At 31.0% G+C, this 72089-nt stretch overlaps 9 protein-coding genes across 9 annotated transcripts; 4 read left to right on the top strand and 5 right to left on the bottom strand.

Moving 5' to 3' along the window:
- Positions 1-944: 944 nt before the first annotated feature.
- LOC135951694 (testis-specific serine/threonine-protein kinase 1) lies at positions 945-5084 on the bottom strand. Its single transcript, XM_065501381.1, has 4 exons — positions 4158-5084; positions 3732-3881; positions 1422-1582; positions 945-1340 (listed from the first exon to the last, which is right to left on the bottom strand). Exons 1-4 carry the CDS (start codon positions 4367-4369, stop codon positions 1084-1086), a joined length of 780 nt encoding a protein of 259 aa, XP_065357453.1. The 5' UTR covers positions 4370-5084; the 3' UTR covers positions 945-1083.
- A 14848-nt stretch (positions 5085-19932) lies between these two features.
- B9d2 (B9 domain-containing protein 2) lies at positions 19933-20660 on the top strand. The gene is made up of 3 exons (XM_065501270.1): positions 19933-20088; positions 20152-20503; positions 20567-20660. The coding sequence occupies exons 1-3, from the start codon at positions 20001-20003 to the stop codon at positions 20658-20660; spliced, it is 534 nt and encodes a 177-aa protein (XP_065357342.1). The 5' UTR covers positions 19933-20000.
- A 21-nt stretch (positions 20661-20681) lies between these two features.
- Positions 20682-24799, top strand: tctn (tectonic). The gene is made up of 3 exons (XM_065500350.1): positions 20682-21347; positions 21407-21554; positions 23523-24799. Exons 1-3 carry the CDS (start codon positions 20682-20684, stop codon positions 24797-24799), a joined length of 2091 nt encoding a protein of 696 aa, XP_065356422.1.
- Positions 24800-35615: 10816 nt separating this feature from the next.
- LOC135950821 (trimethyllysine dioxygenase, mitochondrial-like) lies at positions 35616-37525 on the bottom strand. The gene is made up of 3 exons (XM_065500349.1): positions 37509-37525; positions 36628-37451; positions 35616-36555 (listed from the first exon to the last, which is right to left on the bottom strand). The coding sequence occupies exons 1-3, from the start codon at positions 37523-37525 to the stop codon at positions 35681-35683; spliced, it is 1716 nt and encodes a 571-aa protein (XP_065356421.1). The 3' UTR covers positions 35616-35680.
- Positions 37526-38602: 1077 nt separating this feature from the next.
- Positions 38603-42033, bottom strand: sac (sterile affecting ciliogenesis). The gene is made up of 2 exons (XM_065500348.1): positions 39309-42033; positions 38603-39244 (listed from the first exon to the last, which is right to left on the bottom strand). The coding sequence occupies exons 1-2, from the start codon at positions 41958-41960 to the stop codon at positions 38603-38605; spliced, it is 3294 nt and encodes a 1097-aa protein (XP_065356420.1). The 5' UTR covers positions 41961-42033.
- A 1774-nt stretch (positions 42034-43807) lies between these two features.
- On the top strand, positions 43808-46103 carry WDR79 (WD repeat domain 79). Its single transcript, XM_065500553.1, has 6 exons — positions 43808-43969; positions 44037-44747; positions 44808-44973; positions 45078-45266; positions 45329-45755; positions 45825-46103. The coding sequence occupies exons 1-6, from the start codon at positions 43930-43932 to the stop codon at positions 46017-46019; spliced, it is 1728 nt and encodes a 575-aa protein (XP_065356625.1). The 5' UTR covers positions 43808-43929; the 3' UTR covers positions 46020-46103.
- Positions 46104-46326: 223 nt separating this feature from the next.
- Positions 46327-47279, bottom strand: Arpc4 (Actin-related protein 2/3 complex, subunit 4). The gene has a single exon (XM_065501361.1). It carries the CDS (start codon positions 47122-47124, stop codon positions 46618-46620), a length of 507 nt encoding a protein of 168 aa, XP_065357433.1. The 5' UTR covers positions 47125-47279; the 3' UTR covers positions 46327-46617.
- Positions 47280-48275: 996 nt separating this feature from the next.
- Positions 48276-50092, bottom strand: LOC135951168 (tubulin gamma-1 chain-like). The gene is made up of 4 exons (XM_065500761.1): positions 49795-50092; positions 48950-49540; positions 48746-48880; positions 48276-48682 (listed from the first exon to the last, which is right to left on the bottom strand). The coding sequence occupies exons 1-4, from the start codon at positions 49813-49815 to the stop codon at positions 48296-48298; spliced, it is 1134 nt and encodes a 377-aa protein (XP_065356833.1). The 5' UTR covers positions 49816-50092; the 3' UTR covers positions 48276-48295.
- Positions 50093-64861: 14769 nt separating this feature from the next.
- Positions 64862-65800, top strand: LOC135950819 (uncharacterized). Its single transcript, XM_065500347.1, has one exon. The coding sequence runs from the start codon at positions 64862-64864 to the stop codon at positions 65798-65800; it is 939 nt and encodes a 312-aa protein (XP_065356419.1).
- The last annotated feature ends 6289 nt before the right edge of the window (positions 65801-72089 follow it).

The raw sequence follows: 72089 nt of genomic DNA, 5'->3' as shown, positions 1-72089 counted from the left end.
GTTTACAATAGTTAATTTTTGGTCTTACAAAAAAAATCAAGTCAAAATATGACACCTTTAAAACTCAGTCCTTGAAAAACATTGCGCTATATATCTATGAAATCGGATGGGTAAAAAAAATAGTAGGTATTTAAAAATTTTACATGTCGAAGGTTCCCTACTTTGAGCACCCATAGCGCCGCCCCTGGAGCATTTGTAGGATCCATTTTATTAACTTAAACTCGTAAACCTTGTCTACGCCCAACTACGGACAAGCCGTTTTAAAATGCCAGATTTATTTCTGCCCCACTGTGCACTGGATTAGTACATAAAATTAAACATTCTAATTTTCGATTAGAGTCTGATAGTACTTATTCTGGTCTACCTTTACCTAGTGCAACATTCTTTCATATTTCATTTCTAGATTTTGAGTTGAGTTTTTTTTTTTTTTTGTTGCAGTACATCAGTACAGTGTGGCGTAAGAAACAACCAAACATCAGGACAGAAACAAAACAAAAAAGAAGTGTAGTAATGTATTTAACCCTGAGGCTGAATCAAGGCAGTTTTTAAACATGACTGCTTACGAACAACCACATCCTGTATAACGGTTTTCCATTACAGTTTTATAAAGTAGCCATTTTTTTGATTTCAACTTTTTATTTTTTTTTGTTGCTTAAATATTTCGCCGTTTTTTTACTTTTGTGTGTTTTGTTTTATTTTATTTTATATTTTTTGCATTTTAGTTTGTTTTCAGTTGTTTGTTTGGCATTACAGCACGAAATTGTTGGAGAAAATGTTTTATAAAAATTAAGAAAATTTTTAATTGAATTTATTTGCCCAAAGGTAAAGAAAATGTTCCCGAAAACACAACAACATAAATGTTAATATGTATTCTAGATTTAAGCTAAAAGAGAACCTAAAGTAATTTGTTTAAATAAAAAAATTATGGCATAAATAATGTGGAATTATTTGTTTATTTTAAATTTAATAAATAAGAAAACTTAACCGAAAATGTTTGACTTTGCCTTATTCCAAAAAAATCTCAATCTCTCCTGTACCTTGTAATTGTAAGATCATTATTTTCTGCCATCTCTTACACTTTGTTTAAGTCATGCTCAGCCATGGATCTTCTTTAATTTGGCTTAAACTAAAACGCATTTTAATTGGCGCCAATATATGTAAAATCAATTGTTTACACTCAGTGCTGGCCGAAGGCGTTTTAGGAAAAACCAAAGATGCGTTTATACGTTTCAGTAAAACATTAACATTAGAGCCATCATAGGGTAGACGGCCAAAGATCATGGCATAGCATACCACACCACAGGCCCAGATGTCAGAGAGAAATGGATCATAGGCCACACCTAAGTATACAGGAAAGTAGAAATTTTCATTCTAGAATTTGTTTGCAATTAGTATAAAATTTCCAAGTCAGTACTACTTACCTTTTAAAATCTCTGGACTTGCATAGGCATAACTGCCACAAAAAGTTTTCGATAAGATCACCTGCTGATCACTGGTACGTGTGTCTTTGCGTGCAAAACCAAAATCAATTAATTTTAGGTTGAAATTTTCATCTAATAAAAGATTTTCACATTTTATATCCCTGTCAAGAAAATAATTTATTCATTAAAATTTATTTTTAATTAAAACAAGTAAGAGAGCTATATTCGGCTGTGCCGAATCTTATATACCCTTCACCAAATTATAGTTCAAAATAAAAATTTGTAAATATTTTTAGGTAAACAAAATTTTTGTTTTTTCCAAAGTTGTTTTTTTTCATATTTTGGAAAAAAAAATTTTCGAATTCTTTTTTTAATTTAAATTTTTTTTTTTAAATTTAAAATTTTTTTTTTTTAATTTTTTAAATATATTTTTTTTAAATTTTAAAATAAATTTAATATTTAGCGAAAAAAAACTTTTGGTGAAATTCGGGTTAAAAATATTTTTTCCGATTTTGACCCAACTTACTACGTCTTATATACGTCGCACAGTGGTAGGAGAATAAAAAAAGAGGGAAATAAATCTGTAACTTCTAAACCCTTACGCCGATTTGAAATTTCACATGCGCAAAGAGGAAGTGTAGTCGAGTTTAAGTTTTGAACTTGGATCTCATGACACCACCAGCAGCGGGACCAGGGGTTCCCAAAGTAGGACACCTCGGGTATGTTTAATTTTTAAAATGATCCTAATTCTTCGTTTGTGTTCCGATTTTAAAAAACTTACGTAAAAAACATAAGGTAGACATGTTATATATCAATGGATAGAGGATTTTGTCTACTTTTCAAAAATGTATATAACTTTTGACAATTAAAAAATTCATGGAATACTTTTTTGAAAAATATGACAAAAAATGCTTTTTATTGAATTTTCCATAGATACAAATTTTTCAAATTAAAATAAAATTTTTATTTATGAATATTTTTTAATGAAATTTCACAGTTATGTAGATTTTTCTATTTAAAATAGAAAAATAAAAACAAATTTTGAAGTTTGTTATCAAGTATCCCGCAATTCCCAAAAAAATCTTGAAAAATCCCAAAAATGGGATTTTTTCGTTTTTCGGCTATAATATCCATACCAGGGGGGGTTATCGGAACCCTTTACAAAGTAATTAAGAACTTATTGGGCCATCTAAAATAGGTTACTATATTATGATATCGAGTATGCGATTTGAGAATTTTTGCCCTAAAATTGAATTTTACATAAAAAAATAGGCATTTTTTGAATGGACCTGATCCCGTCGGTATAAAAAATTATAAATCTTTTTTTCATTGAAAATATTTGGCGTAAAGTTAGCTTTTCAAAAAGTACAAATTCATTATACATCCTCTTAGAAATTTTTTAGATAACTTAAAAAGAATAAAAGTACTTTTTTTTCCAAAAAAATTGCGAAAAATAGCCTTTTTTAATTTTTTTAAATTCAAATGCATGTAACTTTGGACTCAGCCATTATTTTTAAACACTTCTTTCTTTATTTGATATATAGATCTATTGTTAATCCTATAAAAGAAAAATGGATAAAATCGTGGAATATTTGGAACCGCGGTCACCAAAAAACTGGAGTAAAGTGGGTAAAAATGTTGAAAATTAAATTTTCAAATGCGAATATCTGCTAAGCTATAAGAAATAATTGATAGCTACGACGATATTTTATGTAGTGCTCGACGAGGAGATTGTATATGTGTATTTTTTTAAATCGGAACACAAACGAAGAAATAGGATCATTTTAAAAATTGAACATACCCGAGGTGTCCTACTTTGGGAACCCCTGGTCCCGCTCCTGGTGGGCTCATAAGGTCCAAATTCAAAACTTAAACTCGACTATACTTCCTCTTTTCGCATGTCAAATTTCATTCAAATCGGCGTAAGGGTTTAGAAGTAACAGATTTATTTCCCTCTTTTTTTATTCTCATACCACTGTGCGTCGCTGCAAAGGTCTTTGAAATATCTATCATTAGATATCCATATTGTCTATATTAATGACTTAGTAATCCAGATATAGGTTAAAAATAGGATGTCCGAGCCGGAAGAATTCCGGAGAAATTGATGTATGAATCGTGTATGTAAGTTATTTGGGGACTTCGGAAAGTTGATTTCAACAGACAGACGGACAGACAGACAGTCGGACATGGCTTAATCGACTACGCTATTTGTAAGAATCCAGAATATACTTTATAGGGTCGGGAAATTATATTGTGGAAATTACAAACGGAATGACAAACATATATAAGGGTATAAAAAAATAATATTACCTATGAACTACTCCTTTAGAATGTATGTATTCTACAGCACTGATTAGTTGCTGAAATAATTTTCGGGATTGAGCCTCATCTAGATATTTTTTGTCACGTACATAATCCAACAGAGTGCCATTCTCCGCCAATTGCATTATTAAATAGACCCTTTAGAAATAAGAAAGAAATAATTGATTAAAATGAAAAACAGATTTAGTTTAGTTTTGAAGTACCCTTCAGAAAAGAATGAATTAGAGAGAGAAGAGATAATAGAAATCAAAAGAAAGAAATAAAGAATAGTACATACAATACCAGGAAAATCCAAAGGATAGATTACCTGGATAGAAAAAAAATCAACTGCCCTTTCTAACTTAACATATTTAATTACCAGAAAGCAATCCTAAAACACTACCCCACTTCATTAATTCTAAGACTCTTACTCACCTATGACTCGTCTCAATACTCTGATAAAACGTTATCAGATTATCATGATGCAATCCTTTCACTGCCTCTATTTCTCGTGGTAAAAATTTATGCGTATATTCCGCCGGTGCCTTAACTTTCGATATGATTTTAATGGCCACTCGTTTGCCATACTCTTCCGAATAGCCAATCTTGACTTTGGCATAATTTCCCGAACCAATAACTTTACCCATCAGTATGCCATGTTCCTCCAATATCGATTTAGGTTTTCCCGTTTTGTTAGTACCACTACCTGCAGGAGATACTTGTTCGGAACCCGGTCCGGCTTTAGCGGCACCACTAGAACGGGGGTTATCATCGTGTAGACTCGTGTTTTTAGAGTTTTAGATACCTTAAAAAAAGAAATATTGATTGCTCTTAAGCCCTTGAGGATTCAGTAGGATTGAATTCTATCTAAATATTCCGGTGAAAGCAGAGATTATTTTTCCAAGATTTTTAATAAATTCCTTCTGATTGCTTATGTTTTTCAAGAAATATTGAGTTTCATGAATTTTTGAGTTTTAAATCCTTAAAAAGGAACAAAATGTTTTGCTCTTAAGGATTCTTGAGACTCTCACTGCTTAACTTTTTTAAAAGAGATTGAGTTTTTTGGTTTTGCTCTTAAGTCCTTGAGGATTCTCTAGAGTTCTAGAGTTCGACTATATTCGCGTTAATCTCTTGAAAGCAGCGGATTTTTTTTAAAGGTTTTTTTATATTATTTATTAAATTCTCTCTAACTGCTTATGTTTTTTGAGAGAGATTGAGTTTCTTGGAATTTTTTGGCTTTTATTTATTATGTTTTACTAAAAATTTTGTTAATTTTGGAAAAATCCAACTTTTTTCTTTAATTTTGAAAGTTTTTAATGAATTGGAAAATTTTGAAAGAATTGATTTTTATTATTTCATTTTTATTGAAGTGATGAGTACAATATTTTGGGATGTGCCTCAAATTTCAAATACCGAATATTTTAGTAAATTTTTGAATTTTCTTCAATAGCCATGTGAAAATTTTTAAAAACTAAAATGTTCAAAATTCTATTAGCCATCCAGTGTTCAACACATGATAATCAAGACTACTATAACTAGCATACAATAATGGCTTTAGAAACATCGTACAAGATGGAGTTAGTTTTAAATATCGACATATTGTTACGTTTTTACCTTTTAAAACGGTGGTTTATTTCCTTTAAATAAACTGTATTCTTTTAATTACAAATAAAAGCGATCAATAGTTTAAAAACTGTAACAACTTTTTATTTATTTAAATTAACTCAACAATTTCAATAGTCACTATTTATACCCTACACCACCATAGTGGGGAACGCCCACCTTAAAGTATACCGATCGACTTAGAATCACTTTCTGAGTCGATTAAACGATGTCCGTCCGTCCGTCCGTCCGTCTGGTTGGCTGTCCATGTAAACCTTGTGCGCAGAGTACAGGTCGCAATTTTGAAGATATTTCGATCAAATTTGGCACATATTATTTTTTCGGTCCAAGGACCAAGCCTATTGAAAATGGCTGAAATCGGTACATTATTTCACCTAGCCCCCATACAAATGTCCTTTCGAAATTGGACTTTATCGGTCATAAATGTTTAATTTATAAATGTATCTCCACAAATTGCGCTCCAAATATGTTCTATATATACAAAATTCATGTCACCAAATTTTGTTACGATCGGTTCATAATTAGTCATAGCTCACATATAGACCCGCTTCCGAAAATCACTTTAACGTGCATAAATCGCTTAAAAATGTTGGTATACTCACAAAATTCAACATAGTAAACTTTCATAGAGACATAAATCACACGATCTAATTTCATGGTGATCGGTCCATAATTGATCATAGCCCCCATTTAAGGCCCACTTCCGAAAATCACTGAAAAATATAAATTAATGAAATTTTAAAAGATTGTAGTAAATGTTTTTAGATTTTAGGATTTAAAATAATTAAATTTTTAAATTCTCTTTTGTGTGGGTCAGTATGAGCGGTGCTTGGAAGCTTGAATGGGCTTAGCTCGCCGGATTGGGGAGGGTTCTTGACCATACGTGCCCTTAAAATCCTACATAAACAAAAAGAAAACAAATTCTTCCAAGACTGAAAATCTACTGAAATCTAAAAGAAAACTTACAAACTGGGCTATTGCTATTAATAAATTGGGATATGTTTAAGAAATATAAAAGAGTGACAGATGATGTTGTCACTTGGAACACTTAAAAACGGAAAAAAACCCACCCTCGTACACATTAGATACATTTGTGTTCATATTTTGTTAGTATCTTCCCTAAAAGTTAGTTTAATACCTAAAACATCTTACGTAAAATCGGTTTCATTAGTAGCATTCCCCAAAATAATATCTTCTACTCAAAATTATTCATTATAACACTTCAAAATTATTTATTGTTTTATAATAAAATCTGTTAACATTTTTTGAAAATTACGAACTTAAACATACATATGCTTAATAATATATTTTAAAATGAACTTTTGGTTTTCTTAACTTTGCAAATGATACTTTTTCTTTTTAATAAAAATTTATTAAATTCATAAATATATATAGTGAATCGAATGCATGTTAAATAATGAAATGTATATTATTACTCACTGTTTGACGTATCTTCAGATTGCAGAATTACTACTTTTTTTTTACCCTTATTTGTTACTCTTCCAACATATTGTTTGCAGTAGGCGATGGTTTGAGCTCAAAACATCCATGGAACTGTAACTTTTAAAAAATTATATGAATAAAGTGCAAAATAAAATTAGATAAGAAATAATATACATAAATTGTCTAACATGCTGTAACTGTTATTATATTAGATACAAAAATATATAAAAAAATTCAAAAATAAAGTTCAATTTATATACTTAACATTAGTCTGTTAAATAAATTTTAAGCTTTACATTTAAACATACTTCTCATAAATTCAATCGAATGTTAAGAGTATAGCTTGAACTTTATTCTTTACAGTTGTATACAGATATAATTAAGAGAAACTTAACTCAATAATTAAAATCAATCTTACATATATATACATATATTAAAATCTTACTCTTATTACTATACTTCTTCTTCTTTGTCTTATCTATACTTATCAAATTGTTGCTTCTTGGAGACTTCACATTATTGTTGTTTTATATAAAAATTATTTTGTTAATTTTATTGAGTTGTTTTTACATCTTGGGTTGCAGCAGTGGGCAACTATTTAGCAATTAATCAGAGATGGTCCGGATATGTTTGAAAGTACAATAAAATTCGAGTTTCTTTCCTCCAGCTTTTGGTTAAGTTTTTATATCACGATGTTATGGCTAATTTGATGTTGACTTAGATGTTATGGTTGGACTGGGCTTCATATTAAGCATGACGATTTGGTATATGAAACAAACAAAATAACGGACTTTGGACTTGGACATGTGGCGTGTGTCGTGTTAATTGATGAAAGTCATAACTAGTTAATTAAATTAAACAATCCATATGTTAAAACTACAATCGAGTTTTTAATTCAAACATCAAAATGTGTTTCGTACACCAAAAGAATTTATATCGTCCACCAAAAATGTGTATTTAGTACACTGCAAATTAATGTAATTCATACATCAAAATTATGTATTTCATGCACCATGTACATTAAAATTAAGCATATCTCGTACACTAAAATAACGAATATCTCGTACACTAAAATAAGGAATATCTCGTACACTAAAACCCTGAGGAATAATTATTATATTAATGAAATAATTATTTCAGTAAATTCACAAAAACCTACCAATTAAAATTGGGCTTTATAATTAATTAAAATGTTTAATTAAATTCACGATGTTTATCGATTAATTGCTTTCACTTTTTTAATCACTAAATGAAGACTTAGTATTATATATATTAGAGTATATATTTTTCTATTCCGCAAAATAAACTTTGTGCTTATAAAATTATATTAGAAAAGAGTTTTAGCGGAAGACGAAGTTCAGCTCAACAACTCGGGTCTAATTAGATATGCAATTTTGGTAATTACTTGATAATCACGTCAGTTATCGTTATTTACCAATGTTGCTAACTCCAGTTAAAGATGTGATCAATTTATGTCATAACATAACATTTATATTTATGTATAAATTAAGGTAATTTATGATTTAAGAGCATAAACTAAATTTATGTTGTTATTCTCTTACTAAATAAATATCTTTTTACAACTAAACAATAATATTAACTAACATAATGTTAGTATAAATAACTTTGCTCAGAATATTTTTTTATTTGTTGGTAAATTTAAGTGTTGCCATTTTAGATAATTTGTAAGTTAAATTTTTATTTATTTATTTAATTAATAATTAATACGTTTATAATAAGTTTATATATTTTATATTAAGTAATTTAGGTCAAAATATTCTGAACGATTATTGACTAAAGTAGAAGTATACTTAAAATACAATAATTATATTAATTAGTTTTAAGTATATAATAAATTCATTATTTGGGCCTATTTAGTTTTAAAGTAATTAACGAAATTAATGTTGATGTTTATTATGATATTGAGGTATATTAGAAGGAAAACCTTAGACAGTTATAAAATTAATAATAAAATGTATAAGAAAATTCTGACATATCAACAATAGCGAATATAACAATATACAAATATTTTGCTAAAACTTTTGGTTTATTAAATTTCAACAATTCATCTTTAAAAATTAAAACTTTCAACAAAATCTGTTACAAAACCTTCTTTGTAGAATTAGTTTATCTAGTTCGAAAATAAGGAAAAAATTGATTTTGAGTAAGATTTTCGTGGGGCACGACCACACCCTGAGTATACTATTAGCCGGGCAATATTTATGTATGGTGTTCCCTATAATGGCTTCAGATCTTTCGCATGATACATGCCAATGTATTTGCCCGCAGGTGTCTCGAGTTCATAACAAGATGATCCAACCTTTTTTCTTATTTTACACTTAATGTAAGGTGGAAGAAGCTTAGCATTAATTCCTTTCTTCATGTCTGATTGTTTGAAACTTTTTCTCAACACTTCCTGTCCTGGTTTATAACAAATGTCCCTACTTCTTAAATTGTACCTTCTCGTAGCGTTTTCGTGAGCAATAACTAAATTTTCTTTCACCTTCTCATGTAGGTTAGACATTCTACAGTCATTGGGAATAATATTACCTTGAGGTTCGTCTAAACAATTTATTTTCTGTAAAAGGGGATATGCAGATGCATGTGTAATCATGTTGTACCCAAAGGTACAAAAATATGGTGAACATTTAATGGCATCATGGTAATCGCTCCTTAAGATATTAGCAATTTTAGAAACGTGCATGTCCCACCTGTCTTGTTTTTCTTTTATTAAAATGCGAAGTTTTACAAGAAATTCGCGGTTTGTTCTCTCAGACACATTGGCTTGTGGGGAGTATAATGCTGTCTTAATATGGTAAATACCGTAAACCTTTAGAAAATCGTTCATTTGTGACGAAACGAATTGTTTTCCGTTATCCGAGTGGATATATTGTGGGACTCCAAACTGGTGAAAAATATTTTCTTCTAGGAATTTTATTATTGCAGAACTTGTTGCCTTTTTAAGCGGTTTTAAGAATATATATTTGGTAAAATGGTCTATTGCAACAAAAACGGTCGAATTGCCCATTTTTGTTCGGGGATATGGACCTAATAAGTCCATATATATCCTCTGAAATGGACGCTCAGAAATAACTTGTCGACCCATAGCTGGCCTAAGTGTTTGGTTTGTGGGTTTGACAAGTTTACAAACTTCACAATTAGAGACATAACGTTTAATATCGCGTGACATTTTTGGCCAAAAGTATTTTTCTCTTATTCTGTTCAACGTTTTTGCAAAGCCTCCGTGACACGAGTTTAATACATGATTCATTTCAATCGCCTGTTGACAAAGTTCCTTGGGTAGCCACAATCTCCATAGAGATAATTCTTCAACAAACTCTCCTTTACGAAACTTGACTCTATGATAAATAAAATCTTCAGAAACTATTGTGTCTGGGTAATTGTTAGGATTTTTCAATATTTCGGTTTTTAAAACAGTATACTCATCTGATTTGAAAAAAGGAGAAGAAATATCAATTTCGGATGGTAAAATTGGTAGAGCAATTTCATCTACATCTAGTCGTGACAATGCGTCAGGTACTACGTTAGCTGATCCCTTTCTATACTCTATTTCAAAATCAAAACTCTGCAGTTTTATACTCCACCGTCCAAGTCTTCCTGATAAATCCTTTTGGGACATTAACCAACGGAGACTGGAGTGATCTGTGACAATTTTGAAAGGGAGACCTTCTATATAGGGCCGAAATCTTTTGAGGCATACAATAGCTGCGAGGCACTCCAGTTCCGTGACCGTATAGTTCTTTTGGTTCTTATTCAATTTCTGGGAAACATATGCCACTGGGTGTTCCCCGCCCTCTTCGTCAGTCTGCGTTAGTACGCCACCTACACCTACACGCGATGCATCGCACTGAATGGTAAAAGGTCGTTTAAAGTCAGGCTGCACAAGTACTGGAGCAGATGTCAATGCTTCTTTTAACTTGGCAAATGCAGTCTCTGCCTCAGATGTCAATGAAAATTTTTTTCTCTTTTTCAAACAATCGGTAAGTGGGGCTGCTAGGTCAGAAAAGTTGGGGATAAACTGGCGATACCACCCGGTCATACCTATGTATCTTCTTATCTGCCTAGGACTTTTCGGCAATGGGAAATCTATGATTGCTGCAACTTTACTTTTATCGGTTTTTAAACATCCCTGTCCTACTACGTATCCAAGGTATTTAATCTCCTTCTGGCAAAAACGACTTTTCTCGACGTTGATTGTCAAATTCGCGCATTTTAAACATTTTGCAACTTCATGCAGCATATCAATGTGGGTCTTAAAGTCTTTTGTGCAAATTAGTAGGTCATCTAGATAGATGAAGACGTTTTCACGGAGTCGACTGGGAATAGTCTTGTCCATTAGACGACTCATCCTTTGTGCGGCGTTGCAGAGCCCGAAAGGCATTACTGTAAAATGATACAGTGGCCGGCCAGGTACTGCAAATGCCGTTTTTTCTTTGGAAGACTCATCTAAAGGTATCTGCCAAAAGGCGTCTTTTAAATCGATACCTGTAATATAGTGAGTATCCTGTAAACGACTTAAGAGTCCATTGATATGAGGCAATGGATATGCGTCCTTTTTCGTTAACGTATTTAGTTTACGTGAGTCGAGGCAAAGTCGAATTTTCCCGGGTTTCCTAACCAACACTATTGGGCTACAATACGGACTGTTGCTCTCTTCGATTACTCCTAAACTTAACATACGATCGAGCTCACTATATGCTTCGGCTTGTCGAGGAGGAGACAGTGGGTAATGTTTTATCTTAAAGGGTACGGAATCGCCTGTATCTATGCTATGTAATTCTAGTGAAGTGCGGCCTAAGCCAAGCTTGCTGCAAGAAGGAAATTCTTCTATAACACTTTTTAATTGTAAAAGCTGTAAGTCCGTCAGATTATGAATATTACTGTTAACATCATTACCGAATGTTTCACTGTCCAATGAAATATCCGATACAAAAAGTTGAGGGGCAATATTAAAAATTTTCCAAAAATTGATGCCTAAATATACAGACTGTTTCAAGCCAGGTGATAAGTAAAATAGTATATTTTTTGAATCGTTATTGTAAGTAGTTTTTATTTCTAGGAAACCAATGACATTTTGTTTGCCACCATCGGCAGTTTTCAATGTGGTGCAAATTGGAGTATAGTCCAATTGAAGTTTGGCTAAAAGGTCTAAACAATCTTTCCCTAACACACTGATTGAGGCTCCAGAATCGAGAAGTCCAAATAATTCAACAGTACCAAAATAAACTTTTGCGTATGGCCTGTTATCTTTTATTTCATTTAAAATTGTTGACTCTACTATTCTGACAAATTCTTTTCTCCTCTTATATCTTTCCCTACATTTAATTATTTTCTTCGGTACTAAATTATCTTTAAATATCCTTGCCTTAGCTTGTTTATACTTTAACATTCTGTGGTGAAAAGAATCATCAATTTGTGTATTGTTAACTAATTCATCATCTTTACCTTTATCTGTAGTCAAAACCGTAAATAACTCTATATCATTAGCCTGTTTAGATCCAGGGTTGTCAACTTGTGTTTCTATATCAATACTAGAGGGATTTTTGTATGGAAACGAGGGACCCTCTTCTACTCGTTCGGTTTCTTGTTTTTTGAATGATTTTTACACTGAGGAGTAGTGATATTTTTCTCCCCACATCTAAAGCAAAATAGGTTACGTTTTTCCGATGGACAGTCGTAAAACGAATGTCCGATTTGGTCACAGTTCCAACATTTAAAGTGTCGTGTGTCCACCTCTTTACGTTCCTTGCTATAATTTCCTTGATATCTAAACGCAGCTATTTCTTCATTTTCTTCATCAGCTAATTCATCTATATTCTCACTGGATTCTATTTCCGAAATCTGTCTGTTCTGAAATCTAAGCTGTTGTTTCCTAATGACGTATTTTTCAGCCTTTCTTGCACAATCCCTTAAATGATCCAGACTAAATAGATCTGTCGCGAATAAAAGTGAACCAAGGGAGTCTTTAACATTATTCTTTAATAAGTCTATCATTTTGTTCTCACTCATTGGTTGTGAAAGACGTGAGTTCATAGAAATCATCTCCGAAAAATAGTCATCAAATGATTCCTTTGGCATTTGACGTCGCTCTATCATCCTTACAAGTTTATCGCAGTCGTTTTCTATTTTACCATATTGTTTAGTTATAGCAATTTTAATGTCATCATATCTAGAGTTTGGATTCTGTTTTAAAAATGACCAGAACCAAGAATCGGCTTTGCCTTTTAAAAGAGTCTGAAAGTTAGAACTAATATAGTTGTCAGAACAACCGTATCTGGTCTTGAGTGTATCGACTTTGAATAGAAAATCACTAACGTCATCAGAACCGTCATACGTGATGTTCCATTTGTCCATCCTAATCGAATCATTTGAGGAATTACTTCTGCTTGAGTTAGAATTAATGCTTTGATTGTGGAACGAAATGTTGTTCGCATCATTTCTATTATTGCCAGAATTACAAGGATTTATTGGGGGTTGGTTATACTGAACAGAATTCCTGTTAAAGCCTTCTATTAAGGACTGCCGTAAATTAGATATTTCTCCCATAAAAGCGTTATGGTTTAGTGTTAGAACTCGTTCCAATGTAGAAGTTAAAACATTTAAATCATTACCATTATTTGATGGAACTTGTTGAGAACCACTTGGTAAGCTATTAGTATCATTTTCGTTACCCATATTGACTGATGGTACGACTGTTTGTAAATTAGACTGTAAATTGCTCTCCCTAACTTGTGTAACTAATGGGCTTTTAGCTATTTGATGTCTTGACGTAAAAGGACTATCAGATCTATCATCTATAGGTCCTGACAAATTTATATGTCGAGCTCTAGCTCTAGTTAGAATTGGACTCTCACTAACTCGTGGTCTAGGTACAAAAGGATTTTCTGAATTTTCATCAAATGTATAATCTATTTGGCTATCACTTATTGGTTCCTCACTAATTTTTGGTCTGCCTTTTCTTTTTGACATAACTTACAAACAAAACTTTAAAAAAAAATATAAATATATGTCTAATTACAAAATGTTTCCATATAATTTTGGGGTAATGCTTACTAAACTTCAAATACGAAGATAGATAAAAACTAATATTTTATAAACAAAACTATCCCACCTCCACATATTTAAAAATTAATTTTTCATGATCATATTAATGTGTCGCAAATGTTGTTCTCTATTTGAACAGAATACAACATGACTTACACAAAATATTAATCAACTATTGAAACTAAAGTGATGAAAACAATTTTATCTAATGAAAGTAGCTAGACAAGATTTAAAAAAAAACTAAATTTTGAATGACTTACTTTCATATTAAGATAAATAAAGGTGTAACTAAATGACTTTTCACTGCAACATGGGTAAAAGTACCACATATGACTAGTAAAAAGGTAAAATTTATATATATAAAAAGGAGAAGTAGACTGCAATTTACCTGATCAAATTAAAATAAAATCATAATCAGATAAAGACAAATCTGCTAAAATTGAAAAAAATCGAATACGACATTACTGCCCCACGTTGGGCGCCATTTCTATTTATGTAGTAAATGTTTTTAGATTTTAGGATTTAAAATAATTAAATTTTTAAATTCTCTTTTGTGTGGGTCAGTATGAGCGGTGCTTGGAAGCTTGAATGGGCTTAGCTCGTTCAATTGGGGAGGGTTCTTGACCATACGTGCCCTTAAAATCCTACATAAACAAAAAGAAAACAAATTCTTCCAAGACTGAAAATCTACTGAAATCTAAAAGAAAACTTACAAACTGGGCTATTGCTATTAATAAATTGGGATATGTTTAAGAAATATAAAAGAGTGACAGATGATGTTGTCACTTGGAACACTTAAAAACGGAAAAAAACCCACCCTCGTACACATTAGATACATTTGTGTTCATATTTTGTTAGTATCTTCCCTAAAAGTTAGTTTAATACCTAAAACATCTTACGTAAAATCGGTTTCATTAGTAGCATTCCCCAAAATAATATCTTCTACTCAAAATTATTCATTATAACACTTCAAAATTATTTATTGTTTTATAATAAAATCTGTTAACATTTTTTGAAAATTACGAACTTAAACATACATATGCTTAATAATATATTTTAAAATGAACTTTTGGTTTTCTTAACTTTGCAAATGATACTTTTTCTTTTTAATAAAAATTTATTAAATTCATAAATATATATAGTGAATCGAATGCATGTTAAATAATGAAATGTATATTATTACTCACTGTTTGACGTATCTTCAGATTGCAGAATTACTACTTTTTTTTTTACCCTTATTTGTTACTCTTCCAACATATTGTTTGCAGTAGGCGATGGTTTGAGCTCAAAACATCCATGGAACTGTAACTTTTAAAAAATTATATGAATAAAGTGCAAAATAAAATTAGATAAGAAATAATATACATAAATTGTCTAACATGCTGTAACTGTTATTATATTAGATACAAAAATATATAAAAAAATGCAAAAATAAAGTTCAATTTATATACTTAACATTAGTCTGTTAAATAAATTTTAAGCTTTACATTTAAACATACTTCTCATAAATTCAATCGAATGTTAAGAGTATAGCTTGAACTTTATTCTTTACAGTTGTATACAGATATAATTAAGAGAAACTTAACTCAATAATTAAAATCAATCTTACATATATATACATATATTAAAATCTTACTCTTATTACTATACTTCTTCTTCTTTGTCTTATCTATACTTATCAAATTGTTGCTTCTTGGAGACTTCACATTATTGTTGTTTTATATAAAAATTATTTTGTTAATTTTATTGAGTTGTTTTTACATCTTGGGTTGCAGCAGTGGGCAACTATTTAGCAATTAATCAGAGATGGTCCGGATATGTTTGAAAGTACAATAAAATTCGAGTTTCTTTCCTCCAGCTTTTGGTTAAGTTTTTATATCACGATGTTATGGCTAATTTGATGTTGACTTAGATGTTATGGTTGGACTGGGCTTCATATTAAGCATGACGATTTGGTATATGAAACAAACAAAATAACGGACTTTGGACTTGGACATGTGGCGTGTGTCGTGTTAATTGATGAAAGTCATAACTAGTTAATTAAATTAAACAATCCATATGTTAAAACTACAATCGAGTTTTTAATTCAAACATCAAAATGTGTTTCGTACACCAAAAGAATTTATATCGTCCACCAAAAATGTGTATTTAGTACACTGCAAATTAATGTAATTCATACATCAAAATTATGTATTTCATGCACCATGTACATTAAAATTAAGCATATCTCGTACACTAAAATAACGAATATCTCGTACACTAAAATAAGGAATATCTCGTACACTAAAACCCTGAGGAATAATTATTATATTAATGAAATAATTATTTCAGTAAATTCACAAAAACCTACCAATTAAAATTGGGCTTTATAATTAATTAAAATGTTTAATTAAATTCACGATGTTTATCGATTAATTGCTTTCACTTTTTTAATCACTAAATGAAGACTTAGTATTATATATATTAGAGTATATATTTTTCTATTCCGCAAAATAAACTTTGTGCTTATAAAATTATATTAGAAAAGAGTTTTAGCGGAAGACGAAGTTCAGCTCAACAACTCGGGTCTAATTAGATATGCAATTTTGGTAATTACTTGATAATCACGTCAGTTATCGTTATTTACCAATGTTGCTAACTCCAGTTAAAGATGTGATCAATTTATGTCATAACATAACATTTATATTTATGTATAAATTAAGGTAATTTATGATTTAAGAGCATAAACTAAATTTATGTTGTTATTCTCTTACTAAATAAATATCTTTTTACAACTAAACAATAATATTAACTAACATAATGTTAGTATAAATAACTTTGCTCAGAATATTTTTTTATTTGTTGGTAAATTTAAGTGTTGCCATTTTAGATAATTTGTAAGTTAAATTTTTATTTATTTATTTAATTAATAATTAATACGTTTATAATAAGTTTATATATTTTATATTAAGTAATTTAGGTCAAAATATTCTGAACGATTATTGACTAAAGTAGAAGTATACTTAAAATACAATAATTATATTAATTAGTTTTAAGTATATAATAAATTCATTATTTGGGCCTATTTAGTTTTAAAGTAATTAACGAAATTAATGTTGATGTTTATTATGATATTGAGGTATATTAGAAGGAAAACCTTAGACAGTTATAAAATTAATAATAAAATGTATAAGAAAATTCTGACATATCAACAATAGCGAATATAACAATATACAAATATTTTGCTAAAACTTTTGGTTTATTAAATTTCAACAATTCATCTTTAAAAATTAAAACTTTCAACAAAATCTGTTACAAGATAAATATTTTTGCTCTTTTACTTAGTGTAGGGTATTATTTGGTCGGGCTTGACCGACCATACTTTCTTACTTGTTTTATAATACAGTTGATGTTAACTCTAACAGCCCCTACTATATACTGTCTCAATGTTACTATTTATATACACATAGCCATCTTCTAGAAGTCTCATGAATAATCTAACGGAAATACTAGAATGTTCTATTTTCACAATGATCGCCTAGAGCTTTTAAAGCTGCTTCACAATAAATTTTGTCATAGAAATTGATAAGTAGGATACTGCTGGAAACGTTTATAAACATGATGAATGTTGGAAGCAATCGTTACAGATCGTTAAATTCAAATAGATAATGCAATTTCGTAACAACAAACAAAGGGAAGTGGATTAGAGAATGACTTTATGCCAAATACGGCTGTAGAAATTCTATAGATAAGAACTTCTTGTCTAGGGTGATCACCGTTCCAAAATAACTGTTCAGTACATACAATGTAGTAGACTTGGATGACTAAGTAAACGAATGCAGCATGGACTTGAGAATATATTGAGTTGTGAGCTGAATCATATTTTCTGTGTAATTATGGTAACTGGGCGGCTTAATGATGTATAGCGTGGTTCCCAGTGGATGGTTGGTTTTTAACTCTTTCTTTTTTCTGAAAGTAATTTCAAGGATCGTCGACTATTGTTGTACTTTGTGTACTCTAGTACAGAAAATCCACAAGATTCACTAGTGAAGTCAATCAGGGGCCGAAATACAGCATTCGCTATCGAAAGATCATTCATATAGAACATTGGTCTCCAGCAGTACGCCCGCGGGCACCGTCTATGTGTGAGTTTCTTATACATGTGAAACCGAAATTAAAAAACGAACATGAGTTATTTTACAAGTGTTGCCAGTGAAGGATATTTTCATAAGAAATTTGGTAACATCGTAACACTAAAACACGAAGCAAATCTATTGTTGTGAGAGTTTGGTTAACAATGATATAGAAACATAATTTCCATAGCGAAATTATAGTAAAATGTCCACTTTGCATGTCCGAAATGATATTTGAACACTATAAAAGAAAAAAAAATTTGCACCGAATCATTACTTGCGATGAAAAATGGATCCATTACGATAAGCCGAAGCGTAAGAGATGGTATGTGAAGTGAGCTGCTGAAATTTGGCCAAACCATCACAGGGAACGTATACCGAACGCAACTGGTTCGTTAGAACGAGAATTGGCCGAAAAACGGCCAGACATGGAACTATTTAGAAAGAAGTGGTTGGAAAGTTTTTAGTCCCAGCCTTATAGTACAGACCTTGATCCGTCCGATTACTACATATTTGTTTTGATAGATACAGAATGCTCTCTCTGGGATATGCTTCACATCAGAACAGAGTATCCGAAATTGGTTTGTTTCGTTCTTGGCCTCAAAAGATGAGCAGTTCTTTTGGCGCGGAATCCACCCAATAACTATTCTATATTTTGCAGAAACTTATTATGGAACATTTATAGCATACCATTTAATATATAAAACAAGGGCCAATTATGGGCCGATCCTCAAACAAGTATGTAGAATGATTTATGTTCACATAAACCTTGTTTATGTCCAATTACATCGCAATATTTATTATGAATTTTCTGAATGTTCAAGTCATTTTCTGAGTGGAACCTTGTATGGTTCGGCAGAACTAATTTGTGAAAAATTTTATCAGAATTGCCTCTTAATCAACATATTTATGAATGCTCAAACAAAATTCTGGGAGGACATTTGTATGGGGGCACAAGGTATACAGAAGTGACAATTTTGAAGTTTCAGAAAAGCTAAAATCAGTTTCCGAGGGCAGCTCTCACGAAAGGAAAATGATATAGTAATTTTGGTGTTAAAGTAAATCAATTTATGTTACACGCAACAAAAATATAAACAAATAAAAGAACGAGATAAATATAAAACTGGTTTATCTTCTGTCTTATGACACCTCTGTATACTTTGTGATGGGGGCTAGGTGATATCATGGACCGATATTGCCTATTTTCATTACCAAACAATCCTTATCAACAGAGAGCATTTCAGCCAGCTAGCTCCTTTCGTTTGGGTCCTATCGTTTTTCCAAGAGACAGTCTTAGAATCTTATAGGGATCCAGAATATATATAATTTTTGGTTCTACAACCAATATTTCGATATGTTACCAACTTTTTTGATGGTGGGTATACAAAATCATGTATCGAAAGATCACAATCAAAAGTTGAAAAGCAAATCATATCTTAACAGAGGCATTAAATATTAAAGTAGTACCTTTGCGAAGTAGTACTTAACAAGGCGAGATTTCATAGGTGATTTCATACAAATTTCTGTTAGAGCACTCTACATTTGAGTTTCTGTAAAAAATATTTTAGTACTGTTTAATTTGTCATTGTCAAATTGTAAACTAAATCCAATAAACACCAAAGCCCAAAATTCAAGAACTTGAATATTTGGTTGGAATTTGACTTGAATTATAATTCAAGGCTTGAATTACACTTGCTTTCAACTTGAATTCTAGAAAAAATGCTTATTGTGAACAGTTTAAACAAATTCTAAAAACACCCTAATCTAAAACTGAAACCACCCCTAACTTAGCGAAGTTCACAACCTTTATAACAGTTATTTTTGTGGTCAAGGGTTTCCTTAATAGCAATAATTACAAATAATACAAAGCAACCCTTAGGTAACCATGGTTACCATAAATTCAATTTTTCTTCAAACTAAATGAAAAATTGAACACTTTGCTGCACAAATCAAATCAAAAATACTAAATACAATGAACAGCTATTGAAAAATAAATAAATGTTGAATAAAATTCAAAACTGGCGAAACTATATTGATGGCGGAAGTTCATGTTATTGGGCAAATATTGAAAGCAGTTGATTTTCAAGAACCCCATATATTTTGCAAGTGGAGTTTACAAAGTGGTGAGTGTGTAATTTTTCCAAATAAAATTAGAAAACTATTACAAAAAAATTCTCTTCATAAAGGTACCTCTTGGCGCATTATACAAGGCGAGGCCGTGGGACAAACTTTTGTAGCCACCAACCGTTTAGAATCTTGTTCGGACTTTTGTCAACCTTTGGATTTGCACTTGGGCACTGCTTCGGTACAGGGTTGGCCTAAATTGCATGTGGAAATACATGCGGTAAATGTATTAAATAAAAGTTGGCCTGTCGGTTACGGTTTCGTGCATATACCCACCAAACCGGGATTTCATCGTTTAGAGGTGTTGTGTTGGAAAATTGCTCCCCGTTCGTGGTACGACAGTGTAAGAGAGAAATTTGGAGGTGGAGGCTTGGCATTGTGTAAAGAGGATTTAATTTATACGGGTTTGGAAAGGTATGTGAGATCGTATATGCTTTTAAAATCAAGAAATAATTTAATAATCTTATGATTTAACAGATACAAATTGCAAACTCGTTCTTCGGGCAAGATTATAATTGATATAAATTTGGTATTTCGTAATTTTGCAAAATTTGGCATAGAATTCAAGTAAAGGAATTATAAAACTTTAAACATGGAACCTAAAAAGCTGGTTGTACTATACCAGCTGCTATTTCTAATAATATTATCCGCAAAAGCAGTCAAAATAGGCATCTCTAAACCTTTACCCCTAACCACAACCTTGGCTCCTAATACCACAATAGAGGAAACAACAACAGAAGAATATAATACCGAAGCAATTAGCTCTACAATAGAAAACACAACTCCCACTACTAAAACAACTACCACAACAGCTGAATCTGAATGGCCGGAATTTCCACCCAAGAAAACATTAAAAACTTCTAACCAAACAACCACCACCAAAAAACCCCTGACCACAACCATTAAACCCTCTACCACCACCATACGCATTAACATTGTAACTAGTGACAAAAATACCACAGATAATCCAGATATCTTACCTAAACTACCAACTTCCACTCACAAATGGCCAATTAAACCAATATATTGCTTTTGTGATCTTACTCTAGACACTTGTGATATAAATTGTTGTTGTGATCATGATTGCTCTGCAGAAGCTTTAAAGGTATTTCGTTGTCAACTAGAGAAACCCATAGATTTAGAGGTGCATGAGGGACGTTTTGAAGATTTTAAATTTCAACATGGTCTGCCCTCTTGTGAGGTCAATGATGGTTGGTTGTGTGTTTTTAGGACCTATAAACCATTGATTAAGGAAGAGGTTGGTTTTATTTGTTTCAAACTTTAAATACATTTTTATTTTATGTGAATCTTTTTTAGGTAACACACTCTTTTGAGGATACATCGCGTTATAATAAATGGCCCAATTTATTGTTGGAGTCTGAGGCTATCAAAGTCAGAGAATTTTATAAATTTGGCGATATATTGAGAATTGTTAATATGCAATCGAAGGAAATACAAAATTTTGGTAAGACATTGCTTAAGTTGGAAATATGGGACATAATTTAATGAAAAGAATTTGTTCTGTTCCATTAATAGTCAGATTTACAAATTTTAGTCAGAATTAATCAAAACAAGTAAGCGTAGTATAATCGGCTGTGTAGAACGTTATATCTTTCACGAAAGTGTACTTTAAGATAAATTCCCGTGTTCAGAACAATTTTCTTTTAAAATTTCAATAATTTATATTTTTGAGTGATTTTCGGAAGAGGGCCTTATATGGAGGCTATGACCAATTATGGACCGATCACCATGAAATTAGGTCGTGTGATTTATGTCTATATTAAAGTTAACTATGTTGAATTTTGTGTGTTTACCAACATTTTTAAGTGATTTATGCACGTTAAAGTGATTTTCGGAAGTGGGTCTATATGGGAGCTATGACTAATTATGGACCAATCGTAACAAAATTTGGTGACATGAATTTTGTGTATATAAAACTTATTTGGAGCGGAATTTGTGGAGATATATATATAAATTAAACATTTATGACCGATAAAGTCCAATTTCTGGAGGACATTTGTATGGGGGCTAGGTGAAATAATGGACCGATTTCAGCCAGTTTCAATAGGCTTGGTCCTTGAGCCGAAAAAATAATATGTATCAAATTTCATCGAAATATCTTCAAAATTTCGACCTGTACTCTGCGCACAAGGTTTACATGGACAGCCAGCCAGCCGACCTGACGGACGGACATCGTTTAATCGACTCAGAAAGTGATTCTAAGTCGATCGGTATACTTTATTACACTAATATTTTTGGGCGTTACAAACATCTGCACAAACGCATAATACCCTCCCCACTATGGTGGTGTAGGGTATAACTATGAATGTACATATGTATCGCTTATTGGCCAAGTTATTAGAAAATTTAGATATTTTGAGTTTTTATATAAAAAAAATCGATTTTTTGTCCGAAATATGAGTGATCACAGATCGAGCTGCGTTTCTTGATTAAACGCTTATTGGCCACGTTATTATCGAATTTCCATATTTTGAGTTTATATAAAAAATCTATATGATCAAAATATGAGTAATCACAGATAGAGCTCCTCTGATTGAACGCTTATTGGCCAAGTTATTAACGAATTTAGATATTTTGAGTTTTTATTTTTATTTTGCTCAAAAATATGAGTGATCACAGATCGCACTGCTTTTCTTGATTAAACGCCTATTGCCGAGTTTTTATATAAAAAATCGATTTTTTTAAACGCTTATTGGCGAATTTAAATATTTTGAGTTTTTATATAAAAAATCGATTTTTGTTCAGAATTAGATTAAACGCTTATTGGCCAAGTTATTAGAGAATTTAGATATTTTGAGTTTTTATATAAAAAATCGATTTTTGGTCAGAAATATGAGTGATCATAGATCGAGCTCCTTTTCTTCATTAAACACTTATTGGCCAAGTTATTTGCGAATTTAGATATTTTGAGTTTTTATATAATAAACTCGATTTTTTGTCAGAAATATGAGTGATCACAGATCGAGCTGCTTTTCTTGATCAAACGCTTATTGGCCTAGTTTTTATATAAAAAATCGATTTTTGTTCAGAAATAAGTGTGATCACAGATCGAGCTCCTTTTTTTGATTAAACGCTTATTGGCCAAGTTATTAGCGAATTTTGATATAGTGAGTGTTTTTATAAACAAATCGATTTTTGTTCAGAAATACGAGTGATCACAGATCGATCTGATTTTCTTGATTAAACACTTATTGGCCAAGTTTTTAGAGAATTTAGATATTTTGAGTTTTTATATAAAAAATCGATTTTTGTTCAAAAAAAATTTTGGCGATCTATGTATAACATGTTCTTTTAAAATAATTTTGCCCTAAAACCGAAAATGTTTCTTAAAAATAATTGTTTCAAGTAACAACAGTTACATTTTATAATCAGTACTTAAAATAACTATCTAATAAACTTTTAACTTTTACAGATCTTCCATCATCCTTTCAAACAGCCTATTGTCAAATAAGAGAGCCCATTTATCATTTGAAACCAATTAAAAGATCATGTCTCATTTCGTCCTACGAAAAATTAAAAGAAATTAAGCTTAAACTTCAACAACTCCAAGAAAACTTTAAGATTTTCCGCAAACCCAATATACCGGATGATTTATACAATATTCAACATAAAGAAAACTATATAGGAAATATTACTGTCAACAAATGTTTTGAAAACATAAAAAATTGCTTAAAATTTAACGCCGGCAGTGAAAAAAAGGAAATTGGTGACTTATATAAAGTGAAAATAAATATATTGCATAATTTTACCCATATTCAGGAAGTAGTTGTGGATTTGTGGCTAAAAGATTATGATAATATGAAAAATATTGATAATACTTCCTCAGAATATTGGTTGTCCTATGAAATTGAGTTTTTGAATAAAACTTTCAAGGAATTTAATGACTTAAATATAAAAAATAATAAAAAGCCTGTTGTGGTATCCGGACCTTTGGGATATTTACCCGGCAAAGCCATAATTTTAGCACGCTATGAGGCCTTTAATAAAAGCCAGCCTTTATCTGCACAAAATCAAGTAATCAATTATTTTAACCCTAACAATAGCGATGCTCACACATTATCTCTATTTGCTAAAGAAAACGGTGAATGTAAACGTTTTAATTCTCATAAAAATTCTATAAAATTTGGCGTAAATGTGGCTAAATATTGTAAAATAAAACTGGCAAATGATACTATTTTACAGGAGGAATCTGCAAAATCAAACTTTACTGAAATATGTCTAAATCTACAACAACGTATACATGATCAACTATTTGGTGAAGATCTAGAAATTACTGATCTTTCTTCATATTTAATATCACAACTTGGTAAACCTGAGAATAACTCAAACAAATGGCTGCCCTTGAAAGTTTTCAACACCGACTTTGATTCCGTATTTGGTCAATATTTGCACGAATCGAATACCTTCATATGTCGCAATATTTTATTGAGTTTAACTTATGAGTTTCATATGGCTACGTTTATGGTGGACAATGAACCCTGGCAGAATGTCATCAAGCAAGCAGCTTTGCATTTGGCCGAACGTCATGATTTGGAATTTGCATTAGATGAAAATTTGGAGGTGCCCATTACAATGACTGTGCGTTTCTATGATGTGCACGAAAAAGCTGTATCAGCTGCTTATGTTTTTAAGAATTTCAATTTAGTTTATGGTATAATTTTAGTTTTGGCATTAGTTTTAGATATTTAGTGAATAGATTTAGTTGATTTTTCTTAATATTGAAATAAAATAAAAAATACGACTAGTCTTGTCTATAACAGCAACCAATAGATATTGAAATGTTTTAAGAAATAAGAAACTACACCATTTTTAATAGAAAATTAAAATTTAGAATTTCAAATTTAAATTGAGAAATTTCCAAATGAAATCCCCTGTCAAAGACCTAACTCAGTTGTCAAAAGCCTAAGTAGTAATAATGTATTAGTAAAAACAATTAAGATCATACTTCAAAATAAAAATTTTAAATATTTTAAGGTAAACAAAATTTATTTTTTTTCCAAAGTTGTTTTTCATTTCTTGGAAAATTTTTTTTTCGAAATATTTAATTTTTTTTTTTTAAATTTTAAAATTTTTTAAATATTAAATTTTTCTTTTTTTAATTTAAAAAAAAAATGTTGGTGAAAAAAAATTCGGGTTAAAACATATTTTTTCCGATTTTGACCCATTGTAGGTCCAACTTACTATGGTCTTATATAAGTCGTTGCAAACCTCTTTGAAATATTTATCATTAGATATCTATATTGTCTATATTAATGACTTAACAATCCAGATATAGGTCAAAAATCGAGGTTGTCCTGGTTTTTTCCTTATATCTCAGCCATTTGTGAACCGATTTTGCTGATTTTAAATAGGAAACTTCTCGAAAGCATGTCTGACAGAATTATTGAAGATTTCGATCCCGAAGATATCTGGGGTCTTCAGAAAATTGATTTCAACAGACAGACGGACAGGCAGACAGACGGACATGGCTTAATCGACTCCGCTATCTATAAGGATCCAGAATATATATACTTTATAGGGTCGGAAAATTATATTGTGGAAATTACAAACGGAGTGACAAACTTACATACATATACATTAGGGTGGCCCTTAATAAACGAATGTTGGGTTTTGGCCATTCTCACCCACAACTTTAACATTTTTTGGCCAATTTCTGTTTTTTATATCTCATTAGAACGGCAATTACGTACACATTTCAATTCTTTTAAATTAATTTGCAAAAGTAATTTTTTAATGGCAACATTTTTACACAAATTGAAAAAAGCATTTTTTCCCCTTATGCATTAAACACATTCAAGACAGCAGGCTACCAACTTCAATCTGTCAAAAATAAAATGCACACGTTTATATGGAGACGATTATTTTAACGACAGCACAGCTACACGGCCACACGACTACTCATGCCGATGTAGCCGAATTAGGCTAATTTCTATTTTTGTCAACTACAAAACAGAAATAGTGTTGCTAATATAATAAAAAAAATGTAAATCAAATTAGTGCTTAAAAAAAAATATTTTTTTTACTTAATTAAGAGAAGTTTCGGATAACCATATTGAAATAAATTAATAACAGGTACATAATTAATTATAACCATATATATATTTTTACTCAAAATAATTGTTTAGTCTTAATTACTTTGGAATTTTGTACGGTTATTTTTTATTAAAGTGGCACCACTGAATTATTAATCAGCTGTTTACTTTGTAGCTGTCGTCTTTAAAATAATTCAGTAGCTGCCACACGACTACAACTGTAACCAGCAGAATTTGTGTTCGTGTAGTCGTGTAGCCTGTTGTCTTAAATGTGTTTAATGCATTATAAATGCATCTTAAAACTTCAGAGGGCTTGCGGCACGTCTTAACCCCAACTGATTTATCTAAAATTTTTTCGATATGATTTTTTTACTAATGTTCACCAAACTGGGGGTGAGAATGGCCAAAATCCAACTTTCGTTTATTAAGGGCCTCCCTAATATACATACATTCTTCACCTTCGTGAGAAGGGTATAAAAATCTATATAAAATCAAAACCAACCAAATATTTGATTTTTTTTATAGTTTCCGCCGTATATAAATATATATAGATTTGAAACACTCTAGTCAAATGGTCCTACATGCCCAATTGATGAACCGAATGCAATATGACTTTCATCCCGAAGGGATGAAAAATCTATCGAATTCCGCAATTACACACTCGTGGCCTTTCTGGATATAGAAGGAGCCTTCAACAATGTGAAATCTGCAACCATTATATCAGCCCTAGATTCACTAGGACTTGATCAATCCATAGTTAGGTTCATTAGGTACCTTCGGAATTACAGGATCATTCGTTCTAGAATTGAAACGATTACGATCTGTAGATCTGCCAAAAGAGGCACTCCCCAGGGGGGTGTCCTATCTCCACTTCTGTGGAACCTGGCCTTAAATTGTCAGCTCAGGAAAATAGATTCCCAGAACTACAAGACTGTCGCCTACGCGGATGATGTAGCAGTGGCAGTTTCAGGTATTCATCTGGGCACGATATCACAAAGACTGGAGACGGCACTCGAAATATTAAATCGATAGTGGTTTGAGTGTAAATACCAACAAAACTGAATTTGTACTGTTCTCATTACGGACTAAGATCCCTCCCTAACTTTACGTTACCCCGACTGAGCGGAACCAAATTGCTCTCGGATAATGCAAAATACCTGTGCATCATAGTCGACAGGAAATTATCCTGGAAATTCATTACGGTGGCAAGAACAGCTAAGGCCATGACGGTTATGTACGTCTGCAAAAATTCCATAGTCACGAGATGGGGTATTTGACCCTGAAACATGAACTGGCTAGTCGACACGGTTACTAAACCTATATTATTCTATGGGATAATATCAAATTGCATACTCTTTGAAAGCGTATTAAGAAGCATGGCAATCCTGATAATAGGGACATTGCAAACTACCGCGACGAAGTCGCTTTTTATTCTACTCAACTGGATTCCAGTAGATCGAATGACTAGGGAACTGGAATTGAACACGGCCTTTAGGCTCAACGCCAGCAACGCATGAAATTTTGGAAGTATAAAAAATCTTCCTGATCAAACCCTTCATCCTGAGGAACTTCGGTTTCTCAATCCCATCCGGTATGTATAGCCTGATGATGGCCTCTCCGTCGATGAAAGGAGGCTATCCATCTATACGGAAAGGTTTAAAAAGGGGGATAGACTTCGACTATAACGAATACGACTCAGCAACATGGTGGCGATGATCACCGGGCATTGCACTTTCGGTACTCATGCCGCAAGACTTGGGTTACCTTACCACGACTTCTGCAGAAGTTGTCAGAATGAGGAAGAGACCATCTTACACTTCTTTTGTAATTATCCGGCATTGGATGATCTACTTGCCAGGCTTTTAGGCGAGCGATCCTTTAGTACCCTATCCGTATTATCTGTGAAGGAACTAAGGTGCATAGACGACTTTATCAGGGAAGACCGAACATGCAATTTACACCTCATAGGGACCTAGAAACTATTACATAATGGTCTGCGTTAGTTAAATTCTAAACCTCTTCTCCTCCCATTTCTATCTACACTCTAGTCTTGCTAATTTCATTATAACTCAATATACAGATTTCCCTTTTTTCAACTTCTATTTCTCTTTTCTTTCGGGTTTCTTCTTCAGGTATCACAAAGGGAACGATTTTGGACCCAAGTGAGCTGTGAATACCATACTATACTTATTATTAAGTATATCATACGTTTAATTTGCAGGTGTTCTTAATATACATAAACCAATAAGATTAGGAAATTTGTCATATGTGTAATTTGCACGTGTGCTCACTGCAGGTATACCAATAAGATCAGGGAATTTGGCAAACAATCCAACCATAAAATACTTTGTCCAATTAGGATTTTCTATTTAATTACTCTACTTTACAACAAGAACCGTATTTGTGCGTCACTTTATTTCGCTAGTATTAATGGTACCTGCCGTTCAATATTACAAATACTTACGGTACCTGTCGATCAATAGTAAACATACCTAGAACTACCTGCATCGCTAAGCAAATATTTCCAGTATATAAAGATATAAATTTAGAATATGAACATCACTTTGATTTATACATCCTTGCAAAAACAAAGGAATTTTAAAAATAAAATTATTGTCACCAAACAATCATAATTTCAAATATGGAACAATACCTTGATACCTGTTTCACAAATCAATTCCAGTTTGATTTGAGCGAGTCATCATCCAACAACACTCAATTTGATTTTGAGCACCATGGCTGGACAGCCGTAGAGGACAAACTAACCAATCTATTTGATTTTGAGCAAGACGGCAGAACATCCTTAGATGAATATTTTAGCACGCAATACGGTTTTGATTTCGAGAACGACGACGGCAGCACATCTTTGGATTAATATTTCAGCACTCAATATGGTTTTGATTTCCAGCATGACGACGTCTGCACATCCTTAGAGGATTATTTCAGCAAACAATTTGATGGCAGCTGCTCAACATTGACCTCTTGTAACAATCAATTCCAATTAGATTTAAACAGCAATCAATCCCAGTCCGTATTGGAGCCAGGCAGAAACTCAACGTCGAAGATTCCCATTATGTTGTTCCTGTATCGTGAAACAATGCGTTATCACAAAACTCCTGAACAACTTTCACAAGGTAAAGATCAATTGACAAGGGAATTGCTCTTTAACTCTATGGAACATTTAACAGAATATAATGAGCAGGAGTTGAGTGATATAAAGCGACTGAAAAATCATATTGAAGCCATCGATCAGATGGAAATTTGCGGCGAACTAGAGGCTAGCATTGATGATATAGATGAAATGAACAAAATCCGCGAACTGGAAGCTCAACTTGAGTTAATTTTTTAGGAATATCTATGAATTTAATTATAAATAGCTGTAAATATTATTAAATAATTAGTATTAATATTGTTCTGTAGTTTTTAAGATCACATTATTAAGAATATAAATAAAATTAATTTCAATAAAAACTAAAATTTTAGTAAAATAAAAATGTTGTGTATTTTTACTTAAACATATTAGCATAGTTTTGAAAAATCAATTCAAATCAGTGGTTGTTAAGAAAAACTTAACAACCACTACTTTCTAAATACTTTTTAAAAGGTATTGCAACATGTGATCTAGCATCGTTATCATGGAATATTACGGTTTCATGTGTGACCGCTAATTCTGGATATTTTTCGGCTAATGTGATGGTATGGTTAGATCTCAGCAGTGTTGCCAATTTAGCCCTTTTTGGGCTAAATTTATCCCTTTTCAATCTTGTTTAGACACAAAAAATTTTATTTAGCCTTTAGCCATTTTTTTAGCCTTTTTTATTTTCATTTAGCCATATACATATATTTACTCTAATGATCTGAAATTTTTGCTGTTGAAAATTAGTAAAATCAGTTCAAACAAGTAAGAGTGCTATATTCGGCTGTGCCGAATCTTATATACCCTTCACCAAATTATACTTCAAAATTTTAAATATTTTTAGGTAAACAAAATTTAATTTTTTTTGCAGTTGTTTTTTGAATTTTTTGTAAAAAAAAATTTTTCGATTGTTATTTAAAATTTTTTTTTTTAAATTTAAAAATTTTTTTTTTTTTAATTTTAAAAAATTTTTTTTTTTAATTTTTTAATTTTTTTTTTTAAATTTTAAAAATTTTTTTTTTGTTTTTTTAATTTTTTTTTTTTTAAAAAAAAATTCGGGTTCAAAATTTTTTTCCCGATTTTGACCCATTGTAGGTCCAACTTACTTATATACGTCGTTGCAAATGTCTTTAAAATATCTATCATTAGATATCCATATTGTCTATATTAATGTCTTAGTAATCCAGATACAGGTAAAAAAATAGGTAAAAAATCGAGGTTGTCTTGGTTTTTTCCTCATATCTCAGCCATTTGTGGACCGATTTTGCTGATTTTAAATAGCAAAATTCTCGAAAGCATGTCTGACAGAATTATTGAAGATTTGGATCCCGAAGATATCTGGGGTCTTCAGAAAACTGATTTCAACAGACAGACAGACAGACGGACAGACAGACAGACAGACAGACAGACAGACAGACAGACAGACAGACAGACAGACAGACAGACAGACAGACAGACAGACAGACAGACAGACAGACAGACAGACAGACAGACAGACAGACAGACGGACATGGCTTAATCGACTCCGCTATCTATAAGGATCCAGAATATATATACTTTATAGGGTCGGAAATGAAAAATGTAGAAATTACAAACGGAATGACAAACTTATATATACCCTTCTCACGAAGGTGAAGGGTATAAAAAATTGGCAGGAACATTATGACAAAAATTAACTAAACATGTTGAACCAGTAAACAATTTAGGACATACAAATTTTTGGACCTTCCATACATTAAAAAAATGCCATAACTAATATAGAGAAAATGGACGTTATTTGAATAAAAATTGTTAATAAATATGTTAATGTTATACGCGCGGGTCCGGGCGTTTATAAAATCATATATAGGGTTAAAGAGAAAACATTTAACTTTATCTGGGCGATGTATTGACGTAAATATAGTACTTTAACAAATATTTTATAACACCAGGGGGGTTACTCTCTATTGCGATGCGAAAGAAAAATGGTACAATTGGTACCCTTTATTGCGTTTTCGCATCGCACAAAAAATTTGTTTAAAATGTTTTTATTTACAACTTTTGACATTTCATTTTGTCATTCTTCGCTATTGTTTATTTTGTGGTGCCCGTGTTGCTTCTTTATGCGAAGGCGTTTGCGTAGACGACACGCAGTACCAAATTGTATTCTTATCGCATTTACCTTTCGTATCGAAATTGCTTTCGCATCGCAATAGAGATCCAACCAATTTAGAAAGAAAAATTCAGTTCATTAAATTCATATTCTGTCCGGCGACGTGTATAATTTTTAGAATATTTGTTTTCTGCATTACATGAGAGGCATATTTGCCATATATTCACTTATCAAAATATTCTCCATCGAAGTTATCACAAAGGATTACTTTATACAAATTTTGTCTTTCATATAAAAAAAATTGCCTAGGAGCATTTTGCAGGCCAGGTGATAAATACAAGGCTTTAAAAACATCGGCATATGATATACATACGTGTGGCCCCATATTACGTTATTTTAAAGTTAAGGATCAATATACAGGAATAAATATTCTTATTTTCTTGCATTTGAACGTGTGTTATATTCATACATTTTTGTTTGTCTATTCGGCATATGTAACATTCTAAGTTGTTTTTTTTGTGTCAAATATATGTATTTTTTTAATTAAAAATTTTAGCCTTTTTTTAGCATTTTTTTCTAAGTATTTAGCCCTTTTTGTTCACCATGAATTGGCAACACTGGATCTCAGCAGCTCATAATAGATAGGACCCTTTTGCTCCCACCAAATACAAAGCATTACCTTAGCGCCATGAATATTTAGCTTTGGTGTCGATTCGGCTGGTTGGCCGGTTTTCATATACGATCTCTTACGCTTCGAGTTATTGTAATGGATCCATTTTTCATTGCAAGTAATGACTAGGTACAAAAATGGTTTTCTTTTATAGCGTTCAAGCATTATTTCGCCTTCAATTCGAATGGTAACAAATTTCCCTGCTTTTGGATGAATTCTGCTGCTCTTAAAAGTTTTGAAATTGCTGGTTGAGTAGCTCCCAATGATTTTGCAAGCTCTTTTTGAGTTTGACAACAATCTCCGTGGAATAATTCCGACAATTCTTGGTCGAAATTTTTTAAAGCAAAAAATAACTATATTGTTTACACTATAATTTTCAATAACTAAGGGAGAATAAATGAAGATATGTACCCTTCAAAATTACATATACAAATTTATTTAATGATGGTATGTTGTATTCAATATCGTTTATATTCAAGAAGTATATCAATAAGTAAGACAGCTGTGCCGAATTTTATATACCCTTCATCAAGGCATATTTAACCAGGTGGCAGCGTAACGTCAGCTGACTATTTTTTGCTCTACTCGTGTTTTGCCTTGTGAAATGTCAAAAGCTTGTTTACAAAAATTTTTAAATTTGTTATAAGATAAAAAAGATTATTTTATATTTAAAAAAGTGAGTATTTGTCACCGCTTTATGTGTATAAAATGTTTAAAAGTGTTAAAAAAAACTATTTCATTTATAAAAGTGCGTTTTTGTGAATTTTTTTTTTTTGACACTTTACACGGTTTTGCACAAACAAAAATGATTATTGTTCTTGTATTGTTGTAATTGTTGTAGTTACGCTGCGACCTTGTTTATACATCTTGCCCTTCACCAAATTATACTTCAAAATACAAATTTTAAATATTTTTAGGTAAACAAAATTTATTTTTTTTTCCAAAGTTGTTTTGTTAATTTTTTGGAAAAATTTTTTTTCCAATTATTTTAAAATTTTTTTTTTAAATTATAAATTTTTTTTATTTTTTAAATTTAAAATTATTTTTTTTTTTGGTGAAAAAAAAAATTCGGTTTAAAAAAAAAATTTTTTCGATTTTGACCCATTGTAGGTCCAACTTACTATGGTCTTATGTACGTCGTTACAAACGACTTTGAAATATCTATCATTAGATATTATCTATAATAATGACTTAGTAATCCAGATATAGGTCAAAAATCGAGGTTGTCCTGGGGCCGAATTACTGCATTCGATATCAAATGAACTATCGTATCGAAAAATAATTTCAATATCGTAATTATAACAAAATGTACTAAATTTCATGCTCGATATCGAATGCCGTAATCTCAAATAAGAAAATTACGATCGATTTTACTAAATATCGAATGCGGTAATTCGGCCCCTGGTTTTTTCCTCATATCTCAGCCATTTGTAGACCGATTTTGCTGATTTAAATAGGAAACTTCTCGAAGGCATGTCTGGCAGAATTATTGAAGATTTGAATCCCGAAGATATCTGGGGTCTTCAGAAAATTCATTTCAACAGACAGACGGACATGGATTAATCGACCCGCTATCTATAAGGATCCAGAATATACATATATATTTTATATACCCTTCTCACGAAGGTGAAGGGTATAAAAGCGCTTTACGAAATGAAGGGTGTTACTACTTCCCCCCGAGATATGGAAAGAAACCGTTACTAAAGAACATTCTTACATTCCTATCCATATGTTAAGTACATTTTCCATAAGAAAAAAGTAAGATGCTTGATTTAAAGGCTTTTATTGGCTATGATTTTAATTCAAAAGGATTCAGATCCAAAAACTAATAAGGTCCAGATTTCACGTGCTGTTGTTTTCATAGATTCTAAATATAATGGTAACAACAGTTTACATAATGAAATTTATATTAATAATAAGGATGTTGTCTATTCCTCAATATAATGAAAATTTCTTTACTCGACATCGACTGCGGTAATTCGACCCCAGTTCTCGAAGCCAGAATAGACTGAAATTTGAATCCATGCATACACAGACAATGCAATATTAAGTTCGAAAATTTTAAATCAAATTCGAAAATTTCCACTTATGTTCGAAACATTTTTAAAGCTTTTAAAATAATCTGTTTAAAATGTCACAAAATCAAGAGGATTCTTAAAGAAATAATTTTAGTTCGATTTCAGCTAAAATTTAAAAAAAAAATTTCCAATAAATTTAGAAAAATTTATAATTATTTTGAACTTTTAATTTTTTAGTATTAGAATTAAATACTTTCTGACTTCAAGTCAATTTACTATGTAATAATTCAATATTTTAAAGCTTTTAAAATAATCTCTTGAACATGCATGAACTGTGTGAAAATTTTTTAAAATAATGTTATGTTTAAAAATTCGAATTTTCCAGCTTAATTTCGAAAAAAATTTTAAAACAAAAAATTCTAAATTTTCCTGAATTTTGTTTAGAACTTTTAATTTTTTAATATTAGAATTAAATATTTGGGAGATTTCATGTCAAGTGAAACAATTTTTAAAATCTATGTCTTCCGATAGAGATGTAATTTGCACGAAGGTTAAACCTATTGGATAGAAATGTTCAACAAGATCGGTTAAGAACTCTCTGAGTTATAGGGGGTCAAAATTTGACATTTTGGCTAAACATGTGATTTTTCTCATCCATGTTACTTATTACCTATTGTTCTTAGCAAAATGTGTCCCAATTAGTTTAGATAGCTAATTCTTCAATATTTAAAAAAAAAAATTTTTTTCGGAAATCAAAAATTTTTTTTGACTTTTTTGACATGAAATCCACCATATGTATTCTGACTTATTTCTATAAATGATCAAATATTTAGTTGATTTTTATTTATTATATTTGCTTTAGCTTTAGTTTGATTAAGAATTTTTTTAGCTGAAACTTTTCGTACTCCATTTGATTTTTCGGAATTAAAATCTGAATTAGTATCAAGCTTATATTCGTCTAAAATTAAGTGGAACTGGAATGTAGACAATTGGCAACAATATGCATTAAAGGGTTAAGTTTAAATTACTATGTAATAATTCAATGTACGAAAATTCGAACCTCTGTTCGAAACATTTTTAAAACTGTTAAAATAATCTCTAGATCAAGCAGAAACCTGATGACAATGCAATATCATGTTTAAAAATTCGAAAGTTCGAACTTATGTTCGAAAATTTTTTTAAGTTGTTAAAATAATCTAATCATAAGAATTCTTAAACAAATAATTTTTAGTTATAATTGAAGCCAATTTGAAATACATACACGTCCATTTCCAATTTCAAATTTAAAAAAAAAAATATTCAAAATTTTCATTAATTCAATGTAGTTTCAAAATTATCTTCGAAAATTCGAAATATTCAAGGTGCTCGTGATAAGTTTTTATATCATCAAAATTGTATAATAATAAATACTTTGATTTAATTTCTTTTTAGGACATTTGTCTTTTCATATCTTTTTTAGCGAATAATTATTATACTGTTTATTTAAAAATCCGATTTTTTTAATAAATATTTTATTAAAACCCTTTACAAAAGCAAAAACAGAAAAAATGTGTTAAAAGTATAAAAAAAAAATTTTAAAAATTTAAGAGAAAAAAATAAAAAATTTGCATACAGAACTGTTTTCATAATCTTTCCATAGTGTTCTTCAATATGTTCATGCTACTTAAGTAATGCTTTTTCTCCAAGTACATACACTCCAATTCACAATCCTTTGGAGGATCTCGTAAACACCAACAAATACGGTAATTATTCAAAATAATTATAGTCTCTGCATTTAGTTCCACTTGCCATTGATTCTGAGGCATTGTTAAAACATCATTTAATAGTTTGAAATGCTTGGAAACTTGTCGAAATTCTTGTGAATTAATACTAGCCAAGTGATGAGGAGAAAACCAAATACGTTCCATATTGTCAGCTTTCAATATAACAGGCAATTTAATTTTATATTCATATCCCTTGTCATCGTTAAAACTATAGTGCATATGGTTTTGTGTTAAGAATTCTTGAGTAGCTTTTGGTAGTTGATCAATGGCTTGAAAACCATCTACTAAATTTAATTGCAGTTTCAAATCGTCTTTATTATAGGGAACTGTCAATATCTGTAAACCTTTATCCATAGAGTGAAAAGTACAATTCGTAAATGGAGTAGTATTGTAATGTTTTGGAAAATCTTGTCTTTTTTCGCTTATTAAATCATTACATGAATGATTGAAAATGTTAGTTATAATGGATTTTTTTAACAGAGAATCTTTATCAAATTTTGGAACATGATTTATAATCAACAAACCAGACTTTTGCAAACGATCTAAGGCTTTGAAGGTGGCAGTTTTGTTGGATTGTATTAGATCAAACCAATTTAATGGCTGTAAATCATCACGATATTGCGTATGTTGAAAATTCCATAGCAAATAGTTGGGCGTTGGGTTGGGTTTTTGTTTTCGCTGTAGTTGTTCGTACAACTGATTCATGTTGTAGGTGGAGGTGTGTCCATCGCTCCCTAAAAATTAAAAATATTTTATTAATTTATTGAAGTCTATACACTAAAACTAAAATGTTAAAAGGTACTTACATATAATATCCAATTTCTTGGTTTCCTCTAAAACGGTAGCCATTACAGGCTGCAAGTCATTGTCGATGTTTAAGAAATTAATCAATGGTTTATTCTTAATAGAGTCGAAACATTCGTTACAACGGCACATGTGACGCAGCCATAAAATATCCGCGTTTACTGGTGAATCCAACAGTGAATCCTTAATCAACATAACACCATCAGTAACAACAAGTTGGAAACCATTAGAGTCTTCCACACAAGTACTCACTAAAGGCACATCATTTACATCCTCACCATTAGAGCCTTCCACACAAGTACTCACTAAAGACACATCATTTATATCCTCACTGGAAGAAACTATATTATCATTTAAAACGTCCTTAGAAGCTAAGGAAACATTATTTAATTGCCCAATACTTTTATCAGAAACTTCAAATGCATCATTAGTATTTTCATTATTAGATATATCGTCAACACTTTCATTTTCAGCCAAATCATTAGTATCTCTGCGTCTGGGCCAAGGTTTTGTTTCATATTCCATCTTGGTGGTTATACCATGACGGCATATATCCAATTGGTCAAGAGATTTAAGATTTAAACTTGGCACTCTCCCTATATTCAACTTTCTGGACTCTGGATAAATATAGTCCGTTACCCGAAAATGACGACTACATACCGTCTTTTGTACCAGGCGTAAATGGGGCATGGCATACAGAGCAGGATTATCAAAAGCCTCCAACCATGCTTTACAACGTTCTGGATTTCTTGGAAATCTATGGAATAAATTAAATCGTAGATCTTTGCATTGAGGTAATGCGCATTTAAGAAATACTTTTGCTTCCCTAGGAATAGAAATATGCTTAAAATTGTATAAATTGAGTTTAGAAAAATAATCTTACGATTTTTGCGCGTCCATTGTTGTTGCCGGTTAAAATTTGTATACAAGTGCTACTTCTTCCTTTTTAATGACATGTACTGCAAAATGATAGCATTAAATAATTGTGGAGATGCCAGACGTAAATTTCAGTTGATGGAATTTAGTCGTTAAATTGAATATTATCACCCGTTTCACACGTAATTTTTATTTCTCAAGTGCTGGTTCACACACGTCAAGTTTACTTTAGCAATTTAATAATTTATTTTAAAACTATTAAAAATATCTTCAGAATCCATTTAAAAAGATTTTTTTCATTTTATTATATGAAGTAAAATACAAATTAACCAACTGACAAAATTTTTTGTTTTGTTTGTTTATGTCAAAAACATAAAGCCTAAAGCCATACATTATCCCCTGTATATATACACGACAAATATTTGTCACAACAATTAATAGTTGTATTCGCGTACTTGATAATTTGTAATAATTTGTACAAATTATCACTGGAAGTTACGGGATTCCGTTCGTTTACTTTTAAAAACTTGTAACGAGATAGCAAGAGAGTGTTAAAAGTGACAGTTCGTAGATAGAGAACATGATATTTTTTACTGGACATTTTTTGTCCAATAAATAATATCAACATAAAAAACGTTTAAAACATATGGTTGCAAATGCAAACAAAACTAAAAAGTTGAAAATTAATACAATTTACAAGTTTTGCAGAAAAAAGATAGCCCAAAACAAACGTTTTAAATTAATTTATAATAAAATACAAATTATTTTTACAAATTGTTTTTCGCGTACTTTTTTTTTGTTACTTTTCAGATTGAGAGTAATTTATTTTCACTCTCTAAAATGAAGTTACTGGATATTTTTTACTGGAAAGTACGCGAACACACCTAATGACTTTTATTTTCAAGACAAATTTGTCTGTGCTAAAGCCTATGGTTTCTGGCAGCAAACTTAGGTTTTTGGCTCTCAGTTACCTATCTAGTTGTTGTCTATGCCGATTTAACTTAACATTTCTGCTTTTAGTTATTAAATGGATGACGAAGAGCAAAATAATACAGTGAAAATTTATTAATTTCTATTATTTTTATTCATCTAAACAACAATTTAACAAATATCCATGCGACATTTTCGCATAGCTTTATGCATCAGCAATGCTAATCTCTCCTCCTCCTTACGTCTTTCCTCATCCTCAAAGGCTTTGCGTATAGCATCTGCTTCATTTGTTGCCTTTTCCGAGATCTCGTGCACTAAATCCAAATGGTCCATTATACCCTTGCGCATGCAATACTGGAAATTCATGGCCATGGAATATTTGATATCTATGCCAGAACGTGTAGCCAACTCTTGCCAATGTAGAAATAGCCAATTTTCATTCTTTAAATCTTTAATAGCATTATATTTCGGCATAAAATCATCGAGAGTATTTAGAAAATAACGGGCCACTTCTTGTATTTCGGGTTTTTCTCCGAAAACTTCCAAAGAAACGTTTAGAGAGTTACGTATGGTTTCCAAGGAATGCCAAACATCATCGAGTTCTATATTAACAAGCGGATTACCCAGAGTGGCTTCCTCGAGTTTTACTATATCTTGGCAAGCATACCAAAGATTTTTATATGGTAGAAATCCCTCAATGATGCTATTGAGAAATTCTAGGGAAAGTTCATCCAATTCGAAGAGTTGTTGGCGATAGCATAAAGTTTCGCCCAGTTTCTGCAAGTCTTGTATTATTTTCCAGGTTTTTTTGATCTAAAGAAAATTAAAAAACATACCAACAAAAAAAGCAAGTACGAGAGCTAGATAAAATTATTACCTCCACTGCGATTTCCGTTACTTTCTGAGGATTAAATTGCAAAGAAAATTGCTGAATTTCATCATTCAACGATTCCAAACGTTCTTCAAATCCAATGCACTCACTCAAATGTAATCTCTTGAAATCTTCTATATCCAGCTTTTGCTCATCCCTTAAGGTACTCAAACGATCGAGAATATTTTTCGGCCAGGCATAGACCTCCCATTTCATGGCAAACTGATGATCGGGTAAATTATAGAAGAAACTATCCAACATATCATATTCAATCCACATTATTTGTATATCAGCTCTGAGATGGTCCACTAAATCGGGCACAGACAATGCAAAATCTCTGATATTATATAAATGTTCTATACTCTGAGGACGTTCGTTAATCTTTTGATACATTTCCAGGCAACGGTCCAATAAACTTTCATTTGTATCGAACATACGATTGACATAGTATTCGAACAGTTTTTTAACAATTTCTATGCGTTTCTTAATCATGTACTGTTTCATGGGCTCTACGTTAACTAAAAAGGGTCCTATGATAATAGAGGCTGGTAGTATTAGGCGCATTTCTTCTTTGCAACGTTTGTGTTCCAATATATCGGCCTTTACCTGCATAGAAGGTTTTTTGGCCGCTTTATATTGAGCCATATAGTTGGCTACATTCAAAAGATAGAATTCTATAAAACGATCATATTTGTGGGCATATGATCTCAAGGGATATACAGCCTTTATATAACAATCTTGTAATAGTTGATTGCACTTTACATAAAACTCTTCTATTAGTTCTACTGTTAGTATATATAAATCAGTAGCAAACCTTAGATTTGATAAACATTCAGCATCGATTTGTCTTACACCACTGGTCTTCTCTAAACCCGTTTTAAATAAATCTTTAAGCGCCGCAGCATATTCTTCGGGTTTTGTTGAGTAGATAACTTCTTCCTCTTCGTTTATCGATAAAACCATAGAAAAAATGGGCTTATTATGGGGAAATTCTGTATTTATAAAATCGGACGACCATTGATATTGCGAATCTAAGAGCAGAAATTGACGACAAGGATCTGCCAAGAAACTGGTAAAATTATCTATAGATTTTTCCAATAACACTTGCATAGATTCTTGCATGCGAAATTTAACTTGTAATATGAAGCGGGAAATTTTACACATTTCATAGACTTTCCAATTATCTAGGCTAATATCCAGCCAACCTTTGCCGAGAGCTCTTAAAACAATAATTATACCGTTGGAAATTTTTGAAGGCCAGCTTGATTTTAAGTAATTGCTTATATTGGTACTTTGTTTCTGCTGGGATTTAAGAAAGTCCGCTAAAGGTAAAGGTTTAGCAAAATTACACATAAATATAGACAAGGTTTCTATATATTGACATTCTGAGGCCACATTTAACATGGCCTCAATACCTTTCGCAGTATAGAACAGAGTATAATTCAACAGCTTGTTTTTTGTTTCTAATAATTCTATTTTAAGAGCTTTTAAAATCTTTCGTTCCTCTTCACTTTTCCTAGAGGGAAATGCCTTGGGCAGGGAATTTCTTAAAATCTCTGCTTTAAAATTGGGAAATTCTTGAGGTAAAAGTTTAACAAACTTTTCAAATTCATAACAGGTCATTAAATGTTCGTATACCAAATATATCTCAATACGTAATTGCTCATAGAATTTCTCATCGGTTTGAACATTTTTCATTAACTTATCCACCACTTTATGGGGATAAAAATGATTTGCTTCTATATCCTGCCATAAAACACAATCCACTAAGGATTCCATCATTAGTAATGTCTCAGCATTGTTGCGAATTTTAACCGCCTGCTTTAAACGCTCCACAAAATTAAACGGATTTTCAGCCATAAACATAATTTGTATTTTGGGTACTTCGTATACAAATTCATCTATCAATACCATGGCTGTCCATTTATCTCTTGAAGCGTCATAGGCAGTTATGGCAGCATTTTGCCACTCGTATTTTATTAAACTTTGATTGACAGGCAAATATGCCTTAGCGGGCAAGGGATAACGTTCCCCCGACTCGACTTCTCCCAATTTTAACCAGGTCTCAGGAGAATGGCAATCATAATTCGAATCGTCAAAAAAGCTCAAGGGTAAAAAATGTTTAAAGGCATTCTCGGACAATATATTATACTGCTCCTCTGTGGGCATAAGCTCCTGTTCATTTAAATCTGCCTTTTCCAATTCCCTTACTATATCAATCTTATTGTAAATTCTCCTTCTTCTATCAACTTCCACATCGCGTGGCAAATGCTTGGCTGGCACATGTTTTGTCATTTGCACCTTGGGCAATATTGTCTTTAAAGGAAACTTGTGCAATTTACCATTTTTTCCCTTCAATGTCAACCATTTTTGGGCCGTCTCTATTTCATACTCTTGATATGGTAGTTTGTCATTTGGTATATTAAGCTCTTTGCAGGGAGCCACGAAATCTTTAGATTGTTGGCAAGTTTTAACTGTAATGGGTACACTGTCTATACTTTCAATCGTGCCACGATCTTCAGGTTTAATAAGACCTTGAGAATATATTACAGTGCGTCGACTTTCTAAAGCGGATATCTGCGGTTCATTTATTGAAGAGAATGTGGTATAACGTTGTTTAGCGCTAGAAAAAATTGAACCTGTGGGCCTCTTAGACATATTTAATAGCCAAAATCTTGATATAAGTTTATTATTTATGTAAAATACGATTTATGATTGAAATACAATTTCTTGTGTTTATATTTTTTATTAAATATGAAAAAGTTAGTTTTTTACTTGAAGCAGTGTAAAATTGTATGTTAATTGTCTTATTAATTTGAAAATATTTTACTAAATTAAAGGATGCACAGTGGTATAGAAAAAAATAGAGGGAAATATATCTGTAATCCCTAAACCCTTAGTCCGATTTGAAAGAAATTTAACAAGCGGGGAACACAGCCTTCGTCTGTGTTTCGTGTTTGTGTTCCGTAACTATCAATTATTTCTTATTACTTAGAAGATATTCGCATTCAAAAATTAAATTTTCAACATTTTTACCCACCCTACTCCAATTTATTGATAACAGTGAGTCCAATTATTTCCCGATTTTCTTAATTTTTATTTTACTAACAACTAATGTATATGTCAAACAACAAAAGAATTGTTTAAAAACCGTAACTGACTCCAAAGTTATCTGCATTTGAATTTAAAAATTTTAAAAGATGCGATTTTTCGCTAGTTTTTGGGAAAATGTATTTTTTTCTATTTAAGTTATCTAAAAAATTTATAAGAAGATGTATAAGGAATTTATACTTTTTGAAAACCTAACTTTACTTTAAATATTTTAAATGAAAACAAATTTTAAAATTGTTAATACCGAGGGAACCAGGTCCATCCAAAAATCGCATAATTTTTATGAAAATTCAACTTTAGGTCAAAAATTCTCAAATCGCATAGTCGATATTAAAATATAGTAACCCATTTTAGATGTCAAAATATGTTCTTAATTATTTGGTAAAGGGTTGCGAAAATCCTGGCCCTGGTATGGTTACTATAACCAAAAAACTAAAAAAAACATTTTTTTAGGATTTGATTATAGTATAGTGATTATAAATTTCAAAATTTGTTTTTATCTTTCCATTTTCAATAGAAAAATCTATATAACTGTAAAATTTCATTAAAAATATCTTCTATATATATAAAAATGAAATGGTCCATTTATGTAATGGCATCACGTGAGAACGGCTGGAGCGATTTGGCTGATTTTTTTTATTCGATTCGAAATTTTCAGGAGATGGTTTGTAAAAAAAAAAATTCAAAAATATCGGGTAAAGCTCTGAATTTTTTTTTTTGAGTCCAGTCAACTAATAAAAAAGCTCCCTAAAGTATGCAGTACAAATTTAGATAATTTATTTGCAAATAAATAAGAACAGGCCGGTTACATTGGTTGGAGAAACTTGATGAACTAACATTAATTAGTAAATGCTACCGGGAGAAGCCGGGGCGGTCAACTAGTTTATAAATAAAAATTAAATTTCAATTCGAAAAATTTGTATCTTTGCAGAAACTCATTAAACCCATTAATTTTTTTAATTGCCAAAAGTTATATATATTTTTGAAAAATAGACAAAATCCCCTATCTTTTATTAACAATTTTGTAATTTAATTTAACTACAACTCAGTGGAAGTATAAATATGATATATTTCAGATTAAATTATAATTGTATCAAAAAATTAAATTGTATCAACTTTTCCATCCCTGATGCACGCTATTTACAATAGCTGTCAAAAATAAAAAGCAGTAAACAAAGCATGGCCAATTTATCAAGGTGGTGTCGACAGCTGTTTATTTTGTGCAATTACTCTTGGAGGTTCGAGCTGTCAAATCAATAGTGTTTGTTGTTGTGAATACTATCGCAAATGTAAAAGCAACAAAAACAATAAGCAAACTTTGATAATCCCAGCCAACATAAACAAATTGCATCTAATTTTGAATTCGTCTTGGAGCAAAGTATAACACAACGAATATAAACAAGGTGGACATAACTAAACAGCTTAAAATAAAAGAAATATTAAGAAATTCATATTAATGTCAAATTAGTATAATTGCCGGCTATATTTATTTGTACAAAATTAATGATACCTCAAAATGAATCTTAAAGATAACTCATTAAATTGCTCGGAACGATGTAAGTAAAATATAATGATTTTTGCCAAATTTAGTTTAAATTCAAATGTATTTTTTACATCCCCCAGCTGCCTTTTCTGAATGCATTTTAGAAGAATCCACACTCAACAATAATGTAAATTTTAGCAAGTTAGATTTTAGTCATATAGCAACCGAAGAATCCTCTCTGCAGATTAGTAAAAATATGCCTGAAATAGAGAATTCCACACCTAAATTAAGTATAACTTTGGAACAGGAGGAAAGGGATATTTTACGGAAGAGATGTGTTAATGGAAATACTTCTCAAATGGATGTAACAGAAATAATAAATGGTTCTTTGCAAACTACCAACGGTACCATGAAAGAAGCAACTTTAAAAAATTCCAGAAATACAACAACTAAAGAAATAACCATGGAAGTTGATCAATCCAATGGAAAGGAGGATGATGATAGTGTTATACCTATAGATGAGGATGATGATGTGGAAGAAATTAGTACTTTAGAGTGTTCAGTGTTAGAGTCGCCAAAAATTGCTATGTTTTCACATTTACAACCCAATAATACGGCAATAGAAAAAGACTGTGTCGTTGAAGAAATAACTATAGACCCAGAAATAGCTGAGTCTATTTTGGAGCAAGAGAGTTCACAATTTATAAGAGATGAAAGTAAACTGTTTCAATGTCCCTTTATAGAAGTGGGTCGGAGATTGTGGCCGTCAACGCCAGAAAACCAACAGTATACTAAAGGTTGTTTGTGGTCACCAGATGGTACTTGTTTATTGGTGCCGGTGCATTTAGATGGTAAGAATTCAAAATTTAAATTTATAAGTTTAAGATTAATTTAAAGGATATTTGTTTTAGGTATGCATATTGTAGAATTGCCTACAGATTTGTACACCGTGCAGGAATTAAATGTCGATAGATGTTTAAGTGATTTAACCTCAGCAGTTCATGTTAAAGAGGGCGGTACCGTTTATGATTGTTGTTGGTATCCCTACATGAATAGTTCTGATCCAGTTACATGTTCGTAAGTAGAAAAATTATTTTTTATAACCATCACCAAAAATATAAAAGATTCGTCACATCCGAATATAACACGCTTACTTCCAATTTCATAATGATAACTTTTAGTTGGCTAGCTACTCGGCAACATGAACCCATACATATGTGGGATGCTTTCACTGGAGAGTTAAGATGTTCCTATCGTGGCTACAATGAAGTGGATGAAGTCGAATCAGCCATTTCTATTGTATTTAGCAATGATGGTGAAAAAGTAATAGGTGGCTTTAAGAAAACCATTAAAATATTTGATACTATTATGTAAGTTCTTAGTATGTTCTTTTAAATCTTGCTTAACATATTTTTCTGTAAAATACCTAAAGACCAGGTCGTGCCTGCAGCAGTATTCCCGTAAAAAAGGCAGTTTCCTGCTTTGCATTAACCACAGAGAATGATAATTGTGTCACCGCTGGTACCTGGTCAGGTTATATAAATCACTATGATTTAAGAGCTCCCAAACTGGGACCTTTATTTACATTGGGTGGTCATAGTGGTGGCATAACATGGTTAAAATATTCCCCTACCCAAGATCAGAATTGGTATTTATTTAGTGGTGCCCGTAGAGACGATAAAATCTTGCAGTGGGATATGCGTAACTATACAGAACCAGTACAAATTTTCGAAAGAAAAGTACAAACAAATCAAAGGATCTATTTTGATTTAACACCTTTACATACATGGATAGCCACTGGTGATACAGAGGGTTTGTTAAGAATATATAATTTGGGCGATACAGAACAACAATACGAGGTTTATATTAATTACTTACTGATTTTAGGGGAATTTATTGTTTCACATATTTTTTTCTTTTTATTTCAGTTACCTTTACATCAGGATTGCTGCAATGGTATTAGCTTTCATCCTTCGTTGCCAATAATTACCTCTACCTCAGGTCAATATCATTTTGTAGATGAAACAGCTTCGGAAGCTGATGCTACACCGGAACAAATTGTAAATTATGAAAATTCCTTACTGTTTTTGTGGTACGGTTCTTCAGAAAAAAGTGAGCATTAAATTTCTGGTTCTTCAAATGCAAATGAGCATTAAATTAATGAATAAAAAGTTTTCATAATGAAATGTATAAGTACAACATACATACATTCTGAAAATATTTTTTTTAAAAAAATGTTTTTTTTTTTTAAAGTTTTTTTTCCCGATTTTGACCAATTTGTCGGTCGATTTTCCCGAGTAGCAACCAAACCATGACTATAGCCGATATATTAAGGTATTTGGGACTTCGGAAAGATCGTTTGACAGCATGTCGTCAAAAATCTTTGGTCGTATAATGGCAAATAATTCTCGTACTCCAAATAAATAGATATTGTTTATTAAGTTTTACGAAATCCTATAATATTGGAATAGTACGTTTATTGCAATTTTGTATAATTTTATATCCAAACATCATTTGTATGTTTTAAAACACTGTCTGCTTTACGAAAAGTTAATTAATTCTAATTTATTTCATTTGGTTTTCCTCAAACAACTTTTCTTTTTAAAATAGTAATAAAACATTTATAAAATAAAAAAAAAACTAAAAAACCGGAATACTTTAAACTTTGAGCACATCCTTAGGAAGCTCTACCCACACTGCAACTGACAATCATTCATCATCTTAAAATCTCTTAAGGAATTCCTCAGCACAAGTACGTGCGCGGGCATTGACAGCCAACTTCATTTCACTTATTTCCTTATCGATTTCCTCCATAAAACTAATGACAAAATCCACCAGTTTATGTTTGTACATCTGCTCCGTATGGAAATTGGTAATCAAAAAGCTAATATCATAGCCATCAATAGGTTTGCGTCTCAAGATAATAAACGATTCGGCACGACGCATCATGAAACGGGTGAATTTGTGACATAGAATCTTTTCAATTTCATCGGCCTGCTTGACGGCAATACTGACACGCACCGAATTGATGGAGGGTTCAATGAGCACACGTTCTCTTTCATTGCGGGATATGACGACTGGTGTTAAAATCAATTCCTTGCTGGAACATACCTCAACCTCGGGTTTGTTGTGTCTCTCCACCACCTGCGAGGCAAAGTCTTGTAAACACATTGCGGCCGTTAAGGAGTGGCGTACAGCAGTCAGATATGGTTTCAAAGTTGCAGCCATTGTTGTTACTTTACGTATAAATTATTAAAAAGTAATATTTTTTTGATATTTTATAATTGTTTAATGTTTTTTAACAAAAATGAATCACTTTTAGGTGTTTTTATCAGCAGAAATGAAAAAATATGCAAAACACCACCCGAAAATGACAAATGAACGAATGAAATGTCAAAATAAAGATGACAATAACACAGAGTTGCATGAGCATAAGAAAAAATACTGGGAAAAAGGTTGCCAGATGCTGCAATTTCAATGGTAAGTGAAAAATAGTGGTTTTTTAATGAAGAATTTCCGTTAAATATTTTAAATTATGAAAATACAAATTACTGATATTCATAATTCAGTTATTAAGACAGAAGTTAAAATATAAAACACCTTTCATCTTATGTTTAAGTTGTGTAAACTTGATTAAACATTTGAGTCAGGTCGAAATTATTAACTCTAGAATACTAGTGTACGTAAATTTTTCGTATAATTTATATTCCAAATATAGATTAAACAAATTTGTGGGCTGATTTAACTATAAATTATTCTAGGATATTGAACTTTATTTTAATCTTTTTAAGATGAAATGAATTAAGAAAGAAATATGCAATGAAAAACATTTATTGTAGTTTATCTAAAGGATGTTCTTAACTACGTAAAATTTACGTATCGTTAGTATTCCGTAGTATAAAATAGCTTTACCGAAAGAAGACACAATACAGTTACCGTCAGGTTTTAAATGTATCGAATCGGTAGCCAACATTACATTTCTCCAAGGTTGGCTACCGTTACACCTGCTCAACTACCGATAAGACACCGTTACCGAAATAACAGCAATTACCGTTACTTCTAAACTGATGTCACCGATATAATCGTAAATACCGTTATCTCTAAAAACCGTTACCCATATTCTACAAATAATTGAAATTAAAATTTTTTATTTCAATAATTGGGTTTATTTTCTGTATAATCGAAGACGAAAAAAATCACTTTTAAGACGTCGATTTTCGATCATAACCGATTTTTTGGATTTTTGTTTGTAGTTTTAAAGTGAATCTTTTTATTATTCTGAAAAATCTGTATCCTGCTTTTAGATAGAGTTTTCCCCAATAATTGAAAAACTCCATGATTTCTACAAATTCGGTTTTATTACAATAATTTCAAATAAATTTTTATTACATTCACTATACTACTCTCCCCGATTTTTTGGCACCCACTGCAAATAATTCCTCTGTGTAGCCGCTTCATATTCCTGAGCCAAACAATCGATAACCTCTCGGGAATTATCCAATTCGGATAAATCATCTTTAAACATATCCTCACGACGAAATTGATCCAAAAATGCTCCCCTCTTACGCAACTTATCATATTGAGCTAGAGAACGATTAAACAGAGAGCTAATGCCCGTATGATTGGCCATCATAAGACCCGAAACTTTGTGATTACTTTGAACGTAAGGGGAACTTCGGGACAAGGCTACCTGTATACTGGCCGGACCCCAGGGTATAAATTGAGCTAATTTGCGCTCACGTATACGTTGTAAAGACTTATGGACTTGGGTGGGATCAACTTCACCCTAAAGCAATTATAAAAACTAATTTAAAATGATTTTTAAAGAATTTGATTTCTAAAAAATTACCTGTATAATATTTAAAATGGAGATATAGCAATGATGATTAGTTTTATCTGGGGCCGAGGAAACCATCATATTTTTAGGCTGCAATAAACGTCTCATAACATCTAATACCGTAGTTTTGCGTATATTCCAATTGGGCTGGTATTTAGTAATTTTATATTAAAGAAATTTCTTTATTTTTATTATATAAAAAAACATAAAACTTACATCATTATCCGTGGTCAAGGGCGTATAGCCGGTCATTAGAAAATGCAACTGGGGCGTGGGTATCAAAGGTGCCGTCAATCCTATCAAATTATTATTCATATATGATGGATAACGCAGTGTTGTTGTACTCACAGACATTATGGTCGAAACCAAAGTATTTATCTGAGTAAAAGTTGGATTTTCTATATGCAAACGATCAGAAGCTATGCGATTCAAAGCGGTATTATCTAAAACAACCACACAATCTGCACAATTGGTTAATCTTTTTAGAGTTAATAAAGAATTGTAGGGTTGTACCACCACATCACTGATCTCATCTTGATTGGGAAACACACTGTAGGTTTGCAAAAGTTTCTTGGGAAAACGATCCGATAAACGTTCCAACATATATGAACCCATACCCGAACCCGTACCCCCAGCAATGGAATGACAGAGTACAAAGCCCTCTAGAGAATCACTGCCATCTGCTTCACGATCGATAATATCGAATACTTCCTCTTGAAGTTTTTCGCCTTGACTGAAACCGGAGGCCCAATTGTTGCCAGCCCCGCCACCATGTTTGGAAAGATAAACGTTTTCGGGATTGTAAAGCTAGAAAAGGAATTTAATTAAATACATATTTTTTCAATAAATTTTAAAACTTTAAGAATTTAAAGCCTTAAACAAGCTTAAGCTTCAAGTCAGTTTTGGAAATAATTTTCATCTGGATCTTTTAAATATTGTAGTCGAACTACAAGTAGTTTGCACTAGCAAAATATACATATTAAAGCATAACAGATCTGATCCTCTATATAAGTTCGCTCTACTTTAAATCAATTGATTTAAGTACCAAAATTATGTTTTACCTTAGCATGAGTCGATGTCATTATAGTGTGTATAACACGTGGTTCCAAATCCAAAAGCACAGCTCTCGGTATATAATGATTATCATCGGCTTGATAGAAAAACACATCCTTGCGATCTAAGCCATCGGTTGTGAAATCTTCCAAAACTCCGGTGGGCGAAATACCATGCTCCAAACACAAACGTTTCCAAAATTCGAAACCAACTGGGTTAAATAAAGTTTAATAACAATAAAATTTATTTAAAACACATAATTAATTTAAAATATACTTTGATTTCCACACTGTCCTAATTGTAAAGTAATAATCTCACTCGGCATTTTTTTCCTGAAATTTTTAATAAATAATATAATAAATTTTCAAAAATAAATAATAAACAAGATGATAATGAAGTAATAATGATTACCGTTATAAAATGTATAAATTTGTTGATGAAAAAAGCAACACAAGGCGAATTAATATAAGGTGGCAGCAAGGCGAATTCATTTATTTGTTTGTGTATGGAGTTTGACATTCGCTTGAGAGGAGAAATATTTTTTATGTATGGAGTTTGACATTGCAGATATAATCAGCTGTTTAGTTGAGGCCACCTACTTGAGGGCAACACTAAAGAAATGGGTTTACTAAATTTCAAATAAACAAAATAACAGAGTAGGGAATATTAAAAATATATTTTTAATTTATTAAATATTTGCCGGGAAAATAAATGTGTAAAAGAAAGAAAAGGAAAATTATTTAAAACTCAAAATAAATATTGAAGTAAAGTTAACTATGAAACACAGTTTTTATAAATAATTGAATATTTTCTAAATCATTAGTCAGCTCCTAATAAGAACCCATTGTGTTGTCAAGAAAGTAAAATTTTTTTCATATTAAATTATCAAAGAAATACAAAATCATTTGTATTTCTTATTTAGAAACTTAATTTTAATTATTTGCTTTTATATATTTACATTTCTCTTCCCCCATTATTTGTTGAAAACAACCCACCTATAAAACAGCATGTTTAACAAATATTTACAATAATTTAAATAGTAAATTAAATAAATCTTAATCAAACACTAATGTTAAAAAACCATATTTGAAAATAACGTACATCTTTCTTAAAATAATAAAACAAAAATCCAAATTTGTTTAAATACAATATAGTATTTATAAATATTGTATAAAACAAACATTTCCATAAATAATGAGATCAATTGTTGGCAAATTGTCATACATATTGTAGTCGATACCACAATAGATATTAACATTTAAATAAATTGTCATTTTATTTAATTTATGAATTTGTAAACGTTAGAAAATAACTAAAAATAATAATTTCAATTTGTTTATACAAAACCAGAATTCATAATGGAGCACTCCTTTTTTGTGCTAAAGAGCAGAAAACGCAAGTAATAACTTATTTTTGTTTGTAATTTCAATACCCTACGGGAGGTAGGCCATTAAATAAATGAAAATTTAGGTTAAATTGATTAATAATTTAGGGAAAAATAAGAATTCTATATAAGGCTTTAATTGAGCTTGAAAAATCGCACTTTAAATTTAATTTAGTTGACAAATTTGAGAATTTTACTTTAGTTGAATGAATTTGGGATTTTTGATATCCACTAGAGGATTATTAAGAAAATATAGGAAATTTTTGAATCAAGCGCTTAATTTATAGGTTTTATTTTTCTTTATTCTCTATTTCAATAGTAAATGGCTGGCGAGATTTTATCAAATTCGTTGTTATTGTCACTGCACAGTGTGACACAAAAAACGAATTTGATTAAATAAAAATATATTCCAAGTATTGACCTTTTTCCATCTTTCTGGCAACATATGGATTCCGATCCAGGAGAACTGCTCATCTTTTGAAGCCAAGAACGAATCAAGCCAATATCAGCTACTCTGTTCCAAAGTGAATCGTATCCCATAGAGAGCGTCCTGGATCAGCCAGTTTGAAATGGCAGATTTATTTTCAAAATCGTTTGATTCTGCCCCACTGTGCCCTGTAAGATGACTTCTTACTTGTGTGCAAACAAATCAAGAAAACTTGTCAGGTTCCAAGTTATCAATCTCACCACCACCTTATTTCCAGCTTTCTTAGTCACATGTTTTTCCTAATAAAAACTACCGCTCCTTTATTTAGTTTTTTGTTTTTTCTGCACTGCAAAGTCTGTTAGATTTGCGCAGTAAATCATTTCTTAAAATCAAATCTATAACAAATAACTTGAACAATTGTGATGAAATATTTTCACAATCTTTTTTCTTCTTTTGTTTTAGTTTTTTTTTTTTTTTTTGGTTAGACTTGGTATTAAAAAGAAGTCATGTTTCTGGTTTCTAAAGACATGAAAAAAAAAATCTCAAACCGCATTTAACCGTTGCTGTAGTTTGTTCGTTGAAACGTTCAATTTTTTTTCATTACCATTTTTGGTGTCAAAGATAAACGTGATACTATTGTAAGCCATTTTTTTCAAATTGTTTTTGTAGTTTGTTACAATACCAAACATAAAATAAAACCAAACAAATATGATGTACCTTAAAAAAACAACAATAGAAATATTAAGCAATTAAAACCATGAGTTTCATCTCAGGCTCAGACATTTCAAATCATAATAGAGTTACTGAGTGTTACTGTTAATCGCCAAATCTGCACTTCATTTGAAAACAATTACAATTGTGTCATTGTGACACTTATGTTGTCATCATCTGTAGAAGAGACGACGGCACCTTAGTGAAACATAAAAATTAACTACTGCACCTTAAAAATTAAACCGAAAAGAAGTTAAACTTCAGAAGACAATTGGGGTCTCTTAATAAGAAGACTGAAGAAATAAGTATTACTTAGTTACGGTTAACAAGATAAATTTGTCAAAGCATTAAAACTGCAGCATAATAAAAGTTTAGCGTTTAAAAAGGCATATTTGTCATCACTGCTTTACAGCGTTATTTCTCGATTTTAAATTGCATCCTAAGTTGGATTATAGCGGATATATTCGGAAAGTTGATTTAAACATACAGACGAACATGGCCATATCGCCTCGGCTATCTACAACGATCAGCTATCAATAAAACTCCTAAAATATACTAATAAGGATTTCCCTAATTCTCACCAATCAAAAGTGTAACAGGAGCCAATCAATCGCTGATCACAGTGGTGCACTATTAACAAGCAATGATACACAAACACAAAGATGGAAAGAACTTTTCGAAGAAATTACACAGAGAAAACAGATTCGTAGTTGCAACCGAATATGTAGCCAATCGAATGATCCTGTTGCACATATAGAATTTTTCGGTTCTAGCAACATAAAATAAGTTATTACGGAAGAATTTTTGTTGAAGCAACCAAACTTTGGTTATCCCTTATAAAATATTGTAGCCACAACTGTACAATTTGGTCACCAAGACAGAATCATTCGATTGGCAACAAATTCGGTTGCTACTGCGAATCTGTTTTCTCTGTGTAGTAATGTCGCCGCAGATGCAACTACTGAAGACAACGAAATTGAAAACAATAGTCCTGCGGAAAATATCATAAGAATATCAAACAGCCCCCAACTGTATAGGTGAGATAGAGGAGGCAATCGGGAAGTTTATAAATAACAGGCCAGAAGATGGAATACCCGCTGAAATTGACATCGAAACCACAGCTGAACTTCTACCAAATCACATCACATCAGTCTGGGAGGAAAGGCTACATCCAACTTGGCATCATCGTTAACCCTCTAACCGGCAAGGCTGCCTTTAGGCGGGTTAGTTAAATGTATGTAATGCTGCTTTATTTGGTTATTTTTCCCGTTATAACGGTAAATATGTGTAAAGAGACAAACAATTTACTTATTGTGATAAACAAGAACGTGCACTTGTCTTTTGTTTGTTTTTATTCCAAAGTATTTCTTTTTTTTCAAACAATAACCTGGTGATATTATTTTACCTCGAAATAAAATTGGCCGGTTAGAGGGTTAAGTTGCCGAAAAGTGGAGACTTGAAAGATTACAACAACTGGAGAGGAATTACTCTGCTTAACACCATATACAAGATACTAGCAGTCGAAATAAAATTGGACGGTTAGAGGGTTAAGTTACCGAAAAGTGGAGACTTGAAAGATTACAACAACTGGAGAGGAATTACTCTGCTTAACACCATAAGGCTTCGAAGTAAAATGGAGAACAATCTACGAGATGAACAGGGAGGTTTTCGGCCAAACAGGAGCAGCATAGATCAGGCCAACACTCTACGCATTATAATAGAACAATCCCTAGAAATGCGTACTCCCCCCTGTATCTGATGCAGAACACTCAGTTCTTCACAAACGCTGGAGTAAAACAAGGATTCCCCCTATCACCCCTGCTATTCACTATAGTGATGGATGACATCATGAGCGAAGTCTGTTCAGAGAGAAGAGGAATCACATAGTCTCTCTCGCCATCTCTAGCATTAGGATTATGCGGATGATATATTGCAGTTATAAGATAAAAAGAAATCTTAAAAATTGTCTGTTTTATCGCTAAATTGTTTCAACGACGCACAGTGGCGACCGTAGAACAAGTGACGTTGCAAAAATCAAAATTTCATGTTCCCCTAAAAATATTGAATAAACCTGTTTTATAGTAAATTCTCCAGCGATTTCAAAAATGCTACTCTTATTACAATCAGATTTTTGGAAGATATAGCCCTTCAAAAAAATTTTTTTTAATCTTTTCTGGAATAATTTTAAATAATAAAAGCCTTTAAAAAGAAACATAAAAAATTAAAAAAATTTTAAAAAATATCTTATTTTACTTCACATAAAATTGATTTTTCCACAAATTTCAACTTTGCTAACCCATAAGTATGCACCAGCAATGTGTAGAACCATTTTCAAACACTAATTTCATAGGCTGATCAATTATCTATCATATGCCTTTTTTTGATTATTTCATTTGGTTCAAAAGTTATGATTTTTGCAACGAAAAAACTCAAATGGCGCCACTGTGCGACGATGCTCACTTTTGGCTTAACGGGTTGATAAATAAACAGACTCCATTACATCCAGAAACATGCACCGGTGCGGTTTACACTCTGATATCTTCAATGGACATTATTTGATTCAAATTTACTCTTTTGTTCGGGAATGTTATATCGGGCCATTATGTTTTTAAAGGACTAAGTATGCTTTTACACACAGCAAGTTTACTTCAAGCAAGTCCCTTCGATTCTCATTTAAACTTGCTCGTCTGTTTACACACAGCAAGTCTGTGTTCAATTTTATACGTCAAAACCTAATAGACACCATAGCGAAAATGAGAAATCAAAAGATAGTTGAAGAGACTTGCCAAGCAAGTGTTTACCCCTCTTCTTTCTTCTTGCCTCTCTCTCCTATAAACTCAGACTTGCGGCAAGAAAACTTAACCTGTGTTAAAGCAGATTAATCAAGGGATTTACGAATATATTAAAATCTTTGATTTTAGACAAACTACAAACAAATTCGTTAGCGTTTACAAATTTTGCACCGCTCCTAAATCAAAAACTAAACTCGAATTCCGTTCTACTATGTAAAATTTCATGTCAATTGGAGAAGCCAGTTAGCAATAGAAGATTTATTTCAAAAAATAGTTTGATTCTGCCTCACTGTGCACCCTAATGTACTTACATCATAGATATATTGAAAAGTTTAGAATTTGGATTTTCGTGACATGATCTTTAATCTTAAGATTATTTCTTTATATCATTCTTCATACTATTTCATACATTATTTTAATGATTTAAACATCTAAATACATTAAAGAAATAATCATAATTTTTTGTTCAATTATTTCATATGACATCATTTAATAATTTCATCAAAATATATAATTTCTTTATTACTTAATTTTTAAGCCTATTATGAAATAAAAATAAAAACACTGCCCTACCAGCAGCCTATTTATTTCATAACCACCAAAAAAGGTGAATAAACTCATTTGCCAAAATACAAAATTTCTGGCGTAATTGCGATTTTTTTTGCTCACAAAAAACTTTTACAGCTTTTAAGAAAAAATAAAAGACAAACGTCTTTCAAATTAGAAATACAATTGTTGGGTATTTTAATTCAAACAAATTTGTGTTTATTTTATGAGAAAAATAAACAACAAAAGAAATTGTGAATGGTTTAAGAGATTTCGTAATACTTAATAAAATTGGAACTTATTTAAAGAAACATTAAAATAAACTAAAATTCTAGGAACTATTTTTGGTTTAATTTAAAACAAACTTGAAAGTAAATGTTAATAAGATTAAATACTATTAAATTAAATCAAATTGCATTTCACGTACAATTTAAAAACTTAAAAACTTTTTAATTTTTTGTTGAAATAAAACTTAAAAATTTCTCAAATTCAATTGCCAAACTATTAAGCACATTCTGAATGTAATTATTTGTCATAATTTTTTGTATATCTCTATAAAATTCATGTCATATCTAAAATTATGAATCTGTGATTTTGACAGCCATTGTTTTAGCTGGGTACGACGTAATGGAAATAATTAAAATATTCGGTAACTTTTGAAGATTTTTCAAGATTTATTTTTGGTTTGCTGTTTTTTTTTGTTTTATTTTGAGTTATTAAAGATTGTGTGTGTTTTTGATTTATAAGAATAGATTAGGTATTAATAAATGCATAATCATAACATACGTGATGCTAAGAAAATATTCATTTTTATTATTAATTTAAAAGTTCTTATAACAAAAAACTAATAAATAAGTTATGGCGTTATCATGGCGAGTTATTATGAATATTAAGTTTGAACAGGGGAAAACAATTTTGGTAATTATTAAATCATAAAATTTGACGGCTTGTGACATTTGTATTACGATGTCATAAATTTGTTTATTGAAATAAGAATTGACAATAAATTCAAACGTATTTACTATGTATTTTCAAAATCTCTTTTATTAAAATTTTCTAGAAATTTGCTCAAGTAAATTACATGTTATCGATAACATGGAAATATTTTCTAGAGAAAATTGCACGTTATCGATAACATGGAATAATTAATAGAATATTTTGTTTATCGACATCTAGAAACCACATTTGATTTATTGAATATATTAAGCCGTAGTTAGGCCAATCCTGTCACATGGATAACTTGTTTGGTGGCCTATAATGAACACAAGTATTTATACTTCACTAACTGAACGCGTTAATAGGGTTGTTGCGCTGTGCATATTAGGGGCACGAAGATCTACTGCTACTGAAGCAATGTGTAGGATTCTGGAAATGCAACCGATCCATAAATATATTGTTACGTTTTAACCTTTTCAAAACGTTGGTTTATTTCCTTTAAATAAACCGGATACTTTTGATTGCAAATAAAAGCCGTTTAGTAGTTTAAAAATTGTAACAACTCTTTATTTATTTAAAATGTACAACAACCATAGAACTAAATAGTCACTCAATGTTTTTTATACACGTTTATAAATTCTCAGAAATACAGCCATTTTATAATGTACACGAATTCACTTGAAAAATACAGTACACTTTAAGGCACTCAGTTGATGTTTATTCGAATAGCGTCTCTGATAAACTCACTAACGACTGCAACCTCTGCCACTATTTATAACACTGCCATCTGCACTCTAGATTTCTCTTTAACTGTCTAGAGCTTTCTAATACATACGCCATCTGTGGTGTACTTTCTACAATGTTCTTTAACTGAATATTCGAATTCGGTCGCAGCAAACAGCGTTGCCAACTTACGATCAATGGTCAACTGAAAGCTTTTATTCAATGTTAATAATGCCCACAGATATGTTACAGTTTGCTATTATAGCACTTTATTTGAAAGCATTAGGCTACTTTTAAATCAGCCGTTAAAATCGTTACATTTGAATTCAAGTACAATTTCGTAACAATATTGAGCTTTAAGAACACAAATTCGTCTAAGCCAAAATTAATAATGGTGGATCAGTGAAACAGGGCACTCAACATTATTGCGAGATTTTGATTATAACGACATTAGAACTGACTACCAAACATTTAAAATTTGTTGAGATAAGGAGATTATGATGAACATAAAACCAAGGGAAAACTGGGAGATTGAAGGTATTTGAAATATATACGAATGGTTCTAGGAAGGAGAATGATTCAAGGAGTGGCATTTTCCATTAAATGTTAGGTATTAGGCAACGAGGTGCAACGAGGAGAAGCAGGCCACGTACTACATTCTCTGCCAATGCGTTACATTATCTTGCTATCAATTTAAATGTTATTTCATTCAGAATGTTTATGAATTGAGGATGATAAATCCACTGAAGATAGTGAAATACATACATAATAGCATCCAAATTACCAAACTAGGTAATGAAAACTTGCAACCTACATTATTACTACCGAGTTGTCCAAGAATCAATAAAGAACTCGAAAACAATTGAAGACGAATTTTCGATATGTTATAATGATTAAATTTTTGAATTATTAAAAAGAATATGGATCCCAAATAGGTAAATTCATCATTTTGTTTGCTAATACGAAAGTTGGGGAGAAACATCAGTTTGTTTAAGGTGTAATACTTATGTATATCAGGATCCAGGAGAAAGTTCTCTGTTTTCTAATGTTATGCACCGATTGAGGCGGACACCAGGGTTTTATGTCACGCTGAACTCATTTTAGGATTTACTATCTCGAGGGTATATCCATCCTTGGTATAGATGACTTGAAATCAAAACAAGCAAGATAGTATGATCGGTTAAGCCCGACCATATAATACCCTACACTAAGTAAAAGAGCAAAAACATTTTTCTTTTAAAATTTCAATAATTTATATTTTTGAGTGATTTTCGGAATTGTGCCTTATATGGGGGCTATGACCAGTTATGGACCGATCACCATGAAATTAGGTCGTGTGATTTATGTCTATATGAAAGTTTATTATGTTGAATTTTGTGAGTATACCAACATTTTTAAGCGATTTATGCACGTTAAAGTGACTTTCGGAAGCGGGTCTATATGGGAGCTATGACTGATTATGGACCGATCGTAAAAAAATTTGGTGTCATGAATTTTGTGTATATGTATAAAACTTATTTGTAGCGGAATTTGTGGAGATATATGTATATATAAATTAAACATTTATGACCGATAAAGTCCAATTTCGGGAGGACATTTGTATGGGGGCTAGGTGAGATAATGGACCGATTTCAGCCAGTTTCAATAGACTTGGTCCTTGAGCCGAAAAAATAACATGTACCAAATTTCATCGAAATATCTTCAAAATTGCGACCTGTACTCTGTGTACAAGGTTTACATGGACAGCCAGCCGACCAGACGGACGGACGGACATCGTTTAATCGACTCAGAAAGTGATTCTAAGTCGATCGGTATACTTTAAGGTCAATCTTATTGACCATTTTACGCTTTATTAAATTTCTCCAAAACTCATCCTTTGTACTGCTGGTATTCAGACGCCAGATGCTCATATCCATCAAGCACTACTTCAAAACTCAAATAGAAAGTCATTTTCACAACTACATTTCGGACTCAAATCAATAATAATAATAAAGAAAACCGTCAACCCTAAGAGCTGGAGCTAATAATGATCATCTCCATCATCTGTCGGGGTTAAGAACTGTTCACTAAAATCTTTATCAACATGATAGATGGCTCGTTATTTTGGATATGATAATGAAAACCGCCAACAACACTAATGTTCCCATCTCTAAGAGATGGAGCTAATAAAGACGAACTGCAACACGGATATCTTTAAAACTCAAATGGAAAATATTCTTTACACAGATAGTTCAAACTGAAATCTTTCTCCAGATGATAGGGATAATACATAGCCAATTGATAAGAACACTAATAGTCCCACTCCTAAGGGAAACAACGATTCTCGAAACAACATGACTTAAAATAGGAGAGCGTAAGGAAGTTCAAAAGGTGCTGGAACAAGAACATAACCCTCTTTTAATATTTAAATATTCGCTGTTAAAATAGAAAGTACAAGCAGTTCGGAATGATAAATGACGCTGAAAAAGTTTAAAACTGCAGAAGCTCAAAGATCATCAAACAACTAGAGGACAATAGCCATCATATGCAAACATTTTACTATTGAACACCGAAAGAGAACAGCTAAGACGGTAGCGAGAGTATTTCTCTGAAGTTTTGAATATTATACTCAACAATAATATAAATATATCATTATTCAAAAACAAGAACCAACCTACCACCAACAAATAATATCGTATATGCTATTCGTTAGTTTCCTTGTAGCAAACTAGAGGTATAGATAGAATTCCCCGCTAAACTGCTGAAACTTTCATAGCTAAAATATCGTGATCTTTTGCCTAGATGACGTGTCAAGAAATTTTTTACTTTCTATCTGTTTTTGCTCTTATTGGAAATCTCACTTTCAGAAAAATACTACACCATTTCCAATTGTATTTCAGAAATTTCTAATTCCAATTATATTTCCGAATTTTCCATTTATATTTCTAAAATTCAATTAGAAAATTCTGAAATATAATTGGAAATTTCTGAAATACAATTGGAAATGGTGTAGATGGGATATCATGAATCATCCTGAGACCTTAATAGACTATATACAGGGTGGTTTCGAATTTACTTACCACATCAGCACTATTATAATCATAGTTAAACAATCGGTGGAATATAGTCGCGAAAGGGAGGCATTTTATCTGCCATCGAGTTTTGAATTGTTATGTCTAACGTTTTATATTCAATACTAATAACCGATATACGCTGATTACATCCTATATTACAGAATAAATTTGCCGAATATCTGAGTGGTGTGAAAATTTGGGCATATGGCCATCCATTCTGGATGTCCAATTTTGGGCCACTTTTTCGAGCATTGCTGGCCATATGTCACGAATAACACGAGCAATGTTGGACTCCAACGTGTCAATTGTTACCAGTGGCCCCACAGGAAATAATCGAGAGGTGTCAAATCACACGACCTTGGAGGCGAATTGACAGGTCCATATCTTGAAATCACCTTATCGCCAAATTTTGATTTCAATAAATCGAATGATTTCGACCATCCTGTTTAAACTACATCTCGCCTCGATCAATGTCATCCATATTTTCATTGCGGTAACGACTTCAATTGATCATAACATTATTGAAGAAATAAGGTCCCATAATGCCTCCGGCGTGTAAACCGCCCTAAACGGTGAATTTTTCTGGATGTAGTGGAGTCTGTAAGGTCTGTTGTGGATTGCTCTCACTCCATATGCGACAATTTTGTTTCTTAACAAACCCGTTAAATCAAAAATGAGCCTCATCACTGAACACAATTTTGCAAAAAAGTCATCCATAAGTTAACCGAATCCATAAGGGATTTTCAAAGAAAATTTGGATAATTTGGTAGCGATGTCAAAAAGTTAGCGCAGTATGTCAGTTCATTTGACAGTTAACCCTTTCGTAAGTTCTATCGGGTTTAAAAATATCCTTTATAAAATGGAATTTAATTGAACACACATTGAGATAAGAATATGTCTTAGGTTTTTATGGGTTTTTAAACCAATTTGAACTCTTAAGAATATTAAATTATTCCACTTAATTGTTTTTTAATTAAACTCCTCCAAACTTTTAGGCATTTATTAACTAATCAAATCGCTTAATTATGGAAATTTACATACTATATATTTTTTAAAACCAATCAAAACATTAAACCAGCATCATTAATTTATTACAAAGTTATGAATCATTTAATGGGTTAATTTAAAAACTCCCGTTGTTTTCAATTTCCTTATAAATCCCATAATCTAAATGATAATCTGTTTTTCGCTTTAAAAAAGAACTTAAACTCCAAAAAAAACAAACTTTATTATTGGCCATATTAGGTAGCTGAAAATTAACTTAACATAAACATCTTATTGTTTGCGTAAATGTTTTTTAACCAAATTAAACATACAACAATAAAACTGTTTATATAGAAGATATATATAGTAGAAAATTCAAAGAAATCCATTTTAAGAATAACATGAGTTTATTAACAGCATTAATATAAACCTATAATAAGAAACATATTAAAATTCTATGAATTTTATTTTATATAAAAACACAACTAAAGTTCTTTTTAAAATAAATGATGTTTAATAAAATTCTTTAAAGTTTAAGTTATTAACACAAGTTATTAATCAAAATTATTATTATATTAGCTTGTAATATTTTTAAGATTTATTATGTTTTGTACATTTTTGGAATATTTATTACTTTTGCCCTTCAACCATGAATTTTATTACACGCATTTCCAATGAAGCAAAAACTATTAAGTTTTTTTAAATATATAGTTAACTAATTGTTTAAAACCTGGTAATTAAAATGTCATTTATAGTGGGCGTTTGAGGAAATTTATTAACTAATTATTTTGTTTGGTAGTAGTTTTTATTTTTAAGTATTGAATTTTAAAAATATAATAAAAGTTTTCCTGTTGTTTGCATCATACAAGCCAGAAAATTAGACAATTGGGGATTCAAACGGTCTGCTATTATGTCATATTGTCATAATGTCCTAATATTATGATAGTTTAAACAAATTGTTGTTGTTCTTCAAACAGAAAAAGTGTTTTTTTATGACAAAACAATTGGGGGATTCAAACGGGGATTGTTGCAAAATCATTGGGATCTACTCAAGCAGCAATTTAAAAATGTTTGCGTGCATTAGGATTCAACCAAAAGCTGAGAAATTGTGTATTATACGATTGAAGCGGAGAAACATTGAAATATGATTTTGCATGTCCAAAATGATGCTTGTACGCTATAAAAGAAAATCATTTTTGCACGAATTCATTACTTGCGTTGAAAAATGGATCCATTACAATAACCCGAAGCATAAGAGATCGTATGTGAAGCCTGGCCAACCACACGAATCGACACCAAAGTCAAATATCCATGGTGCTAATCTACTTCGCTGTATTTGGTGGGAGCAACTGGGTTCTATCTATTATGAGCAGCTAAAATCTGACCATCACAGGAAACCTGTCAGACATGAAACCATCATGACAATGCTCGGTCACATGTTGCAATACTTGTTAAAAACTAGTTAGAACTAGCTGAATCCGGTCCGCGTTGCTGGCCCTTAGAAAACATATGTTTTATATTGCATCTCGATTTTAATATACAGTGTCGGATAAATCACCGACTTTATCCGGCTGGATCCAATAAATTCAAAAATTCAGTAGGATAATTGACGGCATGTTCTTCGTTCATTACTGTGTCAATCGATTTCAGTTTCAATTGTATGGTCATTGAGCTTCTTAATATGATAAGCCAATCCAAATTTTTTGGTTGTAAGACTTGGGAATACCTTTTCGACAACGGCTTGAATATTCATTTGCATTTTGCAGAAGTTCGAGAACGAAATCTCATTTGTGTCGGGATCAATTGGAATTTTTCCTTTTCCGATGTCCAACAATTCATTTGAGAATGTTTTGCCAGAAGGGTGTTGCAGCAAATGCACACGCATGTTCGTTGAAAGCATTCAGCTTCTGTAGCTTCATTTTCAGCGAAATAAATTTGAAGGAACTTCACATCATCATTGGGAATCGGTAGCAATTATCCAATTTTGTGGTTCATTTGACCTTTAACTTTAAAGAAGGTCATGAAGCCGACATTGTTTACGATATTAGTTGCCCCGCAGGACTTTATTTGAAAGCATGAGTTGTACTTTCGGATATTTTAAAGAAAGTGCTTGGAAATCCGAGTGGCGCCGGAAATGTAACTTAGAAGCGCCTCAGGCTGCTCAATAATTAGTGGCTGAACAACTTTACCGTTCGAACAGCACATTCCCGGGGATCCCTTAGGATACTTCAAAACGCTGCAATGTAAATAAAGATTGTTCATTGCGCCAATAAGTACGTCCTTGTGATTCCTGTAGTCATCATCCGTATTGTATGAAATGCCGCCAACTTTAAAGCGATTGGCTTCTAGTCTTTCGATATGCAGTTGGGGTGTATCTGCACTGCGTCGCATTTGTTGAAGCTGTGATTCGCCTTCTCTTTCCGTTTCTGCGGCTCTAAACGTAGATGCCCTGCTGCTCTTCTTTCCCTGATCTTCCGTGATTTGGTTGAGTTTTTACAAATGCCTGTTTTTTTGGTGACATTTATGTAAATTTTCACTTAAAATATTTTGTAAATCAATTTTATTCTTGCAAAAAAATTCCAAAACACTTGTTACTTATTAATTTGATTTAACTTATAGTTTTTTAAATGATCAACATAAAACTACACTTAACAAAAAGCAAATCAAGTGAATATCTCGTAAACTATAAAACACAAAATATATTCATATGAATTTGGACTTACTGTTGAAAGTCAAAATTTAACCTCCTCTATAGTCTTGGGAAATTTTATTAAAATCGGTTTAGAAGTTACAGATTTATTTGCACTTTTTTGTTTCATTTCCCCCATTATGCCACGATATGAGATTTTTTAACAATCCTCGGCTGAAGTTTATTGTTAATCTTCTCCAATTGCAAAGATTCATCTTTTCTGCCTTTCTTTCCTTTCCAACAAGTCCAAATATTTTTTCTTAAAAGGCGCAATAAAATGTAAGTATATTTAAACAAAAATATAAAATACGAAAATAAATGTTTCGCGTTAAAAACGGGATGTTAGTGTAGGAACTTAACTTATTTCTTAAAAACACTTTAGTTTCTACAACTTTGTTAATATACATAAAAATATTTTTTGTGATTGTTTGATTTAAAAATATTTTACTTTTCATTATAAATATTTTTCTTGATCAATAAACTTCAATATTTAAATATAAAAAATATAAAATAAATAATTGTACCTACATCTATTGGCGATCCTGCCTAACGAATTATTTAATTGTACATTATATAATATAGTTTATCTTAAAAACAATCTTATAAATAAATTGGAAACAAATTTAATCAAAAATACATCGTCAAAATAAGACTTTTTTCTTGAAATAAGAAAACGGATATAATCCATATTTTCATTCGTCCTGAAAATATTATATTAACACATTTATTAACACACATTTTCTAGTATTAAGTATTTAAATAAGTTAAACATCTAAATACATTCATGTTTTATCAATTTGTTAACTACAATCTCGTCAGTTTTATAAATTATGGTTCTAACTAGATCTTCTACCCGAAAGAATATATCACTAGACGTTGAACAACCTACCACTTCAAATAATTCCATTTACAGTCCATTATCTTGTAGTTCTCCAAACAACCATTTAAGAGTTATGGAAAACTCCAATATGAATAACCAAGTGTTTAATTATCCAATTGTTAACGACAATGTTAAATTACCACCTTTTTGGATTTCTTGCCCACAAGCATGGTTCATTCAGACCGAAATACAATTCAATATAAAACAAATAACAGATGATACCACAAAGTATCAACATGTTATTATAGCACTTCCACAGGAAGTTATCATTAAGATATTAGACGTTTTACAAAAGCCACCTACTTTAAATAAATATGAGTTTCTTAAAAATACCTTATGCGAACGATTTTCCCTTAGTGAAGAAAAGAGACTTGAACAATTATTTTCTGATAAACAGATTGGTGATCGTAGACCTTCAGAATTTTATAGAGATATGTCTAATGTAGCCGGATCAGTTTCATTAATAGGAAATGATCTTCTTTATAAACTTTGGTTACGTAAACTTCCAAAGGAACTACAAGTCCATTTAACATCTTCGAATTTAGAAAATTTAGATGACAAAATCAAGCTTGCTGATAAAATTTGGGATGTTTTGAGTAAGAATCAAATATATTCCATTAATTCCAATTGTAATAATCAAGATATAATTCAGCAATTTTCAACTATTACATCTCAAATTTGTCAAAATTTAGATAAATTGAGCTTAGAGGTTTCAGAGCTTAGATCATCTAGACAAAGAAATATGAGTTATCCCAACTACCGAAGGAAATCTAGAAGTAGATCACGTCAAAAGTTTGAAAAATGTTGGTACCATTTTAAATTTGGCTCAAATGCTCATAAGTGTATTCCCCCATGTAACTTTACCTCAAATGATACTAATTTAAATTAAATAATCCTATCATGGAGGTGACGGATGATAGGATATCTTCAAAACCATCACGTCGCCTATTTATTTATGATCGCTATAACAAATTAAATTTTTTAATTGATACTGGTGCATGTGTATCAGTTATTCCAATCTCTAAATTCAAACATTTTAAATGCAAATCAGATTTAATATTATCAGCAGCAAACGGTTCGAATATCGAAACATTTGGTAGCAAACTTCTAAAAATAGATATTAGTTTAAGAAGATAATTTAATTATCCATTTATTTTAGCAGATATTAGTATCCCAATAATAGGAGCAAATTTCTTAGAAAATTTTGATTTGTTAGTTGATATGAAAAACAAACAAATTCACGATTCTATTACAAAATTAAAAATCTCAGGTTCATCAGGATTTAGTGATATTTTTTCATTGAAAGTACTAGTTCCTCAAAACAAATATACCAATATATTAGAAAATTTTCCTAAAATTACTGCAGACCCTGATTATACAAAAACTGCGGTACATAACACAGTACATAAAATAATTACAAAAGATAATTTACCATTCTCAAGACCTAGACGCCTCGATCCTTTAAAATTGAGTGTAGCTAAAAAAGAATTTGAATATTTAGTTAAAATTGGAGTTTACACTTAGTACCTAAAAAAGACCCAAATGATTGGAGACCGTGTGGAGACTACCGCCGTTTAAATTGTATAACAGTTCCAGACAGATATCCTTTACCAAATATTCAAGACTTTAATATAAATATGAAAGGAAGAATTATATTCTCAAAAATAGACTTAGTTAGAGCCTACCATCAAATTCCCATTGTTCCCGAGGATATTCATAAAACCGCGATTACAACACCTTTTGGTATGTTTGAATTCATTAGAATGCCATTTGGATTGAGAAATAGCGCTCAAACATTTCAAAGATTCATGAATGAAGTATTTTTTGGTTTCGATTTTGTATTTGTTTACATAGATGATATTTTAATTGCTAGCTCAAATCAAGAAGAACATTTGAATCATCTTAAATTAGTTTTTGAACAATTAAATAAGTTTGGTCTGAATATTAAACCATCAAAATGTGTTTTTGGTCAAGAATCACTAGATTTTTTAAGTTACCAAATATCTAAAGATGGAATACAGCCATCAAAAGATCGCATTGAAGCAATAAATTCTTTTGAAAAACCAAATTCTATTAAAAAACTCCAAAAATTTCTCGGTATGATAAATTATTATCATAGATGCATTCCTATGCTAGCAAAAGTTTTAATGCCTTTGAATGATATTGTTACTGATGGTAATAGGAATAAAACAAATAGTGTAAAATGGACTAAAGAAGCAGAAGAGTCATTTAACATAGTTAAAAGAAAATTTACAGAGAGTACCTTACTTACTCATTATGATACAAATTCCAAACTTTCTCTTGCGGTTGATGCATCAAACGTTGCTATTGGTTCGGTTTTGCAACAATCAGATGGTAATTATTGGAAGCCTCTGGCATACTTTTCAAGGAAATTAAGTAATTCTGAAAAACGATATTCTACATTTGATAGGGAATTACTTGGAGTTTACCTCTCAGTTAAACACTTTAGATATTTTCTGGAAGGACATTCTTTTACAATTTTTACTGATCACAAACCATTGACATACATTCTTGATTCGAAGACAGATAGATCACCTCGACAAACAAGACATATGGAATACATAGCTCAGTTTACTAATGATATTAGATATATTAGCGGTAGAGATAATGTTGTAGCTGACACTTTATCAAGATTGCCGGAAATAGATGCTTCGACTCAAAGTGAAATCAATTTTAATGTATTAAAAAAAGAACAACAATGTGAAATTTCAAGTGGTTTAATAGATGATCAATTTAGGTTAAAATACAATATTAAAGAAATTCAAATTCCTAACTATAATTTTAATATTTTATGTGAAATAACGGGCAAATATATTAGACCTTATATTCCAAAAGTAATGAGGCAAACTATCTTTCGAAAACTTCATTCACTGGCACATCCAGGCAGCCGCGCTTCTAGAAAAATTGTTCAAAGTAGATATTTCTGGCCATCTATGAATAAAGATATAAATTTATGGGTTTCTGAATGCATCGAATGTCAAAAATCCAAAATAAATAAGTACACTAAATCGCCTAATGTTGAAATTCCAATTCCAAAATGTAGATTTGAACATATTCATATGGATATTGTTGGACCTTTGCCAGTTTCAAGAGGTTACAAATATATTTTAACATGTATCGCTAGGACAACGAGATGGCCAGAAGCTTATCCATTACAAAATATTACATCTGATTTAATTGTTAGAACTTTTATTCATAATTATATATCTCGCTTTGGTATCCCATTAAAAATTACAGTAGATCGTGGGTCACAATTTACATCTAGTTTATTTTCGAATTTAGTAGATTTACTTGGTATACAAAAAATTCACACCTCTACCTATCATCCGCAATCTAATGGAATTATTGAAAGATTCCATCGTCAACTCAAAACATCTCTTACATCATCAAGTGATACTTTACATTGGTCTGATGAACTTCCTATTATATTATTAGCTTTACGTAATCAAATAAAAGAAGATCTTAAATGTTGTCCTGCTGAGATGGTTTATGGTCAAACTCTGAGAATTCCAGGCGTATTAGTAGTACCGTCCCAAAAATCAGAAAATACTACTGAGTTCTTACTTCAAAAGCTAAGGGAACATTTTTCCTCTATTCGTAATGTTATTTCTCATCATGGAAACAGTCGTAGTTACATTCCTCCTTCTTTAATGAATTGTTCGTACGTTTTTGTAAAAGTCAATAAGAAAATTGGATTGCAATATCACTTTGAAGGTCCATATAAAGTCATAAGTAGAAATGATAAATATTTTAAAATTCAAAAAGGACAATCTACATTGTCAGTTGCCATCGATCATCTAAAACCTGCATTTATTGATGAATCAAAATTAAATGACGAATTAGATAATACAAATCAACAACAGAGAAAAAAAGTTACTTTTAATCTAAATGAAATTTACTTCTAACCATATTTTCAATTCTGACGGTGGAGTAGATGTAGGAACTTAACTTATTTCTTAAAAACACTTTAGTTTCTACAACTTTGTTAATATACATAAAAATATTTTTTGTGATTGTTTGATTTAAAAATATTTTACTTTTCATTATAAATATTTTTCTTGATCAATAAACTTCAATATTTAAATATAAAAAATATAAAATAAATAATTGTACCTACAGTTAGACCCAGGGTTTCTTCGGCAAACCTTCTTAGAATTCGTCGTAGATTACGATTTTGACAACCGTTTGGTGAATTTTTTCTAATTCATAGAAATTCATCTAATACCTAAGGGGCATAAAATTTGTTTTCCTATAAATTTACATGAACATATGAATATTTCATTATGATCCATCACTACGGTATTGAGCAATATTTGGATTATATCCATAAGGATATAAAATTTGATAAAATGTTAAAATGTCATATGAAATAAGACTAAAGGGTGCTTAGGTGTAGATTGGACCAAATTTGTGTAAACCATTTGGTACCATATTTAAACATATTTATATCTTGATTTGAATAGATTGTACCACACAAAATTAAGCCAAAATGGAGTAAATTGGTACTTTTTTCTAATGGTACTTTTTTAAAATATATTAAATTTAACTTTTGAAATTTCTTTAATAATGAAAATTATACATATATGGTCCTGAATGACTGAGAATGACACATGATCCTAAATGATTAAAAATCCATGAATGCAAACTAAATGGAGCTTTTTATTTTTTCTGTTAAACCGCCGAGGGGTAATAAATAGTACTTTTTGATTATTCAAAATAATAGCTAATAAAATGAATACCACTTTATTTTAGTTTAACACCACCATCACAGTATTTAACTAAACCTGCACTCGTTCACAAATATATGTATGATTTTCACAAAATTTATTTTATAGCTTTTATACTTTATGAGGCTCCACTCAGTCTAATCGAAAAAATCTCTTTAAATGATGTCATATGTAAATCATCTTCTGCACCTTTTGTTTAACACATTTATTTCTTTTTTTTGTTGTTTTGAACACTGCTGCACATCATTTAATAAACATTAATCTACGCCCATATAGGCTTTTATTGCTCATATTGCTGTATTCTTGAAAACTTTTGTAGTGACATAAAATTTTGACACTTTTTATTGTGTTTTTTTTTTGTTTTTTTTTGTATTGCATTATAAATTATTGTTAATTTTTTTTAAAAAAAATTTAAACATTTATCTTCTCTATAAATTTTGTCTAGACTTGTGTTTTGATGTTTTCGTTGGTGTGAATAGAAATTTATTTGATTAAAAACGCGTGTTGTACCCACACATTTAATTAGATGTATTAGATAGAAATTTATAATTGAATTTTATGTATGGGATTTATTTTTTTTTTTATTTTTTTCAGAAAAAAAAGAGAAAATTATTTGAAAGCTACTTATATCAAATGGGAGGTCTTTAATCATTTGAGATGTTTTCAAGATGACAAAATCAATAGAAATTATTAAGTTTTATGTGGTAGGTGGTTTTGAATTTGAAATTTTTATTAGTTAGTCATTTAAAGTTAAAAATCCTAGGCAAATGATTTTCAAAAGGGTGATCGTCATAAAATAGTATGCATTTTTAAGTCATACACCCAATATTTAGATGTAGAACTTCTAGTCTAATCTAATCGGTGGATATAAAACAAAAAGTTTTTTTTTTTTTGAAAAAGAAAAACATTTTTTAGGGTAATTAGGACCCAAATGAACTCAGAACAGCCATCAGAAACTAATTTGCAAATTAAGTTTAGTAACCAGGTGCAAAAAGGTGAAGAGTGCCTCAGGGCATTGTTGCCGGTTTAGTTGTAAAAAACAATAATTATGATACGATTTTATTGAAAAACTAATTAAAAATAAGTAAGAGAGCTATATTCGGCCGAATCTTATATACCCTTCACCAAATTATACTTCAAAATACAAATTTTAAATATTTTTAGGTGAACAAAATTATTTTTTTTGCAGTTTTTTAAAATATTCGAATTGTTTTTTTTTAAATTTTTTAAATTAAAATTTTTTTTTTTAAATTTAAAAATTTTTATTTTTTAAATTTAAATTTTTTTTAAATTTATTTTTGTTTTTAAATTTAAACTTTTTTATTTTAAATTTTAAAAATTTTTTTTTGGTTTTTTAAATTTTTTTTTGGTGAAAAAAAAAAATCGGTTTAAAAAATATTACTATGTTCTTATATACGTTGATGCAAAGGTCTTTGAAATAACTATCATTAGATATCCATGTTGTCTATATTAATGACTTAGTAATCCAGATATCGGTCAAAAATAGGTAAAAAGTCGAGGTTGTCCTGGTTTTTTCCTCATATCTCAGCCATTTATGGACCGATTTTGCTGATTTTAAATAGCAAACTTCTCGAAAGTATTATTGAAGATTTGGATCCCGAAGATATTAGGGGTCTTCAGAAAATTGATTTCAAAAGACTCCGCTATCTATAAGGATCCAGAATATATATTAGGGTAATCGAATTAATCGATTTTTCTCTTGTTCGAATAAAACGAATAATTTGAATAAGAGATTTTAACTTGTTCGAATAATTCGATCACACGTTTAAAATTAATCGAATTATTCGAATAATTTTAATTTTTTTAAATAAGTAAAAAAATTAAGTTTTGTTGTCGGTTTTTTAATATTTTATTGTTAAAGAAAAACAAAAAATAACGTTAAAGTTAACAATTCAAGTATTGATAATGTTAAAAAACATTCGAAAACAAAGTCCATCATTAAATTGTCACCAGAAATATTCTGACCAGATTAACTCCCGAACAATCTACAAAACAATTGACTGGCAAACCCATTAGTTTCCGTTTTGGAGCCATGCTTTAAAAAATTTGAGCTAGTTGGACATGATCCTGAATTCAAATACAATATAAACGTATTAAGAACTTTTTTATGTCGTTCATTAATTCGGGTTTTAAATTGAGTAATTAATTCTTTAGTAAATTAATTATTCACTATTTCTAAATTATTTATAAGAAATTGTATTATACTTCAAGCTCTATCAACGTTGCCGAATCTTTGCTTAATAAAGTGGTCTTGAGGAATTACACAATAAATGGAATCTGTCCAAAGTTTGATATCATTGTCAGTGAACGTGGCTAATTTGAATTCAGGCAGTGCATGATTGACGCATTTACAAATACGCAAAAAGTTTATTACCATGTTAGACAAAGATATTCAACGATGTTCAAAAT

This window comes from Calliphora vicina, chromosome 2 (assembly GCF_958450345.1).
Source record: "Calliphora vicina chromosome 2, idCalVici1.1, whole genome shotgun sequence".
NCBI classification, from domain to species: domain Eukaryota; kingdom Metazoa; phylum Arthropoda; class Insecta; order Diptera; family Calliphoridae; genus Calliphora; species Calliphora vicina.
This window is presented reverse-complemented; position numbering and strand designations above follow the sequence as displayed.

Coding starts and splice junctions, on each gene's coding strand:
- LOC135950821 (XM_065500349.1), bottom strand. Junction 36,556..36,627: donor CAAGAAATTGGATATTATAT/GTAAGTACCTTT, acceptor TTTAATTTTTAG/GGAGCGATGGACACACCTCC.
- sac (XM_065500348.1), bottom strand. CDS start 41,960: ATGTCTAAGAGGCCCACAGGTTCAATTTTTTCTAGCGCTAAACAACGT. Junction 39,245..39,308: donor TAACGGAAATCGCAGTGGAG/GTAATAATTTTA, acceptor AATTTTCTTTAG/ATCAAAAAAACCTGGAAAAT.
- B9d2 (XM_065501270.1), top strand. CDS start 20,001: ATGGCGGAAGTTCATGTTATTGGGCAAATATTGAAAGCAGTTGATTTT. Junction 20,089..20,151: donor CAAGTGGAGTTTACAAAGTG/GTGAGTGTGTAA, acceptor CTCTTCATAAAG/GTACCTCTTGGCGCATTATA. Junction 20,504..20,566: donor ATTTATACGGGTTTGGAAAG/GTATGTGAGATC, acceptor ATGATTTAACAG/ATACAAATTGCAAACTCGTT.
- tctn (XM_065500350.1), top strand. CDS start 20,682: ATGGAACCTAAAAAGCTGGTTGTACTATACCAGCTGCTATTTCTAATA. Junction 21,348..21,406: donor AACCATTGATTAAGGAAGAG/GTTGGTTTTATT, acceptor AATCTTTTTTAG/GTAACACACTCTTTTGAGGA. Junction 21,555..23,522: donor GAAGGAAATACAAAATTTTG/GTAAGACATTGC, acceptor TAACTTTTACAG/ATCTTCCATCATCCTTTCAA.
- LOC135950819 (XM_065500347.1), top strand. CDS start 64,862: ATGGTTCTAACTAGATCTTCTACCCGAAAGAATATATCACTAGACGTT.
- WDR79 (XM_065500553.1), top strand. CDS start 43,930: ATGAATCTTAAAGATAACTCATTAAATTGCTCGGAACGAT. Junction 44,974..45,077: donor TCTGATCCAGTTACATGTTC/GTAAGTAGAAAA, acceptor GATAACTTTTAG/TTGGCTAGCTACTCGGCAAC. Junction 45,267..45,328: donor AAAATATTTGATACTATTAT/GTAAGTTCTTAG, acceptor AAATACCTAAAG/ACCAGGTCGTGCCTGCAGCA.
- LOC135951694 (XM_065501381.1), bottom strand. CDS start 4,369: ATGGGTAAAGTTATTGGTTCGGGAAATTATGCCAAAGTCAAGATTGGC. Junction 3,882..4,157: donor AGTATTGAGACGAGTCATAG/GTGAGTAAGAGT, acceptor TTATTTCTAAAG/GGTCTATTTAATAATGCAAT. Junction 1,583..3,731: donor TCTAAAGGAGTAGTTCATAG/GTAATATTATTT, acceptor TTTTCTTGACAG/GGATATAAAATGTGAAAATC.
- LOC135951168 (XM_065500761.1), bottom strand. CDS start 49,815: ATGACATCGACTCATGCTAAG. Junction 49,541..49,794: donor TGACATCGACTCATGCTAAG/GTAAAACATAAT, acceptor TTCCTTTTCTAG/CTTTACAATCCCGAAAACGT. Junction 48,683..48,745: donor CCATTTTAAATATTATACAG/GTAATTTTTTAG, acceptor TAATTGCTTTAG/GGTGAAGTTGATCCCACCCA.
- Arpc4 (XM_065501361.1), bottom strand. CDS start 47,124: ATGGCTGCAACTTTGAAACCATATCTGACTGCTGTACGCCACTCCTTA.